The 72,089-nt window shown below is 37.4% G+C and overlaps 3 protein-coding genes across 3 annotated transcripts in view; 2 read left to right on the forward strand and 1 right to left on the reverse strand.

Annotated features, from left to right (window-relative positions):
• Positions 1-14,170: 14,170 nt before the first annotated feature.
• On the forward strand, positions 14,171-47,041 carry htra1b (HtrA serine peptidase 1b). The gene is made up of 9 exons (XM_079594462.1): positions 14,171-14,769; positions 23,484-23,586; positions 24,800-25,004; positions 41,442-41,636; positions 43,261-43,293; positions 43,638-43,752; positions 43,864-43,921; positions 44,118-44,213; positions 45,750-47,041. Exons 1-9 carry the CDS (start codon positions 14,310-14,312, stop codon positions 45,916-45,918), a joined length of 1,434 nt encoding a protein of 477 aa, XP_079450588.1. The 5' UTR covers positions 14,171-14,309; the 3' UTR covers positions 45,919-47,041.
• A 3,875-nt stretch (positions 47,042-50,916) lies between these two features.
• cUnh10orf88 (chromosome Un C10orf88 homolog) lies at positions 50,917-63,472 on the reverse strand. The gene is made up of 6 exons (XM_079594981.1): positions 62,433-63,472; positions 60,993-61,190; positions 56,106-56,178; positions 55,819-56,019; positions 54,200-54,507; positions 50,917-52,054 (listed from the first exon to the last, which is right to left on the reverse strand). Exons 1-6 carry the CDS (start codon positions 62,576-62,578, stop codon positions 51,880-51,882), a joined length of 1,101 nt encoding a protein of 366 aa, XP_079451107.1. The 5' UTR covers positions 62,579-63,472; the 3' UTR covers positions 50,917-51,879.
• A 313-nt stretch (positions 63,473-63,785) lies between these two features.
• Positions 63,786-72,089, forward strand: part of adam9b (ADAM metallopeptidase domain 9b) — a 19,928-nt gene continuing 11,624 nt past the window's right edge. The window contains exons 1-10 of the mRNA XM_079594980.1: positions 63,786-63,924; positions 64,991-65,088; positions 65,173-65,249; positions 65,329-65,389; positions 65,605-65,681; positions 67,643-67,826; positions 67,914-67,976; positions 68,070-68,141; positions 68,293-68,462; positions 71,650-71,740. Of these exons, the coding sequence (XP_079451106.1) occupies positions 63,870-63,924; positions 64,991-65,088; positions 65,173-65,249; positions 65,329-65,389; positions 65,605-65,681; positions 67,643-67,826; positions 67,914-67,976; positions 68,070-68,141; positions 68,293-68,462; positions 71,650-71,740 (948 nt within the window). The 5' untranslated portion in view covers positions 63,786-63,869. The remainder of the gene's footprint in view (positions 63,925-64,990; positions 65,089-65,172; positions 65,250-65,328; positions 65,390-65,604; positions 65,682-67,642; positions 67,827-67,913; positions 67,977-68,069; positions 68,142-68,292; positions 68,463-71,649; positions 71,741-72,089) is intronic.

Consider the following 72,089-nt stretch of genomic DNA (forward strand, 5'->3'; position numbering starts at 1 on the left):
GGCACACTCATATTTAATATATTTTAAATCAGTAACATAATCTGAGGTGAACTGTCACATGAATGTTTACTTTGACACTCAAAATAAATTGCGTTAAAAAGCATATTTTAGGTTGATCCATCCAGCGCGCATTTGCAGTCAAGCGCGTGTCATGTTTCTATGGCAACCAGTTACCAGAGGCAGAGCTTCAGTGAGGGACAGCCAAACCGCGCTTTAGATTTTACAATGTCAATTAATCGTTTTGTTCAATCTTAAAGTTTTAGTGGTCAGATTCGGACTCGATGATGCAGAGCAGAGAGCACGGAGATGATAAATAACGTCAGCGCAGCGGCCATGGCACTGAACGAGCAATCGTTATTATAGTTCAAAAAGGCAAACAGCCAAAAGTTATTGTGCGAGTTAGCAGCTAACTCGTTTAATTTGTCATCCGTCACTGTGAGTCCGTGACATCATGTGGACTTTTGAAGCTGAAATAACAAGGATTAAGCTTGGACTTGGTGGAATAACGAGAGGAATAACATGGATAACTTTCTTGTCGGAGCCGAAGGATTGTAATGCATCACAGCCAGTCAGGTAACGTAACGTTACAAGGAAAGGATGGAGAGACTACTACGCTGCTACGGCTCCTTAAATTAGGTAAGACAAAAAGTTGTAATTTTTCGCAACAGGTTTATTTGTAATAGCAGTTTAAGGTGGAAAATGTGACAATCGGGTCCAGTCGGGTCTGTGTCTTCCCGGCTGTTTCGGGTCCAGCTTACAAAAATAATCGACGGGTCCAGGTAGGGTCTTGTTAGGCATTTATCGGGTCTGCACGGGTCCGGGTCCAGCTTTTGAAATAATAGTCGGGTCCGGGTCGGTTCGGTGTAGCAAATTACGGGTCCCTTCCGGTTCGGGTAAGAATTTTTGGACCCGTGAAGACCTCTAATTCGAACACATCTCTGAGCTGCTGAATTAAATAATTATAGGAGGCTCTAAAATTCAAGTCAGTATCCCACACTGCTGAAGCCCACTCAATAGCTTTCCCAGAGAGTAGTGTCATCAGAAAAGCAGATTTTTTCCCATCAGTGAACTTGTCTTTCTGGTTATCAAAAAGTATCTCCACCTGGCGAATAAATCCTTTGCAATGGTTAGCTGAACCGTCAAATTTATCAGGCATAGCAAAGCTTACTGTTTGCGGCGCAGGTGGAGGGAGTGATCGAAGATAGTGGGTCAGATATTCATTGGTGGACTGGAGTTTTCCAAGCTGTTCCCGATATTCCCTCAGCATTTCACTTTGATAAGCAACCGCTGTTTGAAGCTCTGAAACTTCTGCTGGATTCAGAGGAGGTGAAGTATTCTGTAAGGAGGAGCCAGAGGCAGTATTAGAATCCATGTGCTGAAGTTTATTAAGTGTAGGCAGCAGACTGAGTGGAAATAAGCAATGTGCAAAAACACAGGTAAAGGTCCAAGGGCAACAGAACCAAGGGGAATCCAAAGGCAGAAGATGAGAAGGCAGGCGAGAGGGTCAAACTCCAGAAACAATCCAACAGGCAGTCAACAATCCAAAGGGGTAATCCTAGAGACAGATATCAGTGAAGGCAGGCAAAGGTCATACACAAAGTAATCAGACAATGAATAGAGAATGCTTGGTAAGGCAGTAGGACTGGCAATACTTCGCAAGGCTTGTTTGGTCATGCCATGCTTTAATGGCCGCCAAACAGGAAGTAACCATAGAGTGAGAACAGGGAGTTGCACCCAGTCAGAATTCAGGAGAGGGCTCCCTCTGTTTGCGTGGCGTTACACATATTCAGTGTCTCCAATGATATATACTGTATGTTGTTTGAGTGTGGATCCATATGCTGCACCCGGTTTTTTCTGTATGTATTTGGCTGGAAAAAATTATTAACTTTTTTAAACGAGTCTAAAGAATGTCTTTGCTTATCCTTTAAGGTTAGGGTTTGAGTCATGGTTAGTCTATAATAATTAGAATCAGCTTTAAACAAAAGTATTGAGGGGTGTGTGTGTGTGTGTGTCTGTCTGTCTGTCTGTCTGTCTATCTGTGTGGTCCAAGAATAGCCTTATGAGGACAAAATATCCCCACAAAGATATCCAAAATCCTTGTCCGTGTGTGGAAATGTTTTGGTCCCCATAAGGAAAACAGCTTATAAATCACACTAAGTAATGTTTTTTGAAAATGCAGAATGTTTTCTGTGATGGTAGGGTTATGGTTACGGGTTATCATATACAGTTTGTACAGTATAAAAATCATGTCTATGGAAAGTCCCATAAAATATGACAACACAACGTGTGTGTACAGGTTTGGCTATGCTTGTTAGGGCCAAATGTCCTCACTTTATAGTGAAATATGATGACAGACTAGTGAGGACATTTTACTGGTCCTCACTAGTTAAAAATGGCATATAAATCGGCCAAAACAACTTTTTTTATTTAAATAGTGTTTTGCACATGTGTCTGTGATGGGTAGGTTTAAGGGTTTTGTTAGGCCATAGAACATATCACATTAACCTGATGTAAAATCAATGTTAAATAATATAAATGTTTTTTGAGCACCAAATTGGCATATTAGAATGATTTCTGAAGGTTCACGTGACACTGAAGACTGAAGAATTGGCTGTTGATAAATAACAGAAATCGATCACATTTGAAAATATATTAACTTTTAAGATTTAATATTTTTTGTTAATTATTACAGTATTTTTTAAATGTATAAGGAAATCATACAGAAAATATTAAAGATGACAATATACATTATGGCATTATTAGCATTATTTATTTGAATACAAGGCTACGCTACAACAAATTCTATAATGTGAGCCTCATGAATCTATTCTGATCGAACACTTTGACATTTGCAAGGTGTCTAGTCCAGCAGTTGTTTACTACTGTAGTTACCTTTTCAATCAGGTACAATTCAAAATATATATAATTAAAGCTGCAAGCAGCGATTGTGGGCCCAAGCCGGTGGCACCGCCACCCTGGTGCCTTTAGTTGCACTAAAGGCACCGGGTGGCGGTGCTACCGGCTTGGGCCCTCCATCGCTGCTTGCAGCTTTAATTATATATATATATATATATATATATATATATATATATATATATATATATATATATATATATATATATATATATATATATGCTTGGAAACATCACAGTGGAGCGGTGCTTACTGTGAACGGTACGAACTGTACAACTGACTATTTAAACAGAGCAGTGTAATTTCTTTATGTTAGGTTGACTATTTTATTATTAAATTGTATTAAGGCTATAATGAACATGCTGCGATGTCAAGATTGGAATGCTGTGTGTGTGTGTGTGTGTGTCTGTGTGTGGTGTGTGTGTGTGTGTGTGGCTCGATCGAATGGAGACATAAAAACATACTCCGTCATTTTGTTCACACAGGACATCATTCAAAGTGTTTCTCTATATTTGTGTACACTCGCAATAAAGCACAACATTGTGCTTTTGTTAAACTATAAACTCTTGTCAAACTGTAACCTACAACTGTCACCCAACCAAAATATCACACACACACACACACACACACACACACACACACAGAATGGCAGAGAGACAGAGAGAGACACAATCCACATTCAAACCACAATATCTGACTTTCTGTTGGTCGGAGCTAATGACTGTAAATTAGAAAGTTGTTCAGCTTGATAAGATCAATATACACGCTGAGTTTTGTAACTGTAGGTAAAACTATAACTAAGTTATAACACACTTTATGCATCCTTTTTTAATCATAAATTTGTTTCCTCGCCACGGCCAAACCGTTCGAGATATCAAAAATCCCCTGGCAATTTATCATCCTCCATGTCTTGGCTTCATGCTGACCGAGTTTCGTGGTCATCGGATGAATTCTCTAGGAGAAGCGTTTCAAATGCGAGAGCAAGCGTTCTCCAATCAACCCGTAATAGCCGACTTCCTGTTGGGCTGGCGTAAAACTTGACCCAGGGAAAGTTGTTCGGCCCGATTAAATCTATATGTGTACCGAGTTTCATATTAATTCATGCAAGCGTGTTTGATATACGGACAAGTGTTCGAATCCCATTCCAGGGGGCGCTGTCGAGCCCCCCTGCCACGCCCAGGTACCAGCTTCAGCCTGGCCCTGATGGCCGCGGGTTCTGACCTGTGTGCAAAATTTCAAGAGTTTTCGAGCACGTTAAGGCCCTCAAAAGTGCCAGAGATTTTGCACACAGCAGAGAAAGGGTTAAACTAAACTAGCCCCCCTCCTCACACACACTCGCACACACAGGGGCAGAGGGAAAATGCTCCAAAAAGTACACATTCAAACCAAAATATCTGACTTCCTGTTGGTCGGAGCTAATGACTGTAAATTAGAAAGTTGTCCGGATTGAAGAGAAAAATATACGTACAGAGTTTGGTTACTGTATGTAAAACTAATACCCCATTTTTGACTAAAGGTGGCGCTACTGAGCCCCTTACCATGCCCGTTTCTGAAACTTCGCACAAGTGTACTAGGCAATAAATGTGATATGCATGTTGAGTTTCATGCAATTTGAAGCATGTTAAGAGCCTCAAATGCATCCAAAAAGAATATAAAAGTTTAAAGCGTTGCCATGGCGACAGTATTAAAGATATCAATAATCCTTTCACAGGTCTACATCTGTCGTGTGTTTACATTATACAGATGAAGTTTGAAGCAAATCGGGTAAAAATAAGAGGGTGAATTCAAAGCATTTTGAAAGTGACACACTTCCTGCTGCCAGTTGGTGGCGCTATAACTTTGACTCACAATAGTCACATGTGATCGGCCTCTTACAGCGAACACACTGCTGAAGTTTCATCAAGATCAATTAATGTATGAGGATGTTATAACACACTTCCTGTTTCCAATATTCACCATAAATTCGTTTCCTCGCCACGGCCAAACCGTTCGAGATATCAAAAATCCCCTGGCAATTTTTCATCCTCAATGTCTTGAGTTCATGCACACCGAGTTTCGTGGCGATTGGTTGAATCGTCTAGGAGTATTTTAAATTCCATTGAATGCGTTTTTCTAACTACCCCAAATAGCCGACTTCCTGTTGGGCTGGGGTAAAAAGTCAGAGCACGAAGGATATATGAACCGATGAGATCTATAAGTGTACCGAGTTTCATATTATTTCATGCAAGCGTGTTTGATTTATGGACCAAGTTTTCGGACCCCGTTCCAGGGGGCGCTGTCGAGCCCCCCTGCCACGCCCGGGTCCCAGCTTCAGTCCGGCTCTAATGGCCGCGGGTTCTGACATTTGTGCAAAGTTTCAAGAGTTTTTGAGCACGTTAAGGCCCCCAAAAGTGGCAAAAACCTTGAAAAAATGTATTATAAAGAAGAATAACAAAAAATCCTTAGAATAACAATAGGGCTCTGCGCCCTTTCAGGGCTTGGGCCCTAAATATTCAAGTAGGCCTGTGTTGGAAGTTTGTGTTATACAGTTGTATAGGAAGACTTCCGCCATAAAACTGATTAGCTAATATTTCCAATATGGCTGCACGCTGACTCAAATGTTAAGATATCATCAGCAATCCAGTGCTCTGTTGTAGATCAGTGCTTGAGCCCAGGCTATGTAGTATCCTACCTCAGAATCATATCCTAACCATATTTCACTCTTGTTTACTGTAGAATGGATGTACTAGTTCCAGACTGTTCATTAAAGTAGAGCTTTGTGAAGCCTGATTTTTGACAAGGTCATTACTAAAAACTCAATCCAGTGTTGTAGTTGAGATCAGCTCATTCGGATTCAAGTCCAGGCTGAGAAGATTTAATAATTTAGACTGCCTTTACATTACATGGTTCAAGTGACCCAATTCCATTTTTTTTGTCTCCCATGTGGCACAGAAAGGATATGACCCACGAACGTGTAAGCAAGAAAAACCACCAATGTTTTACCTGACCTTTAGAGATGGTGGAGAAAGCAAAAGCTTGTACAGTATCATCATTTCGTCTGTGTCCATTGCAAACCAAGCCATTTTTACTTCCTTTTCCGCCTAAACTTTTTTAGGTCAGTACGTCTACCTTGGGTTGTTTCGCTAAGTGTGTGCTTATGGTGTAGACCTAAATGCAGATATCAGAAATAAGTCACTTTTAAAAGATGTAAGCTGGTCGTCAAAAAAAATCGGATATAGTTGGAATTGGACATCAAGACCTGCAGTTTAAATGTGGTCTTAGATCAGAGCATCTACAAAACAGCAAGTATTGTGGGGTGTTCCATGTATGCAGCGATTATACAAAACTTCCCTTTACCCTGGGAAAAGATGGGAGCAGGATACACCATGGGAAGGTCGGTGCCGGTGGAGGCAGTGATATGCTCAGGACAATGTTCTGTTGGGAAACCTTGGGTCCCGGCATTCATCTGGATGTCATTTTGACAGTACCACCTACCTAATAACTTGCAAAGCACGTAGCCTACACCCTTCAATGATGTTCCCTGGTGGCAGTCTTTCAGCAGGATAATGCATCCTGCCACACTGCGGAAAAAAAAAATGTTCTGGAATGGTTTGAGGAGCATGACAAAGAGTTAAATGCGTTGCCTTGGTCTACCAATTCCCCATATCTCAATCCCATTGAGAATCTATGGGATGTGCTGGGCCAACAAATCCGATCCATTGAGGCCCCACCTCGCAATTTGCACGTCTTTGTGATGGATACCACAGGACATGTTCAGAGGTCTTGTGGAGTCCATGACAAAGTGTGTGTGTGTGTGTGTGTGTGTGTGTGTGTGTGTGTGTGTGTGTGTGTGTGTGTGTGTGTGTGTGAGAGAGAGAGAGAGAGAGAGAGAGAGAGTGTGTGTGTTTCATGAGTCCTCATAATTCAGCTTAAAAAACATAAAAAACAATGTTTTATTAAAAATGTTAAAATGCAGAATGTTTTCTGTGATGGGTAGGTTTAGGGATATGGGGCAGTGTAGGGGATAGAATATACAGTTTGTACAGTAGTAGGCTATAAAAACCATTACGCCTATGGAATGTACTCACACTGCACAAATAGCCTATAGCAAAACAAGCGTGTGTGCGCGTGTGTGCGTGTGTGTGTGTAATTTGTAAAATGTAATTTGTCATTAAATATCCGAAAAGCATAGTAAATAGTAAAAGTTAGTTCAGACATATCCACATGCCCAGATACATTTTAGCCCCACTGTAGCCTACTGTCGTACCATTTTCATGTAGAAAAACACTCAAGTCAATATAGTAAAATCTTTCTCTATCGATGGACATCTGAACTCAAAATCTCAACATCCAGAAAATGAATGTTCCTTTTGCATAGCGGTTGAAGATTGACGCTTCAGTTCTTCAGGGCTGTTCAGCCTTCTTATGATGTTCATATAGTGCCCTCTGCTGGTTTTCTCCTGTTACTGTACAGTTCTTTGTTCACAACAGCAAATGTTTTTCGTCACTTAAAAAGAGAAAACTACATCTGATAACAACGGTAAATTTTAGGAGCTGTCTTATTTAGATTTATCTGTTTATTTGTCATCTTTCAGCGTGCACTCTCAGGAAAAAAAGTAGCCTACCTTTAGGGCATAATAGCTTGGTGCAGTTTTATGGGGAACAAAATAATATTTTGAAGAATGTTGGTAACCAGTTTTCTACTCTAGTACCCTAGAGAAACCCCTAAGGTATTTAATTTTAGGGGTAAATAAGGTACACATATGTCCCTTTAAAGGTACAGCCCTAAAGGCTCTACTTTTGCACACACAAAAAAAATCTGAAAGTGCAGCTTGCATTTTTATGGTAAGCTAAGTGACACAGTTCCTGCTGCAGTTGATGGCGCTATGAATTTGACTCACAATAGTCACATCTATGTGATCAGCCTCATACAACAAACAGACAGCTGAGGTTTTAATCAGTCAATGTATGCATATAACACACTTCCTGTATCCCTTCTTTTGTCATTAACGTATTGCCTCGCCGCGGTCAAACCATTAGAGATATCAAAAATCTGCATCCTCAATGTCACTCCAGCGGCTCTCGTAACGTTAATACATCTTTAATACATTATCTGTCATCCATGAATATGATTTCTGCCTGAGTCCCGTCGTATTCTCCACCAACTGTAGAGGTGAAGACAACAACTCCCATGATTCTACGAAATCAAGGCTTCATCAAGCTATGCCTTTGTTTTGAATAAACGACCTCTAGTGGCGAAAAAATTACATAGTGTGCCTTTAAGGAAAATAATAGGGCCTTCGATCGCCCTTTCATTTCAATTACGACTTTTTATCTCATAATTTGGACTCTTTTTTTCTCACAATTGTGAGTTTAAATCTTACAATTCGGACTTTCATACACAATTGCGAGTTTTAAACTCAGAGTCGTGAGATAAACTTGCAATTCAGAGAAATAAGTCACAATTGTGATTTTATATCCCGTAATTCTGACTTTCCCCACCCCCCTCCAAATTGTTAGGTTTAAGTCCAATTCTGAGAGAGAAAAAAGACAGCTCACAATTCTGAAATTTTCTCTTAATTGCGAGTTTAAATATCACAATTTTGATTTTGATTGCGAGTTATAAAGTCAAAATTGTGAGATATATACTTGCAATGCGAGATAAAACTCACAGTCACTTTTATTCAGTGGCTTCAAAAAGCTTTCATACTGTTTGACTTTGGAAATTGATTCATTATAGCTTTAAAACATGGCTAAAGCAAATGATGTGCCATAATTGAAAGTTGCTTGAGTAAAATATGCTGTGAAAGAGTGACTCACTTGTCCTGGGGATTGTTTCAGGAAACTCTGGGAGGAGGTAGGCCACTTTTCCCGGAATGCTGCTCTATCTGACATGAGCCCAGCTTGATACTCTCACATTATAAAGTGGGACGTGAACAGCCTGATGAATGGATGCAGGGAATATGTGTTTAGTTCCAGAACTGAAACACGCAATGCAGAACAGCACGTCAGACAAATCTATCTATCTTATCGCTCATGCGTGTGTGAGTCCACATCTGTCCAGATGTGTGAGTCATTCTGTTTACAGTATGTGTGCAAAATTGCCAACTTTTTACACAGCTCTTTATGATGAAAAGTGTTACAGAACTACTGCTCTGGAATGGATCAACACAATATGCAGCTGTGATACGTCTTGGAGAGATTATTGTTTAAAAAGAAACAAATGAAGATTGTGACACCTTCCTGTAGAAGGAAGTAGCTCGCCATTTATAAAGCAGCCTATTATTTTTAAAGTTTAATCTGCACCTGATTTTCTCTACTTGCTTAGTTTAGGCTACGTTTACACGACAACAATATGCATAAACCGGAGAAGATTTTCCTTTGAGTTTTCCGCATACATATGACACCATCCCCATTTACAGGGATCCGCGAAAAAGACTAAAAACGCTGTATTCTGCTGCCAGGCCGATGGCGATGAAACATATACAAGTATACGACGTTGTTGTGTAAATGAACGGCCAAAACGCATAAAAAGTTGTACGTTTTTAGTTGAAAACGGTGTAGTGTAAAGCGTTTTGGTTGCCTGAAAACGTAGACTTTCTAAGGCTATGTTTACACGGAAACGATCTGAAGAGAAAACGCAAAAGTGGCGTTGCGTTATCACTTTTTATTCTGCGTTTAGACGAGCGTTATGGGGGGGAAATCTGCGTTATGGTGACGCAAAAGTGTGTGAAATTCGATGTAGTGCACTCCAGGCGGCTAGGTGGCAATGTGAAGCACTGAAAGTGAAAGAGACGCTGACACAGTGTTTCATGTTTAATACGGTAAAGCTGCTGCTTTAACCCTTGGTGCTCTTTGCGTGTGTCGCTCAAAAATGACAGATTAATTTTTTTTGTCAATGAAATTAATGCTATATTTTAGTTTGATAATGTTTTGTTATTTTCCTGTACTGGCGCATACCTGTGACGTAAACGCGTACTCGACGCCTTCACTGTCTAGCAGACTTTTGCGTTTTTACCGTTTTTACCCTTTAGACGGGAACGCGATGGTGGAGCGTTTTTAAGATTTCCACTCTGGAGGGTGGTTTCACTTTTTTTTTTTTAAAAGCCTCAAAAACGCCGTCGCCATGTAAACGAAAGGCACATCCGATAAAATATTTTTACGTTTTCACCGTGAGCTTTCTCGTGTAAACAGGGCCCAATTGCACGTTTCTGAAAACGGTCTCCGTGTAAACGACAAAAACGCGAATCTCTGTAGACGATGATGTCATGCACATGCGTATTATGTGTTCAGTCTATAGTGTTTCATCGCCATCTAAAGGCCTGGCAGCAGAATACAGTGCTTTTAGTCATTTTTGCGGATCCGTGTGAATGGGGATCGTTTTGACAACGGTGTCGTCCGTACGCGGAAAACTCAGGAAAAACTTCTCAGTTTTAAGCATATCGTTGTCGTGTAAACGTACCCATGTCAATGTCTTTTTTAGTGATTAAACAATTCAAATTTTTGGGTTCAGTAAGATTTTTTTTATTTGAAAGAAGAAAAAAATAATAATACTTTTATTCAGCATTCAAGGACACATAATAAATGCAGCTTTGATAAGCATGAGAGATAATGCATCTAACCCTAAGCTCAGCATGTAACTCATCTAGCAACCATTTACTTACAGACATTAAGGATACTTCATGTGTTTTTCATTTCCTCAATGGTCTGCCGACACTTTTCGCCTGCAGCTGAACAATCCCAAGAAACTACAGTGAAGGACCTCAGCCATGTAAGACACTGATACACTGAGCACTAAATATTACTGACTTTATAACTTTTTTCATAACGTCACCATTATTATATACATTGCAGACTAGTGAACTACATACATATGTTGTTTTTAAAATGTAATGACATTCCTGTAAAGCATTATTGCTGATTTGAACTAGTCCTTAGTAGATGTAGCTGTGCTGTAATGTTCGGTGAAAAGCATGTTTCTGGAATCAATACAATCTGATGATATCATCATATCATTCCCACCCTTGATCTCCCTTTAAAATACACCCTTAGTGAGGTGACGCTGGTAACAGTAACTTCAACAAACACAGGCTTTCACAGGAAAGATGCCACCGAGGAGAATAATGGCCAAGAAAGATCATTCATGTAAAGAGCCAAGATGTTTTTGCGAGTGGATTGTCTTGTATTACACTTCAGTATTAAAACTGCTGGGTTTCAAACCGAACGATCCACCTTATTTTTCAATGTGGAAGTAAAATATTTCCTGTGAATGTGCAAGACTTTCGATGCATTAGCTGCTTTAGGGAAATAACGAGAAGAATAACAAAGCACAGTAAATAGTCGAATGTGACAAACCACCGTGTGCCTATGATTGCAATAGTAAATCAAAAAATATGACAACAAATATCAGTTTGCAACATCGAGCAACATAGTTGTTTTGTACAGCTATAATAACTGGAAGTGTCTGACATTGCATACCCTTACGTTAAAGTGGATATTTTGGCATTAGCATTTAGTTTGTGAAGAAAATGTGAGTGCTGCTTGTCCATGTAATCTCGCCACCACAATTCTAGAATGTTGTGGGTAGTTATCCAGCAGTGTAAAAAAAATCCACCAAAATATAAAAAACATGCACCCAAAATTCAAGATTTGGGGGCCAATAATGCCCCTGCGAGTTTATATTTATAACATAGTTATATCATCAAATTTTCCCCAAATATCAGCACAATTCCAAATGTGATATTGATTGTATACAACAGTTCAGAGAAGTTAATATTATGTGACTTACATTCTAGAAACAATAATTGCCAATATTATTTTTGCTCTGTTTTGCACATCAGAAAAATTGCAAGTCTCTGAACAACACACAGGGGTGTTTTGTTGAATAAATTAATCCGAGTTGTTGAACGAATAGGTTGAGTGAATAATTCAATGACCCATTCACAAAGACAGCCATTTGCTTCATTACTGAATGAATCAGCTGTTTTGAATGAATCAGTTGAAAGAATGATTCAATGACTCAATCATTAAGACAGTGACTGGAAACTAACTACTGGTGGTTTTAGTTTCAGGTTTAAAATTATCGTTTAATTGTTTCTATCATTTAATATTCCTATATTAAAAATAACCCGCAGAGTTCTCTCAAAAACATGTAACAAAAAAAACACTCTACACTCTGCCGTAGTGAAATAAGTGCAGGAAGAAGACATTTCTTCCTCATTCTTTTAGACACATAATTACAAATTGAGTTGATCTTGATCAAGAAAGTTACAGAGCTCGGTTCTATAATACAAAACTACAAATCACTAGGTATTAGCATAATAGCCATAGCAAATTCCTCTAATCAGACACATTTTATTTCTAATCATTTCGTATTTTGGCTCCATGAGGAAGTCATGGCTTCAAATTCCAGAATATTGAGGCACAAATATTACATGTTGCCTAGGATGAGTAAGCAAAGCATATGAAGAATATCCACTCCCATAATGCTGGAGCAACTCCCTCCCACCATGGGAGGACAGCTTGGACCTGCAACTCTGTGACAAACACATCTAAAAATCAAGGGCGTAGGATTGGTCTCAGCTGTGGTGGTGGGGACATCCCACCCCCACACCACCCCCTCGGTTTTTCAGCCAATCAAATGATGGGTTTTTCCTGGCTTAAAACTAGACGGAGGTGGTAAAATCCTGATCATGTCTTTTAATAATAAGATAATTTAATTTGTATTTTTCGTAGACCATCAAATAGCCTACTGTTTCCCACAGTATTCTTGTACTGTATTCTTGTAATATGGTAAAATATCATGAAGTATACTGATTTAAAAATAAAATTTATTTAAAATAAAAGTTCTTTTGGCAAAATTACATGTCCTTAATAGCCTAAACAGAGGCTTTACTCCCTTCAAACTTAAATTGTCAATGTTTCATTACATCACTGTTGGAAAACACTATAGCTATATAGTGAAGCCTATATAAAGCCTATATTTGTTTACCTATATAAAGAGCATTTCCCCTAATTTTATTAAATGTATGCTCCATCTTTCATTTCAAACTCTTAAATTTGATTAAATCAGAATAATAAGACACTAGGCTGTTACCAATCAAATTAAATAATTTACATTGAAAAATTACACCTGTATTAAATGCCCTGATATGTTTTCCTTGACTGGTTTTCCCTGAAGATAATTACGTTGTTGAAAACGAAAGTAAAGAGTGACACTTGTTCATTGCGTTATAAAACTCAAGGGATTCCAAGCCGTTTTAATCAGGAGGACTCAAAAATCATGATCTGTATGAAGGCAGCAATTTATTTGCAATGATAAAGACACGTACTGTGCAAGAAAAATATGTTAATAATGTTATATTATGTTAACCATTCTTCCCTATTATTAACAAATATGAGATGGGAGAACAATTTTGATTGATATTTGTCTTCACTAGCAAAACCTTTGCATTGCCTCGAGAAACTTTGCTTGCACTCAAAATCTATTTCAACATTTTAAAGGAACCTGGTGTTTTTATTTACTCTTTTATTAACAGTATATTTACTGTTAAATATAATTGGCCTATCCGAAGACTATTTTGGCCTATAGCCTATTTCTACAATAGCCTATTATTTACTAATAGGCTAATGAAATACAATGTAATTTGCAAATATAAACATACACACGTTCCTCGTATTCTATATAACGTTTTACTAAATATAGACACTCTAACTGAAAAATGTCAACCCTCCAGCTTCAGAATATAGATTTTGGGTGGGTTTTATTCTTCTTCTTCTTGGTTAAATTAAAGGAATTAGTTCACTTCAAAATGAAAATTCTGTCATCATTTACTCACCCTCAAGTTGTTTTAATCCTGTAGCCTATGCATTTCTTTCTTCTGCTGAACACAAAAGAAGATGTTTTGAAGAATGTCTTTAACCAAACAGTTGAAGTACATCAATTGTTTGGTTACCGACATTCTTCAATATACTGTATCTTCCATTGTGTTCAGCAGAAGAAAGAAATGCATACAGGTTTGAAACAACTTGAGGGTGAGTAAATGATGACATAATTTTCATTTTGAAGTGAACTATTCCTTTAAGTTTCTTTGACATTATATGGGACTGCGTATCTCTCACCATGTGCATGGGATTTGTTGCCACAATATTTAGACACATGCTTGAGGCGTGGCCTCTTTGTTTACCATTGCAGATCGTCCCACCCACATCGTTGACGTCATACACACCCAACCAATCGTCGTTGCTGTTTATACTCCTCAAGCTTTATAAAGTCTCTCATTTAAGCGCAAGATAACGGGCATTCGACAGCACAACAAACTCTGTCAAATTTACGAGCATCATATTTTTATTCGTCCTGTGACGTATTCCATAACTTAGTCACTTGAAGAAATTTGACTTAGCCTAATTAACATTAAAATGCATCTGTGGGCTCTATGCGTATCTGTTATTCTGGTGCCGTTGCTGTGCGATGCGCGTATCTCTAAACGTTATGTGATCGGCTGTCCGGAGCGCTGCGATAAGAGTCTGTGTCCGCCCATACCGGCCGACTGTCTGGCCGGAGACATCCTGGACCAGTGCGACTGCTGCCCAGTGTGCGCGGCCGGCGAGGATGAGCCCTGCGGCGGGACAGGGAAACTGGGTGACCCGGAGTGTGGAGAGGGTTTGGAGTGCGCTGTGTCCGATGGGGTCGGAACAACGACCACCGTGAGGAGGAGAGGGAAGACCGGCGTGTGCGTGTGTAAGAGCCCTGATCCCGTATGCGGGAGTGATGGGGTGTCCTACAGGAACATCTGCGAACTCAAGACAGTCAGTAACCGGGCGCAGAAACTCCAGCAGCCGCCCACCATCTTCATCCAGAGAGGAACCTGCGGGAAAGGTAAGACTGGTGTTCAAAACGTATGCCTACCTACAGTAGATGGAGTTTTAGGAGTCTCAAATTGGAGAGAGTTTTGACAGCATTTCCATTCTAGTGAGCTGCCTATACCTAAACAACATTTTTTAGTGTTATTGTGTGAAAACATAGTGAGCTAAGCTTCCTATTGTGAGTTAGCTATGTATGTGTATAACATTTGCATTGGTTTAATTCAGGGATTTAGTCTGCAGAAAATTCAAAGCTATATGATAGTGCACCCAATGCTAATTTTTTCTATGTCATAATCATTTAACAAACAAGTATTCATTACTCCAATGAGCTCATTCTTTCTGCATTAAATTGTTACATTGTTTAAATTAATACATTTTTCGCTAACTGTGATTTTGTATGTACATTTCTGAAATATAATTTAACCTACCTCTGATAACAGATCACTCTAAATTGTAATGTGCCATACAAATAAATGTGAATTGAATTGAATGAATTGTAAAAACACAAGAGCATTTCAGACAGAATATTAAATTCAATCCATTCCATAAAGTCTAAGAAAAGTGCCTGACGTGCCCTAATGCTTATATCTCATTATCCTTACATACCCTCTCTTATAAAATGCTAATATTTTAATAATGTGACTTGTTGACATTTCGTCTACTAAATAATTAGAAAATAATTTGTTGAACTTTATTTTCCCCTAATGAAAAAAATAAATAAAGTGCTGGCAGATTGTCAGAATCTGGTATTGCGTGATTTAAACTGGCTCCTTCTCAAGACGGTAAACACAGAAGCTTATTAGATCTCGCCATTTCGTTAGAAGCCCCATTACCCGGGATTTATTCTTGGCACTGGAAACATACTGGAATAGAGTGCAAAAACACATCCGCATAGCAGATAACCACACAAGGGAGAGTTCTGGACCCTTCCCTGCAAGAGGAGTCAGTCGTAGTTCATCCAGATTCTCCTGGAATTGCAGGAGGACAAGTCAATTCATAAAGTTTCAGAACAGACAGTGTGGTCTCCATAAATCCAGTGTTTCAAAGGGATCTGGCCCATCATAACTCCACCAAACATTTCCCCCAAATTGTTATCCACAAAGCATAAATGCAATCAAAGCACATTTCTAAAGCCTTACAGCGTTAATAAACAGTCAAAAGGAATTCAGTAACAGTATGCTACCATCTAAGACCATTTTGATGAGTTTCTAAGGATGCCTACACAGTACAGAAAGCTCTGATGGATAAGATCCGGTGAGAGTTTTAGTTAGCTTGAAATCAAGCAAAAAAATGGAAAATGTTATTTCTGACAGCATAGGCTTTGTAATGGATCTGCAATGTACTAAACTTGTTTTGTTCTTCTGAACACACTGAACAAGCCTCTTCCAATGTGATTACTTAGGTGTTACCAGACCTTTTCGGACATAACGATTTCCAAATTAAGCCTGGCGCAGTCTGTACAAATCCTACGTCTTCCCTTTGGCTCTTTAAGTTATCACCTCACCTTTGTTCCGGTCGCCGTTTGACAGGCCAAAAATAGCATTATACGTCAAGAGTGTTTGTGCACCCGAGTTCTGCTCAACAGTTCATCTATAGATCTACAGCCAAAACTCTGTTTCTACTCAGTCAAAGCTATTACAGCAGGACATCTCCCATTACATGATGTAATCTACATCTGGAGTTCTTGAGGATGGACATTATCTAAGAAACCTATTCTCTGAGGATCCAGATCTAGGTCACATTTTACAGTCTTTGAGCTGTTTTTCCACATTTTCAGAAGACGTGAATTTACGGGCTTATGCCTTCAGTGCTGAGTTGTTATTAGTTACATGTAATCTGGATTACGCAATCAGATTCCAAATATTACTTGTAGTTAGATTATGTTTTATGATACTCATAATCAGACTACAGATACGTTTAAATTGATTACAATGTTATTATCACAATTGCACAATGGCATTATTCATAATTCATCTAAAAAAGGCTACTGCTTATATACCCGCTGCACTTCCGGTTTGTATTTCCACAGCATGATGGTATCTTACAGATTTATGAATGAATTTCTCGTTTTAAAATCTTCCCGGTCGACTTACATTTGTTATGACATCCGCTTCAAAAATGACAATGCTCATGATAGCTTTTGTTAACTCTACAATAAGTAAATCCACCAGCTTAATACTCTTTGACAGCAATGCCAAAGAAATATACAGAGCTACAGCAAAAAAGGAAGTTATCCTGCGATATTAAAACGTGACGATATTTTTCATCAGGGTGAAAAGCTGTCTCGAGATATCAGCATGACGAAGTTGAGTATTATAACGCTTATAAAATCTGACACGCTTTGTTTCGTTGCGAAGTGTTGCACTGTTTTCATTTACATACGTGGAGCACGTCTCAGCAGCTTGGTTAACAAACGTTCATTTGGGAACACAACGTGCATAATTTCATAACGTCCAGATTTGTAACGTAAATAATTTATAAACCTACACCAAAACACAGGAGAATACATCAATATGTTTCTAAATATGTGAAGTGATGTTCATCGCAATTTCAAAATTAAACCCTCACTCTGAATTTGTGTTTTAATATCCACATGTTCTTGTTCAAGAAATTACAGTGGCCTTGGCATTGAAAATAAATGTTTGAATCCCCCGCCCCATGCATTACATTCCTCATATTTCATCTAAAGCTCTTCACTGATACTATTGTGCACTATGGTTGAAAAGTACACTAACTTTTTTTGGATAAGGATAACATGGAAGGAACAATAAAATATATACACAAAGGGCATTTGAAAAGTAGCCTGATAAATCAATGGCATGGTAAAAATCTTTATATAACAACAACTTATATAACCAACTTCTGGCACATAAAAGTGCCCATAGATGAAGAAACACCCTTAAATGATGTCAACGCTCCTGTGATGAGAGGACCAGGGGTCTTGCCCAAACACTTACATTGTTGTACGCCCAAATGATCCATGAAGGACATATGTGTGATATCATGTTTTTGAAATTCCCAGAACTGAAAAAAAAATAGTGCATTTGGCTTTAATTGCTGACAGACATCACATTTTGATGGTTCATTTAATGAGCAAGAGGATCAACGGTGTGGATTTTCACTGAATGCATGGAGTTTTTACTGCAAATAGAGTGTCTGTCTCAAACATAAGCTGAAGTAGAAGTAAGGGTGTTATGCTGCATGAAGCCAACACACACTCTCTTTGGTTTTGCCCCAAGTGCTGAGTTTGCACCAGAGGAGGAAATGCATTCCACAAGCCAATCTCAGATGGTGGCATGCAGAGTATATAACGGCAAGGAAAACCGTATGCCTACTGTGCAGTTCTGGGATCAGGCAAAATACCACTGATGTGGAAAAGATATGCTTTAGGAATGATGTACCCTCTGGGATCATTTAACCAAGACTTTGAACTTATGGTTGCCAGAAATTACTTGATTTATAAATATGATTTTAATCACTTTACAGTAAATGTAATACTTCTAAGTCTAAGACAAGCTAAGTCAGGCATATTACCTATTACTATTGCTCATGTTTATGGTTAGTGATCTTAAAAATAAGTAAGTTTTAAACTCATCCCACATGTCTATCATACAGACATTAATGATATCTCAAACCACTTATTAGAGAGAGGTGTGCCTTTCTAACAGATTGGATGGTTTTAGCATAGTGGATGATAAAAGTGGTGAAAAAATATGCATAGACGTACACTATTGCAAAACATTCCTATTTTCAAGAATACACGTAGGCTATACATTTGCTTCTAAGCACTAAAATAACTTATAGTTGCTGAGCTGCAATTTGAAGCAGTCTTATCTAGAGACAAACCTCATTCTATACATGGCTGAGAGATCAAAAAGTAACATGGTCTCTATGTCCCCACTTTAAAAAAAATGTGTTACATTTTTGCTTTTTGGCAAGTGCCTCTTACCATTCATCATGTTCTTCTTGGCCTCATAGCGTTGATAACGTCACTCACTCTGTATTTTGAAGTGACGAGCGAGTGAGTTCAATTTTACTTATCACTTTCTATAATTTACAGATTTCAATTTTATTCTACTACATTATTAGTGGTTAAATTTTTGTATATATGAGATAAAAGAAAAATTATTTAAAGTGTTGATTTTGGGCTCCTAGCTCGTCCTGGGGTGCGTTTCCCGAAAGCATCGTTAGCCAACTATGGTTGCAAGTTCCGTCGTTATCAGCATAGTTTGTCATAGTTATCAGCAACGATTTGGTGTTTCCCGAAACCATCGTTCCAACGAACGTTCGCAAACAGCATCGCAAACTTGTGTGGTTGGAACGACAGCTCTCGAGCTGTAATCTAGTTTAGCCTACATGAGATATAGACTGAATAAATCCTTATCTTTAGCAAAATAAGCAAGCTGACATTCAGTACAACCCGTGTTATAATACATACAAATGTAATTTACATCTTTTAGTTTGTCAAGAGATTTAAAGCACCGTTTTTGAAGACTGCACATGTGCGAACGTGCTCAACTATGTAAGAACGAGCCAAATATTGAGTCTGGTAATAAAGCAAAATAACTGAGAAAAATTAGAAATGATCTTCAGATGCCATGTCTGTAACTTATATGACAAAATCTAGCGTTAATTCGATCTCAAACAGATTAATTAAAATAATTTATTAGTCCACCACGTGCGAGATGTCATAAACCAACGTGGTTGAACGATACTTTGCGACATACGGTTTCGGGAAACAGTCGTGACGAGCAAGTTGATTTCTCCTTATACTGTCTATGGATTTCTCCAACGATGCATCGTACTATGGTAGTTAAGCAGTGAGCTATATAGTTGTACGGGAAACGCACCCCTGGTTGGCCCATTTGCATGGCATCCACTGCACCAAACATAACCTGGAAGCTTCAAGAAATATTTCACTTATAATCATCATCTTTAACATTGTGCTCTTGAAAGATGAAAAAAACATGTGGCTGGACACATGCTACTGTTGGTAAGGAATCATCTCTCTGTTTAAGCCAATCGGATGCGATCTACTAATAGCACACAAACGACATTACATCACAACTGTCTCTAAGTCTATGTGCAATCCTTTATAGCTGGCACAGGCAGCGATGATGACACAATTGAGTTTACATGAGGCTATAATGACATCTGTTTGTTTGCATAGTGCATCTATGACAGTTTCCCCATGAAAAGAACTGGCCCAAAATTACCTGAGATTTCTGAATTCTAATTTTCCACAGGATTTATAGCCTGCTAGCTGTAATCCGAAACATGTTCAAACTTAGTAGTCTGGTGGCCATCAAAGATCTATGATTCTAGATCTTTGTTTCACAACAAAATAACACAGGATACATTTGTGAGGGGCTTTATGTCATATCAGCACAATATAAACTGTCTGTACTGAAGAAAAACGAATTGGTGTAGAATTTCACACCAAGAACGATAACTGTAAATATAACTTGTGGTAGATTTTTCCCTAAACCTAACTACGTCCTAGTGAATGATGTAAAGTTAACATTTGAAACCTCCTCAGCCATCAGAGATAAATACCTCCTGATCTCCCAATGAGATTTGTCCTTGAGGAAAACTTCTCATTTTGCATAAGAAGGCATATTTTCCGGACACAGAGCCGCTGAATTTCTGAAATGGAAATGACTGTGGGGATGTGTGAAGAGACTCCTCTCTCAGTACACTATTGATTTAGTTGAAAACATCTATACATCTGTGCTTATAGATTTTCATATCATTTCAAAATGACACATACTTTTCCATACAATGGCACATAGATTTAGTGTGAAGAAACAGTATCTGTTGCATAAAGAGTTAAATACTACCGAAAAGAAAAATAAGAAAAATAAACCATATTATAAAAACACAGATTAGATATCAATTTATTTATAACTAATAATTTTTTAATTAATTTTAACTAATGTGACTTTTAATGTGACATTTAAAGTTAATATATTTTAAATGTACTAAATTGCAATTTCATAATTTCAAGTAATTATTAGTATATTTAAAAACATGACAGTTTTCAATAGAAATAAAATGTAAGTACCGTATATTTAAGTTGACCATACATGTTTGTCAGTACATTCTACTAACCATATTTTTTAAAGACAAAATAGAGGTAATTATGAAATCAAATAAACAATTCTTACTTAGTCTGGCAAAAAAAAATAATATTATATTTGAATCTGTAATTGCAATTACAACTAACTGTAAATAACATGCAATTAAGTTTCCAAAAACATTCAGTTCACATTAAGTATATATACATATTTTTTTAGTAACTCTTTTTTAAAAGTATGCTTAAGTATTTTTTTTTTTTTTTTTTTTTTACAAGGAAAGACATCACATAACAACATAAAATACATAACAATAATAGGCTACAGTGAACATAAACAGCATCACAAGGCAAATTGTTTTCACATTCTAAGATACAATTGTTTTACTCAACCAGGTGCTCAATAGGTTTTTAGGAACAGAGCGAATTACGAATCTGTGAAATTAGTTAAAAAGAGTTTAAACTCATAATGCCTAACCATCGGAGGGCTTTTTATGAAATATTACAAAAGCTGCGACATTTTCTTTTCAGTTTGTTAAAGTATCACGTGCAAAGAGCAGATGTCATGTGGCCATTTCCTGACCTTTCCCAGTGTCCCTGAAGCATATAGAATCATTATTTGTACTTTTCACATAAAACATGACTCGTATGTGGGTTGCATAAATGTGTTACATTTTATGCCAGCTATGATATAACAAATGAAATATTCTCTCGCTTTAAACATGTTAACCCCTTTACAGATGTGGAGCCATATTATGAAGGAGGAAAAACAATTCCATTATCAAGATTCCAGAGGCATGATGGGATGTGCTGGAGGGAATGGCAATCAGTTATATAAGCCAACAATTTTTTTTTTTAGCAGCGTGTTTCTACAACAGTAAAATATAATTCCTATTTACAACCAATTTTCAATAGGGTTTTCTCAGAGGTTGCCAAGTGTCATTAAGAAAAGACATGATCTAGCATCTGATATAATTTCTAATAGCAAACAAGACAGCAGATGTATGATAGTTAATTCCACACTAATGTTGTAGGCGGTGTTTGGTTTGGCAAGCGTGCAATGTCGTTTTACCCATCTGTGTTGCATTATAGTTTTACTTTCTTTTATAACTCAAATAGTCAACCATCTCCCAGAAGAAAAAAAAAGGTCATAAACATTTTGGTGTTTTGGGTCAAGGAGCTATTTATCACCGGGGATTTCAAACAGTGGATAGAGCTGTACACAGACCCTCAGGGAAGAAACCAATAGCACGCTACCTAACATGGGCAAGGGGGCAGTGCAGATGTGCGTGCCTGCAGATGTTGTGAAAGGAGGGTTATACAAGGTAAACGATAGTGTTACATGTGCAAAGTTATAAAAGGGTTTGACTCAGACTCAAGTTTTATAAGCACTTTCTAACTTCCTGTGAATTTAAGGATGCATCATTGCCCAGACAAGTTGACCTCTGTTTCCCATAAAATCACAATCATCTTATTCATTTGGCTTTTTTATAAGCAGTATTAGGTCTGCTGGTGTTTTATGGAATAATTCTAGTTGAAAAGCTCTCTCCTGTTTCTGTTTGAGAAATTATGGCATTCTGTCTGTGGTCAAATATTGGTGTATAATGACACTAAAAGTGACTGTTGTCTCCTGCAAGACATTCATGCATAGCTGTGCTAGTTTCATGTTTTTCGCAGCTCACTAATCTCTCTTTCCTCTTATATAATGAAATCATTTCAATTCAAATCAATATTTCGCTTTATTTCATTATTTTGTAAGTACTACGGTAAAACATATCCCGTTACATTTAAGGTGAAAAGTTGCCAGAAATGCACTGTAAAAATACTGTGATGGTGTTTCTGGTATGATGGGATGCCTGTATGTTTTACATGTTTTTATAACTGTATATTTCATTAAGTGAAACATGTTAAAATGCCTATCTACTTGAATTACTAAAATTAACTTTTTACCGTTCTATGTCGCTCTGAAACGAAAAGTAAAAAGTAAAAATAAAATACTTTTATTTTGGTATCACTATTGTCACTATAAGTCCAGGCCTATTCATTTCCAATGAATTTCCATTAATTTCATTTCAATTTGATATACCAAATTTTGACATTTTAATCAACAGTTAATTTTTTGTTAACCTTATACCATATGTCTTGTTGTATCGCAATAATATTGTATCGTGAGTTCAGTATCCTGATATGTATCGAATCGTGACATGAGGGAATCGTTACACCCCTACAAATTGGCCTAAAAAAGGTTGTGCCTTTGGTAGACTGATATTATAGCTCTACAGTGCCGTCCTTGAGAGACTGGTGGTGCAACTAGTGCGACCGCACTGGGCCCCACGCTTAAAGATGCGGTGAGCGGACAGAGGGGGACCCAATACCCCCTACAGTCCCTGGAACGCAATGGCAATTGGAACGATGGGAGACCTGCTTCCCCTAACTCACACTGGGCCCAGGGACGGCCATTGAGCTCCATGCACTGAGGACCTTGGTGTACAACTTCCTGACACCACTGGCGCAATCCATAATAAAGTCCTGGAATAAATAATGATTAGAATTAGAACTATCTTCGATTCTGTTTCAAAATAATTGGGTTGAATTTAAGACAGTCTATTTGCTGTACCATATAATCTAACTCTTTTTTGCCATGTGTTCTCCAGGCCAAGATGACAATCCAGATAGTCTCCGGCACAAATATAACTTCATCGCTGATGTGGTGGAGAAGATCGCTCCAGCTGTGGTTCACATTGAGCTGTTCCGCAAGTATGTATCTTGAATCGCACACTCCATCAATCAATGATCTCATGTCTCCAAGAAGACATCTTTATCAGGACTATTTTTGGGTGTGTTCACACTTGTAGTTCCATTCTCTTGGTCTTTTTGGTCCAGACCGAAAAATAAAATGATACATTTAATCTTGGTTCGCTTAGCGTTCACACTGTCATTTTTAACACTGAACCTAAAGATACAAAACAAACAAACAAAACGACTTTTATTACGGATATTTTGTGACAGAACATATTGAACATCCAACACAATGCTGTGTGCTGGGCTAAATGCGCTCGTTGTATGTCCGCATATGATGTGTGTTTTTTTACCAGCTGAGAACTCAACAAAGACATTCTAAAAATGTGTAAAACAGTAACAGGAAAACCTCCATTGCACTCAAAGTTCTGCTGCAAGGAGACAGTATTTCCAACGCCGGTACTGAACTGTAATGGGCAACGTAGCTCTTATGTCAAGAAAAAAACAGGCATCTTATAATTTTTAGGATCGCATCTTGTGACATCACGTCCTGTTTGTGGATCTTATTAACCTTTCTCTGCCTTAATGAGTCAACACTGGGGAAAAAATAGATCCCTCTTTATTTGCGTCTTTTTATAGCTCTATCATCAATATCAGATGACTTCTTCCAAGTGTGATTCAATCCATATTGGTCCCGAAACAACATTCTTATCAACCAGTTATTTCTCTCTTATTTTCGGAGTTGACCTAAGATTGATTGACAAGAATTCTGTTCCAGGAATATGTTACTCATGGCTAAATAATGTTTTGTGAGTTGAAATGTTAAGCCCTTCGTAAAATGTTTTTATGGCATGTCCCACAAAGTTTTAGACTCAATATACAGAATAACATTGTTCTATATTATTCTATATCTTATTGTAATAAGTATCTGATTAGATTTTTTCCCCACTTCATTGTAGACAATAATAGATTGGATCTCTCTCTTAAACATCATGATATCTTCATCATTGCATAAGACTCAGTTTGTGGAATGTAGAATACACCGATTCAATTTTAGGCTGTTGAAATCGTGCAGTGCGGTGAAAAATCTGGAGAACAGCCATTTTGTTTTCCACAAATCATTTGTCAGAGGAAGTTCTTCCTTGCCCTCAAGTCTAGCTGGAAAATATAGTTCAATCAAGATGTTGAGTGACAATCATTCTCCAATCATCATATCAATAATCTTATTTAGAATGGTGTTCTCCAAGCGGGAAGTGGCGGTGGCCAGCGGCTCTGGTTTCATGGTGTCTGAAGATGGTCTGATCGTAACCAATGCTCATGTGGTAGCCAACAAACATCGGGTGAAGGTCGAGCTAAAGACTGGTGCCACCTATGATGCCAAAATCAAAGACGTGGATGAGAAAGCAGACATCGCCCTCATCCAGATAGACGTTCCAGTGAGTACCTGTCCATACCTGCTCATATAGTATGTCACACTCAGGACTTTTGGATACCACATAAAGACTGTTTATGTTCCATCAATCTGGAACATCAATCTGTTCCAAAAGCTAGTCAGCTGCCTATTAGGTAGGATTTTAAGGCATTGATATCTTCCTGTGCTAAGGAGGATCCTTAACGCAAGATACCTTTTTTGCTTAAATTCGAGGGCATTATTAGATAGAGAATCCAACTCCTTAATGGATGGTAAAAAGATGGTGCATGATGAAAGAAAAATGTCACATTAAAAATGTCAATTTAAATTAATTCAATAACGAAAATATAGCTTAAAACAGTTCAATATATTACAAACAATTGACAGTTTTCCCAATATGTGTGTGTTCTATAATCTTAAAGAGTGTCACATAATTAGCTTAGCAACAAGCTAAAGCCAAACTCTGTTGAAATCAATTGCTAATCAGCCATGCGCTTTGTGTAAGAAGACTATTGGTGCTTTCAAGTCCTCCTGGGAAGTTCATATTTACAAGTTTGGAAGTCATAATTAAGATGTGTGTTCAATTTACTTTGGTTTGAAAAAGATGACGATGTACCTTTTCAAAAACTTTTTTTTTTAACTCTACTTTTACTAAATTATGGGTGGAATCTTATGTTTTAGATTAATTCGTTGCCTATATTATATCGTAGTTGTGCAAAACTACCGTATTTTGTACATGCGACTTTACTAGTTTTATTGTAAATGAAAAAAAAAACATTTATATCAACAAATTTACCATCAATATAGATGCTGAATCTTTTGCGTTCACCATATTTTCGTACTGACGTGCTCCGAACTCGGAAACTCTGGGCTTAAAGAAAGTTCAGAAATTCCCACTTGTAATTACTACAACTAGTGTTGACATATATGTGTGTTCAACTCATAAATATAAACTTTCCAACATGACTTGACCACACCATATTTGTGTGACATGTAGAGCACTCCAGATCAGTTACTTATGAGGTTCCATTTCAGGTAGAATGCTAATTCAAGAGACTACTTTTGGATCGGTGCCTTAGTTATTTGCTTTCGAGATATGGATAACATGCTTAGTCTTGTTTAATTAGCATCTGAGATTGTTTCCATGATTTCTTCAGAAATGAATTCTTGCCTGACCCCAGAGGCTCCCCCAACATCAGTGTTATCTCATGCCATTTTTTGCCCAGAATAAGTATAGAAGTGGGCAGAAATATGCTTTTCTTGGTTCAGAGAATAATGACCCTGTCTTAAAGGAAGGCACTTCTGTATCAGGAAGAGACACAGATCCAGATAAGCTGTGTTGAATTGCTCCACTTAACAAGCCTGGCTCCACACCCAGGCAAGGTCAGGAAACACATGAAGAGACCATTTTGACTTACAGTAATTGCAACCGAGACACAAGGATTTGATTAGAGATTGATATAACATTAAATGGGTGGGGGGTTGACATATTAAAGTGAAAAAATGTGGATTTTGCACATTTGTCATCAAAAGATAATATGTTAAAATGTTACTAAAAGTTGTATAAGTAGACGCCAAAATAAGCCACATAAAGATGTTTACATATAATCAGTTGTTTTAGATTATAATATCTTAAAATGCATTTTATGGTTTATATCCCTTCAAAAATATAGTGCATTAAAGCATAAACACCAATTTTGTGTTGTAATGCATTATACTACAGTATACTAGATATAAACGTGAATAGGTAAGTATGATAACATAAGATAAATGTGTTGGAAATTTTTTATAAAAAAATATGACTTTTTTTACAGTTTATTTTACATCTCTTCAGATAATAGTGTTGTGGTAAAGAAAAAGGTTATGTAGTTACAATTCAGATTTAACGTAAAATATACCAAGGGCTGCAACACATTGAAAATGCCTAGGCAACAGTGACCCAGAAAGCTTATGACCGCAAGTGACACTTGACTTTCTTAACAATATGAGTGGTGATTCTGTTTGATATGGTTTGGTAACATTTACTGGCTGTTGTGCTGGCCGACAGCAGTGCCACGTCTCTATAATTCCTTCCCGGACTCTCATGCTTAACTCCCCCTTCCTCTCTGGCTCAGGTTCTGCTTAGTCACTGCCGTACTGTGAATAATTTATATTGGGTAACTGTCTCTTATTCTTTTCAGCTTGAGTTTCATGCCAGACTTTGGTCGATTGGTTCATGTCTCTGTCGCTATTGAGAATTCCATATCCGAATTTCTCTTCATATTTAAAATGATTTGACAGAACAGACATGAAAAACATTCAAGCTGTTTTTAAATATGCTGCAGGGTTGTTACGGTGACCACCTTGTTAGTCTGGTTATTTTTGGACGGAAGTCATTTCCAAACTCATTACAGATTATTTGCGATGTCAAGAGGCTCTCAATGGATCCCTTCTCTGGAAAACCAAATCATGGCCTAGTTTCTGCACTTGCACCTTTCTTAGGGTTTCATTCTGTTTGTCCATCTAATCTGGTTCTTTTTTTTTATTCCCACCAAATTATTCCCACCCAACTAATGTGCTCATTTCTATGCGTTAATATTAACGTGACAGTATTCATTCAGTATAAGTATAGCAGCATCAAAGAAGCAGCATTATAGGGTTAAATTAGTTGAAATCAGTAGAAAATAAAGAATCTTAGCACAAAATAAATTTTGAAGTATGTTTTTATGAAGCCACAAAAAAATGATGTAGGGAGTTACTCATCTTTTGTTTGAAAAAATCCTTCTGTTGAGCTCAATGCAAGTTTCACCTGCAGTGATGGGCATGCAAAGCACATTCTATTTAACAAATCTGACTGAATCCACATGATTTTAGCAGTTTATAGCTTCAACTTGAAGTTTGGGTTCATTTTGATGTAAATGTGATCCCACTTGATACCAAGTTTTATAAATGGCCCACACTTGATAGACATTTCATCTTTATAAATCACAAAAATATCTGGTAACCGAAAAATACCGACCAGAATCTATACTGTCCATCGTGTCTTCTGCTAAGAGATGCACAGTATCGGTATTCTTATTGGTATCAGCATTTTTTATCTGTCAGTATTAGTATGAGAAGGTCAGTAATGCACGTAGATATAAGTCACAGTTGTGGTAAGCACGCACAAAGAAGAAGATTATAGTCAACAGTCTTTATTATGACCCTTACAAAAATAAAGTTTATTCAAGTGCGCTATAATACTTCTTTTAAAATAAGAAAGAATACTTTCAGTCTACCACGAATGCCGTGCTAAGTGAGCTGGTAGATAGGTTCAAGTCACAGTTCAGCTCACGTAGCACGGCGTTCGTGGCTCGACTGGTCGAGACTGTTTCCCAAAGATGGCTCCTGCCTGTATACGTGACGTGTACTCTCTTTATAAAGTATCTTCTTATTAGACTGTCTGTACATTTACAAAGTTCTCAATGCTTCGGTTTGCATGTAGGGACCCTCATTATGCTACCGTGTTAGTGTGAGGCTATTTTGAGCCTTGTTAGTGGCATTAACTAGTGATTTCTTTGTACTTATTCTATGCCCCATATACTAGCGTTATAAGCTAATCAGTTTTTAGAGATAAAACTGGGTACATTCGATTATCATGAAAACACATCCCAGAGAACGGTCGACTCGGTACCCATGTGTAACCCCTAGGTTTATTTTGCGCCAGAATTGTCCTTTAAGCTTATATGCAGAGGACAAAATCCAGCGAGAACTGGAAAGTTGCGCGCAGTCGTACGTCACCGGACTAATTTGCCTAATCTTCATGGTACTTTAGACCACAATGAAAAGGCAGAAAGCAACAGGTCTGGGGAAAAAAGTTCCTGCGACAAATTGTTCCGTATAATTTCTGTGGAAATACGGCTTAAGTATACATGACTTGAAGTTGTGTTTACTCTTTTGATTGAGTATACTTTTTTCACATAGTTTTACATACTGTCTAGTGTCTAATAAACTTACATTGTTTGAAAATATACAGATCAACCCACAGATATATTCCTAATTATATGTATTATATGACAACAAAATGAAACAAGGTTTTTGAACCTGGCTTTATCCAATGGTCAGATTTCATAATGGAAATTAGTGCATATTTAATTAGATAATACCTCATTTGCATATTTAAAAATAAGATTTCAGAAAACTTTAATACAAAACAGTTATCTTAATGTACTGTGATTAATCTGGGGACAGTGTGATGGTATCCATTACCGGTAGTAAATTTTTTTACCTTTTATCATGTAGTGTCTTGCCTTAAATACTGAAAATAAACTATTATGCCATAAGTACTAAGTATAGTGTACGTTGGTTATCAGCCATAGCATGAAAGTAATTATCGAATAAGCCACACATATAACATGCGCATCCCTAGTTATGCTGTGGCACAGGAAAACCGGAGGTTCTGTGATGAAGGTTTTTTACCCGGCCCCAGAATTTCTAGTATGTTTCCGTATGTTTGAAACAGGTCAAACCTTCGATGAGAAAAGCATACCCTGCAGAAATGCAGAGGAAAACAGATGCCAGTGGAGCATGTTAGAGCATGTTACTCTTTGAGTTCCAGTTTGTATCACATAAAAACAGGTCTCGACAGGCCACATCAGGGTGAGAGGGGTGAAGAGAAATAACTGGTAAAGATGACTAATACTGGATCGTCTTCATTTAGATCTGGGTCACGGTACTTCTAAAAGATCAGTGTATGTCTGAATGTTGAATGGGCCACAACTCAAATATTGGGAGGATGGTCGGTGTGTCTGTACTGTATGTATTTCCACTCTAGGACTGAGTACACACGTCTGTCTTTATTACACAGCTGCTCTTTTGTCTGCCAAACCCGTTGATCGAAGATGAAATAGACAGATCTGCAAGATGGTTGTTAGTGAAGTCATGCACATTCAGGAAGTTCTGGTTTATAGATTTCTATAATATCAGAGGTGCACAAGAATCACGACTATGTGCAAAAAAGGATACATTCTCATCCCATTTAACTATTTGTGCTGAGGACATGAATGATACTTCATATCGGCATATGAAGTACAGCATATCTAGACGAGAATATACTGACTTGTATCAGTATATAACCACCCAGTTCAACCTATAGTAGCAAACTCTCAGAACACCTTGGAAACCACTTAGCAACTCCAAGTAAACCACCAATACCTTAGTATTGTCATTTTCTGCAAGGTCAAATACCACTTGCAGTTTTTTTCAGTAGAGTCAGAGATTGGTAAAAAGCCCACAATGTTTGTAAGCCTAATATGGTGGGTCTGGTAAAATAAGTTTCACCTTCCAAATAAATGAGCTAATCAACAAAGAGAGTGAACTGACTTGTCTGGAAATGGACTTTGGTTGAGTGTAATTGTGATTCAAGGATGGATTATGGACAAAGCCAAAGAGGCCAATGCCACACATTCTCTGACTGCCAGGGAAACAGTATATGGGAATGTAAAATCTAGTTTGAAAAATTATTCAATAACAAATTTTTGTATACATGTTAGAGTAAAACCCTGAGCTACAAGTCATTCAATTCTTTGTACTATGTGTTGGTGACCACAGCAGAAGGCTATGTTCAATCTTGTCTCATCTGGGACCTTTGTTCTTTCCGATTTTTGAGTTTGCGGGATATGTTCATTGATGTGGGATATGTTCACTATTAGTAGTTTCATGTTATTAGAAGACTATAAACAGAAAAACAAGCCTGACAGTACTCTGTGCTTTGTAATTTACTACTGTCTCAGGAAAGCCCCTGTCATTAAGGAGTCCCAAAACGGCAGCTGAGATGTACAGCCTTCTGCAGTTGTGCTTAACGTGTGACCCGGTGGGAGTGAGGTTTTGTTGGGTGACTGTAATGAAGGCAAGCTAGTAAGCTGTGCATGCAAACATCACACCCTTTTCTTCAAGAGGCTCGCTAGTGACTGTGGTCTTTAGCGTCCTTGCTAGCGTGCCCGCCTTCCATGCTGGAGACACCAGTTCCAAGTAGGACCGGTTACATTTGGTGCCGTGACCCAGGTTTAGGGTGGTGAATGTAACGGAGCTAGTAAGAGCTGTGTGAGTAAACCTCACTCCACTCTCCTCAAGAGGCGTGCGATACGCCGGTTTGAAACCCTCTTAGAGCGGGTCGAGTAGGACTGGTTACATTTGAGTTTGATGGGATTCTAATCATAATAGCATACCTGCAGTGACAAGTAAATATCTGAATAGCATTGCTATATATTTTTTTTGTACATTTTAAACAAACATAACATAAGCTAATTTTTCAAGCAAAATATTTCATAAAAAGTAGGTTGAAGAACTGACTTCATATATACAATAAAATTGTTATTATATTTAAAGTATTAATATACAGTAAATTGCTAAAATTATGCAGAACACGGAAATTAATTCTGAAGTTATAGCATTTGGTTTGCAGACATCAGTCACTTGATATATTAGACAATGAAATGTGAGAATTGAATGTGTGGTACAAGTGTCCAAATACTTTTTTGAGGCCACTGCACATTTATATGCACAGACTAAAAAATGAGTCTGAGTTAGTTGGCTGGATCCAACTTCATTTGGGACCGATTGTTCTGTATGTCTGGAATTCCCCTTAAAGGTAATCTGGGAAGCCCTGTTGGCAGAATTCCTGTCTGATTAACAAGGAATTCATGTCAATGCACTGAAACGATAATTTGAAGATGATCTTTGCTCAGTTGCAACGCCAACTTGCTATCCTGGCACTGTTGTGACTTGCCTTATGTTCTTCACAGTTTGCTCTAAACAGACACCATTAGTGGAAATCTGACTTTGAGGTCACGTTTTCTAAAATCTGGGTCAGTTGTTAAGGTTGGTGTTGGTTAAGGCACATGTAATACAGAGGTCTTGCTCAGACACATCTTCCTGACTCATCAGAGCAAAGAAAGAGAGCCCTTCAATGTCTCACTGCTGGCATTCAATTGCTCATACAAATGAGGGTAAACATTTCATGGGTAAACAGCAGCTGGATTTGTCATTGAATTCTTTTTATTTAGTATTTTTCCAGTGGTTAATGCATATACCACAAAACTTGTCCGCAAACATTCACATTAGCAGTTTTGTACTCAAAGCTGATCGATGCCAGTTCAAAGACATACAAGGAGTCTTGGCATCCCTCAGGGTATTAAGAGATGTCTGGCAGTCATGCAGTCGTCATTCATCCTGGGTTATTTCAGCGCATATTTGAAAGGGTTTGGTCTTGTCTTCCAAGAAAACAGTCTTGCTGCCTTTTTCCATGATGGGGCAAGACACCAAAATTGGGTCAGACTCCTTGTTGCAAAGACAAATATGTTTGTCATTCAAAAATTTTGATAAATGGATGATTTAGAGCAATGTTTTTGAAATGTCACAGTGAATTTATGTTTAAAATATATGGCAATATATTTTATTTGGAATCTTCAGGGAATTATGTTCTGGCATTTACATCTACTGTATCAGAGTGATGGGAGCTTCCTCCCTTGCGATTTAAGTTGTGAAAGTGATGCTAAAATCTAAGACTTGGCATAAACAGTCCCTGTCTGTCAATATACAGGTAAACGTCTACTGTCAGTTTGACCTATGGCAGGGTGACTGTGATTTTGGAAACACCAGCTCAATGGAATCTGATTTACGGTTGCTGCGGAACAGGAAGAACCAGTCAAAGATTCCTGCTCTTTCTGGCAGAATACAGGAGTTTAAGAGATGATGTTTGGGGCTCAGCTGGGATTGATTTGCTGTAGATGGAGGTTTTGCGCACAATAAATATGAATTCATATTAATATGAATACATATAAATATGTGTTTCTTTTGACTCAACAGCCGTTTCAATATAATTGAATTATTTACAGAAGAGCTTTCTCATCCAATATGTTTATGGATGAAGTTTGGATTATCCATTGGTGTTTAGTTTTTTTGCCATTTTAACCAATTGACAATTGACGTGCTAAAATCTAAAATGCTAAAATCTCATTAAGATGCTCATATCACGCTAAAATAGGGAGAATGCCATTAGAATGTGAATGCTTTTCTCATCATCTTTATGGGTGGGCTGAACTTCTTTAGCATTAAAAACAATTCCTGTAGTTTTACATGTTTTCAAATTTGTTGGCTATACATAACATCCCCAGGATATTTCCAGACAGCATACACTGAAAGTTTAAGGTGAATAACTTTAAGGACCACATGAAATCTAAAGTGTTGTGGCATTTAGTCTGTTAGTGTAACCAGGATTTGAACCGACGTAGAATGCATTTGCTGCTACTAAGGGGTTTGGTTAAGGTTAATCTTTTGAGTTTCACGGAACGATGGTTAATAGCCATGACAGGTTTTGATGAGCTGTGAATTTACTTGTATCTGATGTTCAAAGTTTGTTCAGGTATATTCAATATCTTTGACCCGCAACACATTTTCGAGTTGTCGGAAATACAGGTTAAGCTAGGATGATTTTCTTGAAATTGTGTGCATGCCTGCAAATTTAACAGATAAATTGCATGGATAAAGTTAAGTGCACAGACCCAAAAGTAAAATATATTTAAATATAATGTTATGTGAGTTTCTCAACTGCCCTCTGAAGGTATTTTACATTTATGCATTTTGCATATATTTTAATTAGAAGAAATGTACACTACGTTGAAGGTGTACATTTTTATCAGTTCATGCATGGTGAATTTTGCTGGAATTCGAACCCATGATCTTGCCGTTGTCAGCACCATGCTCCACTGTTTGAGCTTCAGGAAATCGAAATGCAAATCAAATCAAAATGTCAATATAAAATAATACTGTTAATGATTAAAGTGTTTTCAACCCAAGCCGTCAAACTGATGTCATCAGAAAAGGAACGCCATTCCAGACCGGAAGTAACTTTTCCGATTTTTTATTAAAGATTACCACGGCAAACAATTTTTTCTGTGTATTAACTTGCACAGATTAATTGTTCACCACAAGACTAGTAATATGCGCTATCAAAGTAAATAGGGTCAATTTTGATTTCATGTCGACTTTAAAGTTAAAGGTATACAGATTTTTTGTGAATTGTATTTTTTCCAAATATATGGTCCAGTTGACCCATAACATAATGACCGTACACAGAATTTTAATACACGAGTTCAAAGAAAACAGTCTTGGATTTAGCAATTCCCAGTAACACCTTTCTTGAAAGATGGAACATCTTGAGGCTGTTGAACACACTCAGTCATAGGCTAAAATTTCAGCTACTCAAGAGACAAACAGAGTCAAAACACCAGTTCAGGTTGGATCGAGTTTAAGCTGTCTGAAATCGGGCCAGTCGTTTTGCCCTGTGGAAGTAAAATCTGACTCATCACCAGTTGGGATAATTCATCTCTGTGGGTCTGGCAGTGGTAGTTTTCTCTTCTCAGAGAGCTTTCTAAATTCACATCAATGATCCACTTGTAAAGAGATTAGAGGGATTTAATGAAATAGTCGTCAAATCCGCTTCCACTCTAACAGACGACACAAGCTGATTAAATCGTCCTGTAGAACGATCAATGAATATTATGTTGTGTTAGCTGATTGATGGAAAATGAAACTTAAAGAACAGAGGAGACATCAAGATTATGTGGAAGCATGAGACAACCGTACATACTTGCCATACTTTGCCAAGCTGCTCAAATCTGTTGATTCCAAAACATGCCCTGTTTATTTGTGTTCCCTTTGAGCTTCATCTAAAAGATAAAGATTAGATAAACTATGGTTGTGTTTGGAATGAAAAGCTATGGTACAGTAGTACTGCTTATTGCACACTGCACAGTAAAAACTGCACAGTCACATTGCTACTATCTTGACATAAAATTTTGTATTTGCATTTATAATATTTATAAATGCAATGTGCTATCCCCATTGCAGTATTGCTCGCAGCATGCTTTTTTAAATAAAAAAATTAATACGGTACAATAAATTAATGAATAAATAGATAATAACAATAAACAACACTCCAAATCTTAGAATTTCACAAGGAGCCCTTGCTCATAATTTACTGTAACTTATCCGCTCATGTTTGTACATAACCACCTGATCACCTTTCACCAGTTTGCACAGTTAAGCACTTCAGTTAGTACAATCAGCACTAAATGTCATTTCTTATGGTTTTTGTGTAATAGTCAGCAAGGGCAAAGTATCCGATTTCAGGCAGATGCAGAAATTCAACATCTCTGTTTAGTCTGACTAAGAGCAAAGAGAAGAAAAATCCTCCTCATTAGAGAATAGGGATGCCCCCGATCAAGTTTTTTTGTACCCCTGACCCGAGTCACTGTCCGAGTCATTGAATATTGAGTATCTGCTGTCCCAATACCAGGGGGCATCTATCATTAGAGCAATTCCAATATAACAATTACTACAGAAATTATTTATAGGCCTATATTGGACAGTGTGATCACGATTATGAAAGCATTAATCTTGTGATGTCAAAACATAGATTATACACAGTATGCTAAACAAGGAAGTTTGAATGTGTGTGCGTGACGCGCTAGAACGTGTCTCTGCTGCGTCCCAATTCAGAGGCTGCATCCTTCGAAGGGCGCATTCAAGGCCGATCACGTCACCACTGCACGACGAAAGCTGTCCCCATTCAAAGGCTCCTATAAATGCGGCCTCTAAATGCAGCCTTTGTTTTCTGTGAAATTAAGGATACAACAGATGGATTCTTCATGGCTTTGCCTACCCCAGAATTCATTGCGCATCAGTGACGACAGGATTTTGAGAGAATTTTCCGAATTACACTTTTAAACGCAAGTATTGGGTTTCAACTTACTCACTTATCTAATATAAAAATTACAAATAAAAACTTTAAAGCAGTTCAAATGTTGACTTATATCTTACTAAGATGCGATTAGATATAGTTTATACTTTTTATCATATACAGAAATGGACCATGGTGAACATATTTAGACAGTTTGTGAACCCTGTATTGTTTTCAGACAGTCCAATATAGTCTAGTACAAACGTTACTGTCACTCATCAACAGCAGGCGACAAGAACAGTCTTCCATAGACTCGTCCATACCATTTAATAACGCTCAGTCTGACCTTCGTGGTCTTCAAAGGCGTGGCCATCTGAGTCCTTCGAAGGGTGCAGTCTTTGAATTGGAACACAGCCTACATTCACAAACGCACATTTGAACTTCTTCTTTTCCTTTTAATTGTGGTTGACACACCCAGGTGAATTGAAGGTGCATACTGCCACCTACTGTACGACACCTGCGTGGCAGCTAAGGTCTAATAAAGGATTGTGCGTAAAGTTAAAAATACCCCGATACCCATCCTTGAGATCGGATTGGAACATCCCTATTAAAGACCCATCAAATTATTTAAATAATTTCTTTTTCTCCTGCATTGACTTATTTCATCTTAAAAAATTAAGGAGGTATCAGAAGTATGAGCATTGTTACAAGACTATTGCCGGTCGGTGGGAAGTTTTATTTCAAATTTAGAAGAAGGGGACAATTCCACTAATAGGCCTACGTCTTTCTGTCTCTTGTGTTTAGCACTGGTGTCGGTACATATAACGCATATTGTTTTAGCACAAAAGCACATATAATTTGAAGACTAAATTTAGCAAAGCTAGATTGGTGCAGGACGCAGCCTGCTGGCTTTAAGAGCATGATTGTAGGTTGTCAGATGCAGTCAGAGGTTGTGGGAGTGAGTGAAGGAGTAGAACAGTAGCATGTTATCTTTAGCATTGATTGTGCATCTGCAAACATGACCGCCTGGAATGCTCAGCAGGCATTCTCCCATACTCCCTCCACTTCCAAACATATGGGCTTGTTTGTTGTCCTCTTGTACCCTCTGTTAGAGTTTCAGTTAACCCTTTAGACCTTATTTGTGAATGGTGAATGTATCCTTCCAGAGCTCCTTTGTGGGATTCGAGATTGGTCGGCCCTATGTCACACGTGTGTCTCTCATTAGCTTTCGTTCCACCGGCCTCACTCCGCACCCACGGCTGTCGGCCCCGTCCTGCTCCACCCCACCGTGAATTATAATTGGTCCGCACTTTCAGTTAGTTACCCGAACACTTCATTGGGGGTCGTTTTTACACAAATTCAAGTCCAAGAAGTATTTTGGCTGCTACATGATACAACCATTTATGTTCTTTTTGTTAGGTGTTCGTGGACTTTAATTTCTTTATTTGAATAAGAATAAGTTAGTCATATTGTGGATGAGTGTATAACACAATCTATGAGACGGGTATACTTTTAACCAATCTTGACAAAAAAATAACAACATTATTTCGATAGATTTTACATGTTGTTACATGAATGAAAAGACGTTTTGGGGGCTTATAGCCCCTTATCCACAGTGACGTATCTGATCAAACTTATATCATGTCAATCTATTTAATTTATTTATTTTAATTTTACATTCAATTGAATTGCTTATTAGTTTTTCATTGATTTACGAGCCCCCGTTTGGGAAACCCTGCCAGGCCAAAGTCATAGATTAGACTTAGAAAGTACCTAGCACCTCATTTCTAAATAAGCCACGTGGTTTGTACTGTCATTCATGTCTGAAGCATGGTGTGGGATGAGTTACATAAAGAGTTTTAGTACTTAAGGTTAGGGCTTTGTTACAGTTTTTTCCAATTGCTAACACACAATTTTGCAAACTAGGCTGGTTTTATCAAAATACTTAACACAATTCACAAAACCACACACCCAAATTGCAAAATACCTCATATATCCTGCAAAATGAAGCACTGCAACCAATATAGCATTATCAAAATCAAACTTTTTGCAGGAAATGGCACACACTTTGTTCATATTACCAGATTTTTGTCTAACCAACTACACACTGTAGGGCATTATAAAAAGTAATCTCATGTTTAGTAAGCTTTGCCATAATACTCAAATAGTTCAAATTATAGAAAATTCTTCAGATTGTTCACATGCTCAGAAATATTTGCAGATACACACACATGCTGTTGAAACATTTATTTATTTATTTATTTTCCCACCAAACAAGTCAGTGCAACATATGCACAGCAGTTACATTGGACTGAACAAAAGACTGAAGAAAATTGCAGAAAAAATATATTACTGTAAAAAAAAGAGGCAAGAAAAATAATAAAGTGTTTTTTTTTCATAGTGCTTACATCTTGATTGAAATGTTAACAATTAACCATTGAAGTGTTTGGCCAGGTGGCACATGTATTGGCCAATTAGCTCATGTAGTGTCATTTTGAATAACAGTGTTTGAAATGGCAAACATGACTTTACGTCAGATTGTTGTGTGTTATGCAGAAAACCGTGTTCAGTGCATTTAAAAAATGCCATTTTGAATGGCAAAATGTGTGTAAAGCAGAAAATGTGTTTAGACATTTGGAGACTTCAGAAGAGGTTTTGCTCTCTGTGTGTCAGTTTAAATAATTGTGCTGTGCATGTCATTTTAGTATGTTAGCAATGGGAAAAAACTGTAAAAACACTAAGCCTAAGTATAAGCAACAGTAACAGTGATGCTTGACTTAGCATACAGATAACATGTTTGCCACATGTCATTCCAGCTTTTCTGAAATTCTCCCCTTAATGAGGATACCATAATTTATATTCCAGCATCTGGAAATATCCTTAGGCTACAAGCTGACAGCTGTACATACCAAAACACATAAGTGCACACACAGACTCAGATATGGACATCCTGAAAAAAACAACAATCACATTTTATTTTAAATACAGGCAATCAATTGTATTCTTCTTCTTTTTCAGATTGCACAAAAACATGAGTTTGTAGTCGATTCTTTCAGCAGATATGTTTACATCCAGGCACAGCTTGATGATATGAGCAGCCTTTTCTCTTTCTCACCAAACTTTTATCTTCAATTCCTCCCTCTCTTCCTGTTACCAGAAGGGGAATGGTGTTGAAATCTCAAGAGAGAAAAGGGAGGCTCTAATCTGACCCAGAATGGTTTCAACCACACAGCTGTGGCCACCGCAGGAACTGATTGAACTTTCATTTATTTTTGTATTTATTTCTGACAAACAAAGGTCTGCTGCATATACATCATATACATTAAGTCCATTAAACTAATAAGCCATTGTTCAGTTATTTGCTTATTTCTAATAAAAAAACAGACAGAACCAAGGGATAAGTTTTTGTCTGGTTTGTTTCAGCAGTAGTCATGTATTATAATATTGCAGCTGTTATAATATAACAACACAACAGCTGAATGAAGAGAGCTATAAAACTTTAAGGCTGCGTCAAACCTAAAAATACTGACAGTAGAAAGGCATCAATGCATCTGAATGAAATGTTTGTGTGTGTGTGTCACTTTCTGAGACCCCTTTAAAGGCCTGTTTGAGGGTCAAGACTTGGTTTTAGGGATAAGGTTATAATTAGGTTAATGGTAGGTTTAGGGTAAGGGTTCGGGTTAGGCACTTAGTTGTGATGGGTAGGGTTAAGGTAAACTACCAGAGATTGCATTGTGCCAATGAATGTCCTCATAAAGATAGATGTACGTGTGTGTGTGTGTGTGTGTGTGTGTGTGTGTGTGTGTGTGTGTGTGTGTGTGTGTGTGTGTGTGTGTGTGTGTGTGTGTGTGTGTGTGTGTGTGTGTGTGTGTGTGTGTGTGTGTGTGTGTGTGTGTGTGTGTGTGTGTGTGATATATTTGGCTGTATACTCCAAAAAATGCTATGTTGTTTCAACCCAAACTTGGATCAAATTTGGGTTGAATTTATTAATTACATTTTTAACCCAATGGTTGGGTTTGTCCATATTTGACCCCAATTTGGGTTGAAACAACCCAAAGACATGCAAATACTGAGTACCGGCAGTGGCTTAGTGGTTCATGTAGGTTGTCTATAAACCGGAAGGTTGGTGGTTCTATCCCTGGTTCCACCTGACTAAGTGTCGAGGTTTTCCATGAGCAAGACACCTAACCCCAGCTGCTCCCGACAAGCTGGATGGTGCCTTGAATAGCTGACACCGCTGTCGGTGTGGGAATGAATGGGTGATTGTGGGGCAATATGTAAAGTGCTATGGTGGCCATGGGTCTGTTAAAGTGCTATATAAATGCAGTCCATTTACTCATGTGGCTCTTTGAGGCCTTTCATTATCTGCAAGATCATCAGAACATTTCAAAGCACCACAGGGCAAGACATCCCATCAAATTCAGCACATAGAGATGAAGGAAGAGCTGTTTAGCCACAATGTCAAGCTTCATGTTTGGTGTAAAACAACCACTGACCAGAAGAACCCCATACCAGCTGTGTATGGTGATGAAAGCATTATGGCTGTGTTTTACTGCCTTGCAGCTCAGCTGGCCATATCAGAGCACTTGAGGAAAATGTAAGAGCATTCATCCACAAGTTGAACCATACAAAGAATGTGTTAACTCAAAACACACAGGCAATAAGTAGGTATAACAAGAAGCAATGAAGAATCAAAGAAAATCCTATATATTAAAGTGCCCCTATTATGCTATTTTAAAGGTTCCTAATTTTGTTTTGGAGGTCTTGAGGTCATTCAAGGTAAAAAAAAAATACTTACATTTTCTCATAACATACATTGCAGCATCCGTCTCATCATTTCTCAGTGTCTGAAATGGTTTGATAAAGGATTCAGGCGCTCTAAACCCCTCCTTTCGAGAGCCTTCTCTGCTCTGATTGGTCAGATGGCCCAGCTGTGATTGGTCTACCACTTATAGTGTGGGTCGGAAACGAAACGGCCATTACCATATCAGAATTTCAGAGAATTTCGGAGTCTTCCTCAGCACTTTGGAATTATTGATGCCTTGTTTCAGGCAATTCAGAATTGGTTCTTTCTTTTGGGAGACAATAACTATGTAATAGTTTACAATAAATTTGCAGACATTTTATATTCACAATCAGCTATATTACGCACTACATGAAAGGTGCTATCCATACAAGTATTATAGGGACACTTTAACCTAACAGAAATGGTGGCACTTGAAGTGGTACATTTCAGAAAGCCCCTTAATATCACACATTTGTTGGAAGAATGGACTGAAACATTTGCATGATGATGCCGGAGAGTTACAAAATACAAATGTTCCTCCCAAAGGGAAACCACATTTAAATCTCCTTAATGTCTAGGTTTCTCCTTCGCAGCAATGACATTAAATGGAGTATATTCCTAAGGTCTGCTGAGAACTCAATTAAGTCTCCTGAGCTGAGAGCAAACTATCAGCAATAACATTTGCTTTTGGGGAGGAGGAAAGCTTGAAGATTTAGGCCTACTTCATTTATGTAAATTAATGATTGCTAAAATATTTAATGATTATTTGATTTTTAATAATTGTATTTATTTGAGTTAATATAATTACCTTAATTATATATTGAATAACTTATTTTAAAGGAGCATACTTGCAATTTCAGAAAATGTATAGGCCTTATCATAATTCTGTCTTTAAATTATAACTTGAATTCAATGATTGATTATGGCCCAGGACAATAGTGTCAAAGCCTCATGCTGTATTTTATTTATTATTGCAGATGAAAGTCCCAGTGCTGTTGTTGGGCAGATCAGCTGACCTGAGACCAGGCGAGTTTGTGGTCGCTATCGGCAGTCCGTTCTCCCTTCAGAACACAGTGACCACAGGCATAGTCAGCACCACCCAGAGAGGCGGCAAAGAGCTGGGTCTGCGTAACTCTGACATGGACTACATTCAGACTGATGCCATCATCAATGTGAGCTCAAACACTACATTTGATCATATATTACATAAACAGTCTTTGTTTGCTAAGTGGATCAATGACATGATGCTTAGTTTTGTCTGTATCTGTTAATAAGAAAAATATTTTTGAATTAGACAATGACTTGAGTACTACTGCATGCTGACAGCAGTGTGTCTGTGTATCTATTGGCAGTAGCAAGTCTGTACTTGCTCTACAGCATGTGTAGCATGATCTAGTAGATCTAGTCCGCCAAAATCAAATACATTACCATTGCCATAATCATTAGCATGCCAAAACTACTTTGAGAGTTGTTATGATTGAAATATCTAGTTTAGCCATGTAACTAGAGGGCGCAGATAAGTCCTTTAAGTTAAATATGCAAGCAATCACTCCATTGAGACATGGCACAATATGATTGGCCTCTGCTTATTCTGCAGTCAATGAGATCGCTTGCTCAACATTTAAATAGTCTGGTTCAATGTACACAGTAGGCTAGTCCTGTAGAGGGCTATTAGAGTTCCTCTGAAACCCTCCACCTCCCCAGCTCCACCTGTCTAGATCTGCTATGTGATTTAGTATGTTGTGATGGAATGGCTGCCTCCCCCTTACTATCAGCGCCACCCCATCCGCGTTCAAGACAGGAGTGGGTGTGAAAGAGAGGAGGGGCGCGGATACAACCTGTTGGTGGCTGTTAAATGCAGAGTGCGTCTCTTCCCCCGTGCAATGCACACTGGTGTCCTAATGGGTCCAAAAGGGGAGCATGGAGGGTTTCCCGCACCGCCATATGGACTGAGTCACCGGACCCATTAGTCTCACATAGCCAGACCTTCAGACTGACGGCAGAAGGTCTGGACTCCATAGCAGCGTTCATTGGCCAAGGACCTCCCAGAGGCTGTCTGACTGACATGTAAAGCAACCAATCACAGTTTGTTTTGTTCCGTGTCATGTTTAGGGGCGTGAAAATGTGAAGTCGATGTCCCTAAAATAACAGACTGGACACATTTGAGTCTATGCCACAAACTTTACATACTTCACATACTTTTGAAAATCCAGCATTTAGTTGTTCCTGATAAGCGCTAATTTTTACAGTTCTGAATACAACGGCGTTCTTCTTCATTGAGGGGGTTTGGCGCCACGGAATCTTTGTTTTCAGGTGTATACCGTTAAAGAAAGCGACACACACATCTCCCAGAAATCCTGTAAAATTCAACCAATCAGATGATGACTTTGAAAATCCTGAAGTGTTTCCAGTTAAGTGTGCCATATGCATCAGACCCAACGGTCTATAGGCGCGACTTTTGAGGCTGAGACTACCGGACTCGTGGTCCATATGGAAAACACTTGTTTGCGCCGACAGGTTAGGATGTCGGTCCGCCATTCTCTCCATGTGCTGTGGCCTCAGGGAAGATGAGCTGCAGACACACCGGACCCTTACCTGAATCCATCCTGACTGAACACTGCCTCTCCTTCATGATTCCCCGGCATGACAAAGACACCAGATCCTCTGTTTATTTGGACACTTTCCTCTTTTGAACACTTTATTCCCTTTTTAGGCATTTTTTAATCTCTTCACTATACAGAGAGAGAGAAAAGAATCACACACATTTCATAAACCCAAACTCTTTCTGTGTTTCAGTATGGCAATTCAGGAGGGCCCCTGGTGAACCTGGTAAGATTTTTACTTTGTTATTATGTCCTCCCCATATGCAAATAATTAAACCAGCTTGAGTCTTACGTGATAGCGAATTAACAGGAGTGACAGAATCCAGCCAGGACCAAGTTTACACAGTCGATAATGTTTATGGCAAGTCTTTATGAGCCTGGAAACATATGTTGTTTGCAGAAAGACTGTGTTGAGTCAGCCGTGAACATAAACACATGCGTGCATTCATAATGATCAATGTCGGAGGCATCACATTGTGACAGGAAGACATCTGTGCATGCAGATGTGCGGCGTGTTTGTGTGAGTTCACATTTACATGTGTGTCTTCACTCTTGTGTCTGTTGCTGTAGGACGGTGAAGTGATAGGAATCAACACGCTGAAGGTGACAGCAGGAATATCCTTCGCCATTCCTTCTGACAAGATCCGGCAGTTCCTGGCTGAGTCTCATGACAGACAGGCTAAAGGTCAGGAGCAAAATAATGGACTAACATGTGCTAAATCTAACATCTATTAAACACACTAAAATATGATTGAGATTTATAGTATCAATCAATAAATATCTCTTTATTTTTCAGGAAAAACGGCCACAAAAAAGAAGTATATTGGTGTGAGAATGATGACATTAACCCCAACGTGAGTCACAAATGCAGTGCATGCTTTCTGAATACTGTTGTGTGTTTGTGATTCTAGAGGAACATTTAAATCAAATGAATCAGCCATCTAAAATTAATCATTTTAAATTGTATAATCCAATACATATATAGCAAAAGCTGGATACCAGCAAACATGACATGTATATCTGTACTAACTATAAATCTGTCACTCTTAGACTTGCTAAGGAGCTAAAGGAGAGACAGAATGATTTCCCAGATGTCACCTCTGGAGCATACGTCATTGAAGTTATCCCGAAAACACCAGCTGAAGTGTAAGTCCATCGCACCACATGAAAGAATGTAAAAGTTAATGTGCACATTCAAACCTGAAAGCTTATTTGAATAAAAAAGGTAATTGATACATTTTATCTCACAATTAAGACTTTTTTTGTTTATAAAGTTTATATCTCAATTCTGAGGGAGAAAAAAAGTTGTGATATATAAACTCGGAATTGCTAGAAAAAGTCAGATATAGCTTTAATTCGCAATTCAGACTTTTTTCCTCAGAATGTGTTTGTATCCCGCAATTCAGACTTTTATCTTGGAACTGTGAGTTTATATTCCGCAATTTTTAATTCCGTGGAGGAAACAAGGAACCATACTAACCAGATCACAATAAGAAGGTCAATGATTTTAGCCATTGTTTCATATTTAATGCGGTCTTTACCATAGGGATGTTCTATTTAAATGCATATTTTACTGATTTAAATGAACAGTTTTGGGCTTTCTAAAACGTGTGCATAATGTGTACCCAATATCATAATCGTGCTGAGGCAGCAGTTTTTTTTTCTTCCTTAGGCAAAGTTTTTGTAACTAAAATGAACTTTTGGGATTTCATTGTGTGTGGGTGAACATTCACTCATATGATTCCACTCAATTTGAGCATAAACGAGATGATGTGAACAGTATAAGTGGCCACTTCCTGTCATTGTGGGTGGCCCGTTTAGAGCTAAGTGAGTTGAATGCTGCAATATTGGGGATTTTTCCATAAATGCATGTTACAATTTGTGGCTAGAGAATTACTGAGAATTAGAGCATGATCAGTTACATGTAACAGTATATCAAATTCGACAAGAGCCATTTCAAACAGTGTGTAAATGGCCCATTCTCAGAAAATGGTGCATTTGGGGATAAAAAAGGACTAAAATTAAAAAAAAAACATACAACTAAATTTGAGGTTGCTGCAGAACTTTCAAGAAATCATATTTTCACAACGAGTACCAGGACGATAACCACCACAGACATTTGCATACCCTCCAAAATTCATATTAATACTTAATGTGCGTATAATACTGTAGATACAGTTGTTGAGTAAATCCAGAGTCATTGGTAATTAAATGAATTTACAACTCATGTCATTTTCTCCTTCAAACATGTTACGTCAAACCTGTTAACTTTAAAACATTTCAGTGTTGGATGTTACATGAATATAAATGTGAACATAATGAAATGCTGACATGATAAACTAATATATTTCCATTAAATATGATGTCAGAAAGATCTAACAATCCATTTTTAGATTAGAAATGTCAAAACAGAAAATGTGGGGATGAAAGATTTTGAAAGCATGACGTATAAAAAAAAATCTACACAGTGAAAGCATGAGTGAGTGAGCCAAATATATTCTGAAACAGAGAAAAAAAAAGTTTCTCACTAAACAATCAAGCGAGTTAATGACATCACCTCCTTTAAGTAAAAATCAAAAAACCTAATACTTTTTGGTAATGGTAATCCAATAATGTGAAGCCAATGAAAGCACAGTTAGAACAATTAATATAGTTTCAACTGCTTCCTGTTTTGTTTTCCAGTGGCGGTCTGAAGGAGAGTGATGTCATAATCAGCATTAACGGGCAGAGGATCACGTCAGCCAGTGACGTCAGCACATCCATCAAGAGAGACGAGAGTCTGAGAGCGGTGGTACGACGCGGCAATGAAGACGTCATCCTCACAATCATTCCAGAGGAGATTGACCCTTGACCTCCCTCATGCTCGCCCATGAGCTGGTTCTCAGACTTTTACTGAGTGTGTGTCCGGAGCCACACTCTTGCTAGAAATCTTAGTGAACACTTTCAAACCCAACCAATCATCCAATCTGAATATTGCTCTCAGTAATCAGGAAATATCCTTTCTCACCTTTTTCCCATATATCATTCTTCCCAAAGTCATTTTCTGTTTGTTCATCGATATACCATGATAGAATGAGCCTTTTGTAAATAGAGAATTTAGCGCTGGGTAGTTCACTGACAATCCGAAATGTATATAATTTCTCTGTTCCAAAACCTAGTAAGCGGCCAGATCTCATGAGCAGAATGATTCCATTCAAGTAAATGTCGATTATAAATAATCTGGTTTTATTCATTACTGAAAAGTATATACTGAAATAATTCAGTGTAATTCAAAAGAACTGTTTTACCCAATATTTGCATGTGGAATGTATTCTTATGCTTACCCTGCATGCCACACATATATTGTGGAGATGTGTTTTTTGATGTGCGCATTTTCATCTGGTTTAATCTGCAATACGTCGCTTCCTGTCAGATGTTAAAGGGATAGATCCTCCAAAAATTACAATTCTGTCATCATTTACTCACCCTCTAGTTGTTCCAAACCTGTATGAATTTATTTCTTCTGCTGAACAAAAAAGAAGATATTTTGAAGAATATGGGTAACCTGGAGATGTGTGTGTGCTATCTGGGTAGAGTATTATGCTGTTAGCAATGACAGCTAACTACTGAAATCGGTTGTGTCTCCCATGAGGGCACACTTATTTGTATCGATTGCAGTATACAGCTGCCTATGTGTGTTCCAAACCGGTCACATATTATATGGCAGTACCGCCTTAGTAAGCAGCTGCCTATAGTAAGTAATGCCTTTATAGAAGAGGCAGCTTATAGGTTTTGGAACAGACTGTGTATTTCGTACTTATGTATACATCAGCAAGGCATCATGAAATGTTGTTCTCTGTAATCAGCTTTCTTCATTTTTTATATCTCAGACTTGACAATATTTGAAAAAGAATTGTGGGCATACCTTCTCTTCTTTAAATGTTTGTGTGTCTGCAATTTCAGAAACAAAATTAAAGAAGGTTAACGTTTTTAAATCGTTTTAGCCTCGCAGTGTTTCACTTCATCAACAACTGGTGTATTTTTAAGGTTGATGTGGACAGATGCAATACTAGATTGAACTGGCAAGAAATAACCTAGCAGTGAATATGGAGGCGGTGAGTGCACAGATTCGCTCTATTAAACATTCTCGATAGTTTAATAGAGATTTTAATAGAGGTCCTGCTGTGTGGATCTGGTTCTCTTGAGGTCCTTTCCATTCTTTACCAATTTGTCATTCCTGTACCAAAATAAATTTCAGTACATATTATATTCTGTCATGATTGGACGTCATGCTTGATTACATATTAAGATAACGTCTTTCCTTCAAAGCTAATGTTTCATAAATAAATTGCCCATTCTTCATAGTCGGCCTCTCCTGAAAAAGTGTGGGCAGTGAGGGACTCATAAAACTCTGTGAATTTGATTATTATTGCCCTTTAATAAATTTTACTCAAAATCACGCCAAATCGCTGAGCTCATCACGTACATGGGTCCCATCTATCACAAATAACATCAGAACTCACCTAACATGATTTTGCCCAGCAAGTCATCTTCCCGAATCAATCAATCAATCAATCAATCAATCCATCAATCAGTCAATCAATCAATAAATCAACCAACCAATCAACCAATCAATCAATCAACCAACCAACCAATCAATCAATCAGTCAATCAGTCAATCAATCAATCAATCAATCAATCAACCAACCAATCAACCAATCAATCAACCAATCAATCAATCAGGTTTTGTGTTTATGGTTAGGTTTAAGGCTGGAAATAGGAGCTTATTCAACATATACAGTATATTTACTGTCATTTTCTTTTGATTTTTGGGGTTACGGTATTGGGTTTGGCGCTATAAACTTCAGAGGGAGCTGAGCAAGTCTTTGGAATATAAATAAATAAAAATGTCATGATAAATTTCTGGAATTTGTATTACCAAACCGAAAAACTACAGTAGTAACTTATTTGGCCTATGATGCTTTGATTCATAAAAAATTATAATAATAAAAAATATTTACAGATATATATTCATTTATTCTAAAATGTCAGAAAAAAATATTTAAACAGTATATTTTTTTATTTTAGCCTTTTTTTTTTTAGCCTTATTTTATTTATGTGCCTCAATCCTGCATTTATTTGATCAAAAATACAGAAAAAAAAAGTAATATTATGAAACATTATAACAATGTAAAATTATGGTTTTATTTTACTATATTTTAAAATATAATTTATTTCTGTGACGCAAAGCTGCATTTTCATCAGCCATTACTCCAGTCTTAAGTGTCACATGATCCTTCAGAAATCATTCTAAAATGCTGATTTATTAAAATTCTTTCTTTTTTTGAAAGGAAATTATATTTTTATTCAGCAAGGATGTGTTAAATTGATTTAAAAAAAAGTTTTAGTAAAGATTTACATTGTTAGAAAATATTTCTATTTTGAATAAATGCTGTATTCTTTCTAACTTTTTGTTCATCAATTAATCCTGAAAAAAATACCACAGGTTTCAAATAATAATAATAATAAGCAGCAAAACTGTTTCCAACATTGATAATACTAAGTATCAAATCAGCATATTAGAATGATTTCTGAAGGATCATGTGACACTGAAGACCGTAATAGCTGATGAAAATTCAGTTTGCATCACATACATTTTTTTATTAATAGCTATATTGTGTGTGTGTTTTTATTGTTGTAGATTGTTGTTTATTAATATGCTACATGGGATCAGTTGTGATATGCTGCCCTCATTTGTTGATTTACTGCAGGCACAATGTGATCTGTCCAGATACCGGAATACTATTCCATTCTAGGCATTTTGTAAAATGTACAAAAGTCTTACTCAATGTAATATCAGCAAATTATAACATTGTACTCAATTTGTCATTTGGCACACAAGTTACAGTGTCTAATTTACAGCATGGTTTTTCCTTTGCACTTTGTAGGATGACTTCAGGCTCTGGACTCGAGTAACAAGGCGGGTTTGCATTCATTTCCTCTTTATCATAGCTTTAGTTGATCTTGGTAGGACACCGACTGCTGGGGTCGATCTCAGGGCAGAGATGAAATAAAATGTCCAATATGAGATGCAGACAGAATTAGGTCATTTATTCAAAACTCCAAGTCATATTTTACTGGCATTCTGAAATGCCATTTCACTGTTAAAAAATTATGAAAATATATATTACATCAAACATCCTCAAAAAAAGCCATTACAATCAGTTGGGCTTCTCTATGAAGATTCTCTATGAGGATTTACAATCCTCTCTATGAAGACGGCCCTTGATCTCACCTCTGTCAAGAGGGTGGGGGACCTACAAGCCTTCTCTGTTAGTGCCTGGAATTCGGGCTGTCAAACTCTCACGTGGTCCTGAGACCCCAACCTAGATATGTGTCCAAAGTTCCCACTACTACCTCTAGGGACCAAGTGATGAACTTGCAAGTGATCCCTCCTGACGAGGGAGACCCAGCCCTTTCTCTGTTGTGTCCAGTGTGCTTTGCGCATATACCTGGACCGCACTCAGAGCTTCAAATGATCTGAGCAGCTCTTCACCTGCTTTAGAGGTCAGCAGAAGGGTCTCTAAAAAGAGATTGGCCCACTGGATTGTGGATGGCATTCTCCAGGTTTATGAGTCGTGCCCACTGGAAGTGAGAGCTCACTCCACCAGGGGTATTACTGGTTTCAACAGTGTCTACATTTCCTCCATCAGGGAACTTTAGGTTATACTAGTAACCGAGACAATTTTTACTTCTGCTTCAAACTTCATAAAAGTTTTAATTTGTGACTTTTAACTTTTGTTGGTCAGAGCTTTTTTTTTGTTGCAATAATCCAAAAGCCAATGGAAATATCCAATTGGGTTTTTATCAACTTCAGGGTTGGCCTACACAAATCTCATGGCTGCAGCAATTCTATTTGATTGGAGAGAATAACCAATCCACCCTCCTTTTGTTCTTTACTCCTTAAGATGTGTATGGTAAGGCTTAGATAGGTGTATATAGATGTAGATTTTTGACATGCATTTAGAAACTAGATCGGGTGAATTTTCATGTCATGCCAGCTTTAAAGCTGTTCACTCGATTTCAGTCCATGAGCGCTTGCATGGAGTGTGGCAGCAACACGACTTTGTTGATTCAGTTGGGCCGGTTTAACTCTGGTCCATGGGGATACTGGCGTGGGTGTTTGGACAAAAACAGCCGCTGTTCATCAGCGGTACCACCTCCACAGCTGACCCATTTCTCTGTGGTTACAAAACCCCTTCTGAAGTGGATGTCTCCCTCGATCATAAGAAAACAACAGCTCACTGTTAGAACAATTCTGCCCATTGAACATCACTGTGGTTTAGAGGAGACACCCATGTCAATCTGGATAGTCCCACATGACAAGGCAAGGACCAACATGGTCACAGTGGAAAGTTACTCCAAGAGGTCAAAACTAATTTGGAGTTCTTTTGGTTCATTTTCATTTCATGTAGCGTTTCCTTTAGTGTGGCGTTTCCTTTAGTTTGTTCGTTCAGCTGTGTTTTCTTTGCTGTTCACAAGCACCATAAATCTCCTTCATGGTAGATGGGTGACTGCCAAGAATAGCACAAGTTCATGTTCATAGGATGCATGAGAGGGTTGTGGAGAAGGTAGACGTGGTTGTCCGCAATGCAGGATATGAGACAACTGAAAGTTCATGTACTTCTCAGAAAAGACTAGGTGAATGAGAAATGCAAGAAGAACTTGAATAGGAGTTTTTGGGATTATAGGATTTTCCATTCAAGGAAAGCTCTGGGTTCAAAAGTTTGTTTGACTTGGTCCCAATTACAAGGGCTTTGTCTTATTCAGTTTTATATTATGTTACCTTTTACACTTTTGCAAAGAGTATGTAAACATGTGCAAAGTAGCCAGTAAGTGCAAAGAGTTTTGGTGTGTGTGTGTCTGAATAAGAAATGAATACATGTCATTTGAAAGATGCAGTCAGTCATTCAATAAAAATTGTGTGTTTGGCATTTTGTGCCAAAGCAATGATAAATACTCCATAGTTTAGCCCAGACTGTTTTGAAAAGAAAGAAGAAAAAAAACACACACACTAAAAAATAGGTCCTAGTTATTGTAATAAAAAAAATACAGAATGTTATTTTAAGCATTGCCATTAATATGGCATGAACGTGTTATTTGATAAGATAAGTTCATCAGATATATAACAGTGCAACATTATTATTTAGTATAAACAATATTTTAATGTTGTTCTTTTTTGTCCTTAGTTCTCTAGTATGAACATATCAACATAATTTACACAAAGGCAATTTACAGTGAAAAATACTCTATACTTGACACTGTCAGTGCAACCATTGTTTGTAAATAAACTGTTTGTTAACATTTGTCCCAAATGAAAATATGCAGCTCATGGTGTAATAGTCAGAATATCAGAAAAAAGTTATTGTAGCAGCATGAGTATAGTATATTTTGGATAAAATAATTTATACATAGTATCAACAGTGTTAAGAACAGTTCCTCAAGTATTTGTGATTGGTGAAAATCACCTGATACTGTTTGTGGACTCAAGTTAGTGAACCGACTCGACAAGTTGTTAATTACTGCACAAACCAATCAGTACTGTCTCTCCCGAGGGACTCTTGAAGACCAGCGGTTGCTGTTTAAACTGTAAAACATTTCCATGCAAAGCAGTAGAGACTGCTGGCAAAAGAAAAACATTAAACCATTTTTGTTATAAAGGGATAGTTGACATGAAATCTACTTTAATATCCCTTTATAGAATATTATGGGTGTCATTGAAGCAAAAGCTCAGGAAGATCTTGCTATAAGTGTTCAGGTTATCGTGTGTTGTTTACTGGTGTTGTTTATGAGAGAGCGCCTGCTGAAGCGTGATCTCCAGTCTCTGCTGAAGAGCGTCTAGACGCAGGTCCAGATGTTCCTTTAATCTTTTCTCCATCTCATCCATTCTCTTCTCTACAACTGTCTCCAGAATCTTCTCAAAGCCCCCACAGCACATATGACCCTCCCTGTAATACAAGGAAAAGATAAATATGGCGAGTGGACAAACTAAAGGAAACATTAAATGCATCAGAATGAAGTGTCCCGATTATGCTTTTTCAGATATTACCTTTCATGTGGTGTGTAATGTAACTGTTTGTGAATGTAAAATGTCTTAAAAGTTTAAAGATCAAAGTGCAAGATAAATAAAGTTATTGTTTCCCAAAAGAAAGAATCGATTCTGAACTGCCAAAACGAGTCGGCAGTAATTCCAGTCTTACTTCTTTTGAACACCAGGTTACATTTTTTTGTAATCTTGCTGATTTGCAAAGTAAGCATGTCAAATTCCTCAGAGATTTTATCCATATTGATATGACAGCATCATATAGTTGTTGCAGATTTGTTGGCATCCATGAAGCAAATCTCCCATTGCACCAGATTCCAAAGGTTCTCTAGTAGATTGAGATCAGGGGACTCATTTATAGCCGTTGCGTACGCACAAAATAGGCCCTGAAAGAGGCGTACACCACGTCCGGCGCATACGTTGTGATTTAAAAAAACAAACTTGACGGGAAAATGTCAAGTTTAACTTGAACATACGAATGTTTTGGAGACGGAGCAGTTTGGAATAATAAATCAATTAAAAATACTATTTGGTGAGTGGAAAAGATAGAGAAAAACTTTCTCTGAAATGTATTTTACACTATTTTATTTATTTATTCAAAAACAAGGCAAGGATAGGCTACTAACTGATTTGTATTTAATGTAATGTGGCGGCACATCCGTATTTCATATTTTCCTAATGTCTTGTACCGTTAAACATGTTATCACGTGGATAAATAATCATATGTAAATGATATGCAGATGAGGATATGCATAGTAAAACTAGGCGCTGTAAGCTCCGTATATGGTTATTTCGGGGAGGAGACGCATGTGCGCACAATCTTCCGCTGACTGGGATTTATAAAGTGAATAAATGTGAAAGTGAAAACTGATTTTTTTTTTTGTACGCCATTTTTGGCTTTCGGGCACACGTACACTTGTAGTAAGGATCCTACGCACCGTTTTATAAATGAGACCCCTGGTGACTGTAGACAGGTAGGTATTTGAGTAGTGAACTCATTGTGTTCAAGAAACCAGTTTGAGATGATTTGCGGATTATCCTACATCAAGAATGTTAGGTCTGGCATCTCACCATTGGCAGGGCTCAATCCGAGGGGCGGGATAAACGATTGTCTTTCAAAATCCCTCTGCACACAATAGGATAGCGCTACAACCAACAAGAGCAACGAAGAAGGTGACAAAGTCAGAGCGGCAAAGATCCGGTCCGGCAAAACTCCGAACACTTCTTTTTTTATGAATGGCTTAAATTCTTTGCTCTTTTCTCAAAGAAAAACTTAACTCCAAGTCCTCCAGTGTCGCGGCCAAAGCCGATTCAAAAGACAGTTGTTCGCCAGCAGCATCAGGCATTCTTTGTTTTCAAGTGGCAGGGAACCGTCGCAACTCTGTCGTCATTATGTTAAGCCCGCCTCACCCTACCATCTGAATATCAAAAATCGAGACTCATCAGACCAGGAAACGTTTTTCCAATCTTCTGTTGTCCAATTTTGGTGAGCCTGTGTGAATTGTAGCCTCAGTTTCCTGTTCTTATCTGACAGGAGTGGCACCGGTGGGGTCTTCTTCTGGTCCTTTGTAGTCCATCTGTGTCAAGGTTCAGCATGTTGTGTGTTCAGAGATGCAGAGTTCTTCTGCATACCTTGGTTGTAACACCTTTCCATCAGCTCAAACCAGTCTACTATGACCTCTAGCATCAAAAAGGCATTTTCACCCACAGAACTGCCTATAGGCATTTTCACCCACAGTAAATATATATATATATATACATACATGTATATACATATACATACATATATATACTTCCTTTGTGTTAGAAATAAACTTATAGTTTCAAAAAGTATTGAGGGACATATTAAATGTTGGGGTCAACTACTGCTTCATCCTAGTAATAAAATTAATACAAACCTCATACGTTTATCCGTGCTATTATTCATATTAGTACTCACACTGTTATCACGATGAGCTGGTTACCACAACCAAACATTTGAGTCAGTGGCTTCAAAAACTGTGGTAGTTGAAGCTCTGTTTATTGAAAACCACACATGACTCACACTTACCGTTCTCCATTCTTCTTCCTCTCGGGAGATGTGGCTTCCTCCAGACGGAGCTGCGTGACCTGACCGCATACGCTCTGCAGCATTGGAAGCAGGTCTGGGTTTATCGTGCCGGTTTCAGAGCTCAGCAGGGCAGACATGGCACCGGGCATCTGGTTGCTGGTAGACAGAAGCTGCTCGAGGGCAGACGGTGGATTTGGGCTTGACTCCGCCCCTGTGGCATCAGAAGCCCCACCTCCTCTTGACAAACAGCCCAAAGCTCCACCTCCCATGAGCAGAGGAATGAAACCATTCAGCATGTCTGACTTATTCTGGACACACACAAAGAGTGATTGTTCAGTTGTGATGAAGCTGTGTACTGGCTAGTTTTTTTTTTCTTCTTTTTTTTCTCCAAAAAACTCATTTTGAGAATTAACATGTTTAAAAAAAGGGAGGTGACAAAATATGCATTATGCTGATAAAATACCAAAAATAAAAATACCAAATATACAGAAGAGTATACGACTCTGTATTATTTTTAAAAATAATAAAAAACAATACTTGCTTTACTATTCCCTTATGCTCCCCAAGGCTGCATTTATTTGATGAAAATACAGATATACAAAATATAAATAACAGTAATATTGTGAAATATTACAATTTAAAATAAATATTTTCTATTTTAATAGGTTTTTAAATGTTTGTGGAAACTGATACACTAGGTATCAGTAAGTAAGATCAAAAATAGAAATTAATACTTTTATTCAGGACACATTAAATTGATCAAAAGTGACACTAAAGACATTTATAATTTTACTAAAGATTTCTATCTCGAATACATAGTTATTTATCAACGAATCCTGAATAAAATTGTATCACGGTTTCCACAAAAATATTAAGCAGCAAAGACTATTGAGCACCAAATCAGCATATTAGAATAATTTCTCAAGGATCATGTGACACTGAATAGTAATGATACTGAAAATGCAGCCTTGCATCACAGAAATAAATGACATTTTACAATATATTTAAATAGAAAACAGTTATTTTAAATTATAATATTTCACAGGAATATAGAAGGTAAACAAAATAAAGCCCCATACAAGACAGCCCTCTAAACACCAAATAGCTGAAGCTTTTTCCATGAGAAGAAGTGGGCAAGAAATGTCGATTTAATGATGTCAGACACTGACAGACTGTTACAAGAAACGCCTACAAGAAATGACTTTTGCCAAAGGGGCAAAATTCACTGAACAGCAGAATATACTGTACAAAAATGGGAGTGGGAACGGGAACCCAATGCTTGGGTGCTGCTGATATGGTTTGCCAAGTTATTATGGGTGATTTTTAGTGCATTTCTATGAGGTTTCTAAGTGCTAGGACTGGCTGCTTACAGACACAAGATGTCTTATGCAAACCACAATGTTTTATACAACCCATATAAAAACACTAACCATTGTAATCTATTAACTCATTTAACAGGTGGGATAGGCTTGGTCCAGCTATCTTTATTATCGATCTATAATATATTTTTAATTAAAAGAAGTAAGATTCATTCCACAATGGATGTGTGCATAGTATGTGATATATCAACCATGTTAAAGGTGTGGTGAATATGCTGTAATAAGAGGCTGGATCCAGACCTTTTGCTGGCACTGCACCAGCTCCATGAGGTTCTGTGCTCCTGGTGAAAGGGTGGTGCCCATCTCCTCCATCATAGTCTGCACACGCTGAAGGTCGATGCCTGGGTCTACACTCGGGCCACCTAGCCTGTCCACGAGCGTCTCCAGTCCCACACCCACATGGGTGATAGCCACAGAAGAGCGGCCACCAAGAGAGAGCAGCTGTACGGAGACACCACACATGATGCTGAGACAACAGACATCAGTTTGTGTGTTTGTGATGAGATGTTATTTCCAGCTTTCCTTACCTTCACCTCACAGCATGCAGCAGGGCTTTCCAGCACCAGATGATTCCTATAGAAATGCCTCTCATCTTCAGAACTGACAGAGAACAGAACAATCAGCAAGTCTTTTAAAATATTCTGGAACACTTTAGGTATAACATGGTATTCTATTCATAAGGTATAAGTATAAAATATGTATAAGATAAGTATTATAATGTATTATAACTGTGGTTACAATGATTCATGAGACCATAAAATGCATTATAAGGTAAATAATACTTTTATAATGCATTATACATAAAGTGTACCAAATATGCTATAATAAATATGACTACTTCACTAATTCCATAATATACTGAGCTGAATCTGTAAAGTTCAAAATCTGTATTTATTCCAAATATTGTTCATTTTAAATTATTATTAATAATACAAATAATAGTATTGACATTGGTATATTGCCTTTCCAACACCAATTAATTCACAAACTAATTAAATACGCATAATATATAAAAAGCAATATAGATCTCATCAAATATCAAAATGTTATTTTTTTTGTTTGATTGGCATCAGAAAGCACTTATTTTATTTCGAATAAGATTGAAAACATTTGTTTTTGTTTGAATATGATCTACAACTCAGTTATGTCATTTGTTATACGTTATATTTGTTATGTCATTCAAGTTTGTCAAAAGGTCATTCAACAATCTTTAATAATACATTTTATGCTTATAACTGTCCAAAAATATCCATGAAAGACAAAGGCGAAATAAAGTTGGTTACGCTTTATTTTAAGGTGACGTTGTTACAATGTAATTACACAAACAAGTAATGAGTCATTAATTAACTACATGCACGATAGGGTTAGAGTTAGGCTCCAAGTAGCTCTTAAAAACTCTAAGTTGGATGCTTGTAATTATATATAACTTACTATTATTACTATGGTAAGTAACTTTAAACTATGTCACCATAAAATAAAGTGATACCGGGACTTTCAAAACCCTTGTTACAATTACAGTGCTATGCATACGTTTAGACACCCATGCCAAAGTTGCCTAAAAAGAGGAATAAAAAAAAATCATATTTTGGAAAATGATCTTAATGCCTTAAAGGGCACCTATTATGGAATTTTGAAATGTACCTTTCATGTAGTGTGTAACATAGATCTAAGTGAACAAAAACATCCTGCAAAGTTTGAAATATGAAAGTGCACCGTATATAAAGTTATTGTCTTTCAAAAGTGAGAGTCGACTCTGAGTCATTTTTATGAATCGTTAGAAGACCGAAGCTTTTTCTCTGACTAGATGACGTCAACTTGTCAAGTTATTTGAATACGATACGCCCACTTATTGCGCTCCAAGGCCAGGGAAAATATCATGGCGACGAGACGCTGTGTTCTGAAGTGCGGCTCAAAAGCAAACTTTTTTCATCTGCCCAAGGAGGAGCATTTGAAGACTAAGTGGCTACAATTCACTATACCACAGAAGTATAGTCCGAGCCTTGTGCTTTGTTCGCGTCATTTTGAAGACGATTGCTTTTTAAATGCAATCAAACTTGGATTCGCGAGCCGCTGATATTGAAGGAAGTAGGGATGGCCCGATACAGATACCAGTATCGGGTATCGGCCCGATACTGAGCTCATGTACTCGTACTCGTACTCGTAAAAACGCCCCGATACCAACAACCGATACCAGGCAGCGTGTGTACAGTGTTTGTGTCCAGACAAAGAAGCACTGACAACAGAAAGTATAATGGGGATAAAAAAGAAGGCTGTCTATGAAGTAAATGTATCATATTAGTGAAATATTAAACAAAATATAGTAACGCCTATATAGCTGTGGTGCGCGAGCTGATAAGAGAAAAATGCGCAAGTGGATTAAGCGCGCCGCGGCACCGAAGCGCGAGCTGGTCGAGCGCATCAGACGTCAGTGGAAAGTTTGTAGTTCAGTCGGATATCAATGGCAAACAAAGTAAAACGAGGCATGTAGCTTATTATTAACATTAACTGACCAGAGAGAGAGAGAGAGAGAGAGAGAGAGAGAGAGAGAGAGAGAGAGAGAGAGAGAGAGAGAGAGAGAGCGCGCACTTCTGTTGAATGCTCTGGATTGCTGATCGTTCACTCGGCACGTATATTTGGATTAAAACTAAATCGTATATGTAAGTAAAACATGAACTGTTACCTTATTTATGTTTAACGACATTATTACAGGACATTTGCAGGTCAAGAAGTTACATGAACTTCAAACATCCAAAGCGCGCGTCCCGAAAACCATCGCCTCAGACAGCGCGCGAACACTGAGTGGAATTATTTCACTATTGCGCTTGTACGGATGAATTCACACAAAACTATGTAAAAACGCCCGTCTTGGCGAGTATCCTAGTAAACAAAGTATATTATATGTCAAGTGAACGTAGACGGTATAATTCAAATGGGTTTCAAGTGCGTTCGGTCTTAAAGGGGCAGCAGTTGAATTAATCTGCTGCTGTGTTTTAATGTTAACCAGACAAAGGATTAACTCTTGACTAAATAGGCTACCTTTTTTTGTAACTTCACAAAAAGATCCATCTATATTTAATTTATACAGTAATGAATATGCAGTGCATTAAATATATTTGATGAACAAATTAAGTTTACATTTAATAAACAAATATGATTTGACATTCTTTTGGTTTCTCTACCAATACATTTAAAAATGACAAATGCATGAATTAAATTGAAAATAAAAATACAGGTATCGGCTACGGTATCGGTATCGGCGAGTACCAAAAATGAAAGTATCGGTATCGGACTCGGCCTGGAAAAAGTGGTATCGGGCCATCCCTAGAAGGAAGGTTCAGTTCCAAGTGTATTTGCATCAGCTTCCTCCTCCGTATCACAACCTGTAAGTGTTATTAATAATTGTTGCTTTTATATTTTATGTAGCATGCTTAATAATTATTTTGTTTGTTGTGTAAGCACCGTTTAGCTTCTAGGTCTTCAATGGCAATTGTATTGAGATATGTGAAGTGTTTGTCGTTGTTTTCGGAGTTGTCTAAAGAATAGAATAATACCTCGTAGTAACATAACTGCATTTTTTTTTTTGTAAAAACGTTATGTTTATGCATCGGGCTAATGCAAACAAAGACTGATTGTGCTTTTACAATAAGAACTCTGGGCTATGCTCGCTAACATAACATTAAATTCTTTATCTTATTTTTCGTTTTTTACTACAAACTATAAAGCAGTGGACTATAATCATTATTATAATACAATTTAATTGATAAAAGCATCATTGCACTCCGTGTTAAAAATAAGTATTATCTCTGTAAACACTGCTGGGTCATCTGACCAATCAACGCAGATTAGCGTCGCGCAAAGGAGGGGTTTGAAAAACGAGTCGTTGAACGAATCATTTGGGAGTCGGTGAGCAAATCAGGTAAAAATAAATGCATATTATACGAAAACAAAAGTGTTTTTTGTCATTGCATGCATGTAAAACTGTTGTTGGGGACTCCCACAACAACATTAGGAACATTTTAAATGTCATAATAGGTGCCCTTTAATTAAAAAAAAGAGGAAAAATCCAACCTTTAAGGACACCAATTTTCTTTGTGAATGAATAATGTATCGTAAATAATAAATGTTCTTCCTTAAAATACAGGGTGCATAAGTCAGGACACCCCTATGTTAAATTCCAATAGAGGCGGGCAGATTTTTATTTTAAAAAGCCAGTTATTTCATGGATCCAGGATACTATGCATCCCGATAAAGTTCCCTTAGCCTTTGGAATTAAAATAGCCCCACATCACCACACACCCTTCACTATACCTAGAGATTGGCATGGGGTACTTTCCATAAGATCATCTCTCAATGCAAATCAAACCAGCTATTAGGCGAACTGAAATAAAACCATGCCAATCTCTAGGTATGGTGAAGGGTATGTGATGATGTTGGGGCTATTTTAATTCCAAACACCAAGGGATTTTTCCTCATTTTTTTTTAATTAAGGCATTAAGATCAATTTCCAAAAGATGATTTTTTATTCCTATTTTTTGGCAACTTTAGCATGGGTGTCTAAACTTATGCATAGCACTGTATCAACAATATCATATTGTCAGCAAATTGTTAATGAAATTAGGGATCTGTATATTATGACATATTATATTTATTACTATATACATTTAGTATATTAGCAAAAGGTCACAAAAACAGCATCTGAGAGACGTTAAACTGTGCCAATGTACAGGTAAAGATGAAATACAATTACAAAAAAAAAATATTTAATTTATTAAATGTTATTTTTGTTTTTCTTTTAAAAGGTTAAAGTACTGTAAAGTAAAGCATTGTAGAATTGAAAATTGTTAAATGCAGACTATGTAACTTTATTTTGTTAAAAATGTAATTGTGTTTTGTTCTTGTACCCTGATTCACTAAGCCTACTAATACATGTTTAAGTGTTTATATTTATATTTTAGACCTAATGGGATGGTTTTTGTGGGAAATTGTGTACATGCTGCGTCGCTAGCCTGTGACCGTCTCGTCATATCCATAAATAAAGGAAAGTTGCTCTGGCTACTTTGATGCGTGTATGGTGTTAGTGGCATAGGTTAGTTGTCACAATGAGCGATAAAGGTTGACATGGAGCAGCTACATCTCAGATCTCAGGGAAAACACCCGATAAAAAAAAAAAAAAAAGGCGAACAGTGGAGAGTTTGCAGCCAAAAAGAGAACGCGACAGATCTCGTGATAAAACGAGAATCAACATTGGCTTGGCTTTTCAGAGATGGCGAGGACCGAGGATGCAATAATAGAAAGCGACACAGAGATGGGTTTAAATATGCCACCTTTTTAATCCAACCAAGATATGTTTTCGCCTGTAGTACCTCTCTTAAAACGAGTATAATTAAAAAAGTAAAATAATAATAAACAAATACCCATCATTGTGTGATCTTTGAACTTCCTCTCCACGGCAGGTGCCACAGTATTCTCCAGACAGTGAGTACACTTCAATAGTGCGGGCTTCACTGACAAGCTGAAGACTGCTGATCACAGTTGAAGAGCTGTGTGAACACAGAAGTGTGACGACACATGGCGAGTCCTCCTCAGCTCTCTCCAGACAGACAGCTTTACACCTGGGGAAAATGCATGTGCAAATATATAAATAGCAAGTCACCTGATACTTTATAATCAGATTTTTTTTAGCTTAAGATGACAAGACAATGCATTTATAAAAATAAATAAAGATTATTTTATTGTGAATGAAATCAATATCTTATTAATATTAAGTATTATTAATATTTAAGCTAATGTCTTGTGGGATTTGAAAGTACAACCATTGTCTGTCATGACAACTCAATGTTTAGCATGGATATGACAATGTTGATATGTTTGGTCTTTGCAGAATAGATCTGCTACACTGCTGCCGCTGCCTTTTATTGCTGCTGCTGCAGAGCAAGTACAGGACTTCCTACTGCCAATACACAACACGCTGCTGTGAAGAAGTAAGAGATTCTGCTGCTGTACAATACAGCGTACATGATTTACCCGTAGCAGATCTATACAGGTGGAGCTGGGGAAGGAGGAGGGTTTCTGAAAACACGCTGCACATGCTACAGTAAATGCTGACCAAGTATTTTAAGTTTGAGCAGCGAGATCATTGGCTACTGAATGATACAGCAGTGCCATCTAGAGTTTCATGACAGAACTTTCTATTTCTAGTAGGACCCTATGAAATCCATTGTATTTTTTTTCCAAATTGAATTGTATCTTTTAATTTTTTTGGATTCCATTTTTCTTTTCCTTTTTCCGGACCTCGGTTTAATAGTTAAATTAAATGTTAGCAATAAAAAATCATATATAATTAATTGAAAATACAATAAAATAAATAAATAACAATAAAAGTTTAACAACAACAACAACAAAACAATGTTTAGGGCCCTACGATTTGGACTTTTTCATTCTCCACTCCAAATTTTCCATTTGATGTTTTCTGAATTCCATTTCAATGGTTTAATAGTTTTTAATAAGCAAAATATGTTAACGTTACATGAAATCCGTTTGATTTGTAAAACTTTTTATTACTTTTTACAATAATAGGGCCATTTAAAAAATATATATATATGTTTGTTTTAATTTTTTTGATTTAACACAAATTTATTATCAAAAACTGTGGTAATCAAATGAAGGCGATACAACATGAACAATGTATTAAATATTTTAATCACATGAAAATTAAACCATTTATATGTTTGGCAAAAAAAAAAAAAAATGCTGCACAACAGAGGTTTAACGTTACTGTTAAGATTAATCAAGAAAATTGTATTATTTTAGAGGTACATTCTATAAGCCACCAGCAGCCAATGAAACGAACTCACCTGTCATGGTCAAACGGAAACGTGCAGTCATCAATGGGTCTGTTCTCATGTGTTATGGTGAGAATATCCGACAGCTGGATCTGTGATGATGAGCACAGCCATGAGCTGCGTGCAGAGATCAGTACTCGATCTGTACTCGAGGTCATCCTGATAAAAGAGCTTTATTTCCAGCTAAAACGCATCCATACACTACCCACAATGTGTGCTGGATTAAACCGCTTGTTCCCACGCAGACAAGATCACTGCCATTAACTTATAACTGTACGCTAAAATCAGCATGTTTCAGTTATGTCGCTCCAAAAAGGTGTGTGAGGGGTTAAAATACATATTTTCTAGTCAAGTTCAAAACAAAAAAAAAACACCCCATTCTCGCACTACTTGTACTGTTATCCGTTTAATAAAATCAATAAAACAGTATATAGACAAACAACGTTGTCCATTCACATCAACAAATTCACATGCTCAACAAACAGCGACGGCTGCTGCTCCAGGACCCACAGAGACACCCATTCATACGCCTGAGTAAAATTCTGTCGCTCGTCTCATTTTACACTTTTAGAGAGAGAAAAAACGTAGTCTTCTAGTAACAATTAAATGCTACGATCATGGGACACGTCTTATCGCCTCTGAAGCTCTCACATAAATAGAATAAGTAGACCAACAGTTAAAATTACCATTATCTGAGCAGGCGACTACTAAATTAGTATAAAAGTGTACACATACATATTTACGTTTTTTTTTGTCCAGACCACCGTAAAGGTGATACGACATTTCTTGCCAAAAAAGATAATTGACGAACAGATTTTTGTTAGCATGTGAAGTTCTTATAATCTGTGGATGTGGATATGTTTTGGTTTTACCCTGTTGAAAATTCAACAATAAAGATAGGAAAGGTGGATTGCGATTTTACATTAGTACAGATTACAGAACATTAAACACTAAATTATTTTTGTATGCAGTTCTAAGAAAGTTTTGGCTTTATTAACCTCATAGCGCCCCCTAGAGGAATGAACAGTTGAGAGATTATTAGACGCAACATTAAAAAACAATAGCATTCTTACTATTAAATTAGATCAAGGCCGTTTTAATTAATTTGGTGTAAGTCTCGGTATAGCTAAGCTAGGCCTTGATAATAGTTTTCAATCCTCTGATTAAACGCTTTTTGAGTAGGCTATATATAGCTGCTTAACACCATATTTAATATTTATTTATTTATTTACTAACTTAGGCATGCTACTTAATGAATTACATGCTATGAAATAAATCAGCCAACAGGTTTATCTACATCCCCATCTTTATATAAAATCAATAAATAGCTGATACGGCCTGAATTCGAGGTAACTTAGACTAATAAGAGAATGTCGCTCCACCTGTCTGACTGCTCGCACGCCCTCGTTCGCGCTCACCTGAGACCAAACGTCAGTCCAGAGAAACATCATGACGCGGCATATTTACTTCATTCTCATAATCACAAACTTCGCGATTTTCCCAGGTAAGACAAATCCGATCATTTAGACTACTTGTTGTTTTCATACTGTTTTGACTAACACACACAATGGAGTAAAAAACTAAACAATCGTCGTGTTTCTCCGACAAACTACAACACTACAAAAGTCTGTATTGGAATATTAATAGGGAAAATAACATATTGATTGATAGTTTTATACTAATATATAACTAGGTTAAATTACTTTAGTTGTGTTTTGGTCTTGTTTAAAAATAGCTAGTAGCTAATATATGGCGAACACAATGTAGCATATCACTAAAACTGATACTGACTGCCTAGATATGGCGATGAGTTTGTAATATTTTTTTTATGTTTTGAAAGAAGTATCTTATGCTCATAAAGGCTGCATTTAGCCAAAATAAATAGAATTCTAGTAAAGTAGAATTTAAACATTCCTATTTGAACTTAGTTTTAAATGTATTCCTGTGAAGCAAAGCTGATTTTTCATCTTAGTTACTCCAGTCTTCAGTGTCACATGATCCTTCAGAAATAATTCTATTATGCTGATTTGGTGTTGAAAGTTATTATTATGAATGTAGAACACATTTGTGCTGCTTAATATTTTTTATGGTAACCATGCATAATAAACTACCATTTATAATTTTGGGGCAAGTATGATCTTTAATAAAAAAACAAATAAATAAACACTTAAGATTGATAACAATAAGAACCATTATTAATAATTGAGCACCAATAATAATTGAGCATTATTTCGGAAAGATCATGTGACACTGAAAATTGAGGTAATGGCTGGAGAAAATTCAGCTTTGCCATTACAGGAATACATAACATTTTAACATTTATTAAAATAGAAAATGCTTATTTTAAAATGTTATAATATTTCACAATAGTACTGTTTTTACTGTATTTTTCATCAAACAAATTCAGCCTTGGTAAGTAGATTAGACTTTTTCCAATAGACAATAGGCTTAAGTTGAAGAACTCACAAAACCCATTTCTGCAAATGATCAAACTTTTTCCATATTTAGTTAGTTATTAAGATATTCTTACTGTTGTGTTTATCTGCTTCTTTTATCATATACCTTCATAGTTCACACCACCTATGTGAAGAATTCTGATGTGGTCAAACCTCAGCTGGTTCATGAGCGCTGGAGGAGAAATGCAGACCCCTCACACACACCTGCACAGGTATAAAGCACTATTGTCACATTGTCTGGAAGTAAGTTATGATGTTGTTCTCTACCTATTTTAAAATGATGTGTCTGATTTCAGGATAGACATGCTGATAGCATCACATACTCAGTCAGGATTGATGGCAGTGAACGTTTACTGCATCTGACAAAGAACACGTATGAACTTCGGAAGTAGTTTGGCTGAAATGTCTTTATTTAATGATGAAAATTGTAATTTGATCTCTTATTTCCACAGAGAATTTTTATCGAAGAACTTTGTCGTGTTTTCTCATGACGCACAGGAGAAAGGGAAAGTTGTGAGAATTGTTTTTCTGTTTTATTACCACCTACTTTAAATATACGTTAGCTTGGTTCAGAATGAGGAAATGTGAAATACTTTGTCAATAGGCATTGGTCATCTGACCTTGTAATCATTTAGTCATGGTCTTTTTATGGTGACCATTAACCAAAATATTAACTTTGACAAATTATTTGAAAACAAGCTGTACTAATACTGGTGGTTTTGTTCTAGGAGCATTGTCACTATCAAGGGTATGTGGAGGGATATGAAGACTCTCTCGTAGCTCTCAGCAACTGTGAAGGTCTCAGGTATGTATGCTACTTACTGTACACTTTCACTTCATAAAAAGCAGTCATACCAGTTTTTTGGGTGCCACATTTTTCTTTGCAAGGCAGCTCTGTATTAAAACTCTTCCTCTTCATATGCGTAATTTGCGGGAGAGACAGGTGGGACATGTTCCCAACACTTTTTGACACTTTTTGAGTGCTCGTTGCCGCTGTAATGATCAGTGGCGGAAGGCAACAGTGTTTTCTTGGCGCTCATGCACACTGCGCAGTCTTCACACAGATGCGCTCTTCAATCTATCGCTCGAGGCTGTTGCAGAGAATCTCCATTCATTCGGGTGAAATCACAAAATCTAAATGCACACAAACGTGTCCCTGCTCTTGATATACAATCACTGATCTTGGTTTAAATGAGAGAAAAAAATAAGAAACTTAACAAGGGTGGATTAGGATGAAACTATCACATTAAACATAAGTTCTATGTCAATACATAAAACTCGGTGTACTAATGAAATTGATTTCTGGACACCATAATGGTATATTTTTTTTTGTGCATTTATTATTGTACATTTATACACACACACTCCTGACCAACCCACTTTTTAAAACGGTTACACCAGCACTCTTCTTGTTTTTCTTCTACAAAATCTTCACAAAATAACTAAAAATGGCAAAAACATGAATTATTTTCAAACAGGTTTCCTGATCACAGGCTAAAAGTCCCTCCTCAAACTCACACGATTGGTTAAGCCAGAAATTAACACGTTGGTCATTTAAACATTCAAATTAATGTTATGAAAAGCAAATACTACATTTTAGAAAGTATTTTTTAACATCCAAAAAATAATTCAGCTTTAACCTACAGGCTCCATTCAGGTTTGTCTTCTTTATTTTATTTATTTGCATACTTGAATGGTGATTGGTCTGTTTTTTCTTATATACATCTAACAATCTAGCTTTCTTTAAAATGCAAAAATCATTTCATTTTGTGTTGATTCTTGAATCTAAAATATAAACTTAAACATTGACACTAGTCAGTGCTATTTATTTCTAGAAGTTAGAAATATGAAAGGTGTTTCATATCTACAGTAGTTAAGCTAAGCTAGTGGCAGATACTATTTGAACCTCAGTGTATGTAGTACATTGTAAAACAGTATGCTATATTAACACCTTATTCAGTGTATATGGTTATGTTTATTAAAATCCTAAATGAATCCTACACTTACCCCCTACCCCTAACCATATTGAACCTGAAGGTTCAGGAAGGGAGCCACGGTTTTGAGCGTGGTAACAATATGAGCTGCACGTGGAGGATGTTGTTCAGATATTACATCTATTTTAAATTATAGGCCGACTAAATATTTCCACTTTTGTGAAGATTTTCTTCTGAGGTGATATGTGATGGGAAAAGAAGTTGAATGAGATCTGAAAAAACTCTGGCCTCTTCAAAAGCTACACATTAGCAAAACTTTCTGCAAGATTTTATGGGCAAAAAAACGTCCATTGTCAATAGCGTAGATATATAAAGCACAACTCCCTCAGAAGTCAGTTCCTAACCAAGCAGCTTTCGGTTGGTGAATGCAGCGAATTTACGTGAAAAATTTTAACACTTAACGAAAAGCTGCATGGGATTAATGCATGTATTAATTTCCACCCTCACACAAACTCCTGATCACACTGATTCCTGTTGAAAATACTGGATTTCGGCCACACAATTTCACAGAGAAATGGTAAATGTGATCGCACCATTATTCTCCACACCAGACTGGTTTCTTTAGTAATTATGTGTGGATCAACCAGCCATTGGTGGTGTAAATAGCATAAATAGCCTTATCAAACAAGATGGGCTATTTGCACAAAAAGACACTCCGTTACATATATAGTCACTTTTAATAAGAGTAAGAAAAGTCATATCAACTTTTTATGTTCAATGTCAGCTGTTACTTGTCAAACATTAGGTTGTAACGTTATACACTGTGTTTCAGGGGGGTCATTCTCATCGGTAATGAAGGCTATGGGCTGGAACCCATCTTGCACTCCAAAGCCAATGAACATCTCCTCTTCATGTTGAAGGACAGTCAGTCAGAGCCATTTGTATGTGGACTGGCCAATGAAATGTCTCCCAGTGAGGACCACTCCCATTACGCTGACATGTCCATGTTTTTACGGGTTCGAAAATATATTGTATTGTCTTAAAAATTTTGATGTTCTACAAACGCAATATTTGGTATTTCAATGAATTTGTTGAATCCACAGAAAAAGCGAAACTTACCTCAGACCAAATACGTGGAGTTGGTATTAGTGGTTGACAACCAAAGGGTGAGTTTTAGCCATTCAAAGTGTTTTTGGAATAGTTTTTTTTCATCATTATATAGTTGGCTGATTCTGAGAGGTGTGTTTATCTGTTCTCAGTATGTCAATAAAAACCGCGACAAAACTGCTGTGCGTGATGAGATGGTCCAGTTGGCTAACTTGCTTGATACGGTGAGAATTATAGCTACGGATAACGTTATTGTTAGGATAAGCCCAACCCTAACCTCATTCAATAATGTGTTAAGACTGTTGTATTGTATTTCCGAGCCTTTCTTGTGATGATGTAATGAAATATTCGTGGCTGTTTCTGTGTGAACCCTAGTACTACAAACAGCTGAATATCCGGATATCATTGATTGGCTTGAAGATCTTTGACAATGAGAACCCCTTCAGTGTGGAAGGCAATGCCGGGGACGTGTTGGGCAGGTTTGTGCAGTGGAGGAAAACAGATCTGTTACCTCAACTCAGGCATGACGTGGGGCAGCTCATTGTGTAAGTACTACTATCACATCTTGTAGCAATAGCTGTTTTTTCGATTCATTTTTTCAATGAAATGTTTGTTCATTCTTGAGCTGCTAGAATGTGGCTTTGGTTGTTTTCTGAAGACTCCCCCATCTAGCATTAGCAACCCAGGCTCATTAGATGTGCCTTTGGCGACATTTGTGCAAAATGATGTTCTGTTGCTTCTTGCATGTTTCGCAACACTTTTAAAGTCAAATGTCCACATTGTCCAGTGAGTCAGCGCCAGCGCAATTGCCAAGAGCAGAGGCTTTCTAGCATTACTACTTTCAGCAAGTTCATTTTAGCTACTTTTTGTTAGATAGATTTAGAATTTTTCCAACAAGTAGCGGTGTAGCGCTACAAAAACGACATTTAATTTAGCAATTTGACAAACTTGCAATGCATTGTAGCAGCGCCGTCGTTTTATTAGATCGTAAACTAAAATTGTGCGTTACCATCATCTATTGCATCTTGCAGATTTAGAGTTTGTCTGATAATTATGTAAAGGACGTACAGGAGTGGGTTGATTTTTCACAAGAATCAACTAGTAAAGGTTATACTTTAGTATATAATTTATGCAAACCAAAGAATAAAACACTGTCTGCGTCGAAGACTTAAAGCATATACAGGTGATTAATAGCTTTTTTTTACATTGATTATCCTGCTTTACTGCACTATTTATCAAGGGCCAGATTTATTAACAGTTTGCACCAGTGCAAACCCTTTTTTGGCATTAAAAAAAGTTACTAAAGAATTTGCGCCATTGCGCTGTGATTTGCACTATTTGGTCAATCGAAGAGAAAACTAAATTGCGATATAGCTTAGTGTGCTTATCACATGGCAAAGGCTGTGACCATAGACTGTATAAAACAATGGACGGATAAGGATAACTGAAAATGGTCAAAGAGGCGGGATTAGCTGAGGTGACGTGACAGCTAACAGACAGCAGACAAACTGGTAGGAGTGACGGCGAGGGCAATCCACCTGTCCCTTAAGTGACCACACCCTTAATTATGCAGAACTTTAAGGATTAATATAATTTAAACTAATGAGTTAGAAAATAATTCACCCCCTTCACAGTTCTTATTAAGGGCAAAATTATATAGACCAAAACCACTTTTTGTACCAGGCTTTAAACATATTGTTTTCCGCTGTAAAATTGGGCATTTTAATATGGGGGGTATATGGGATTGACTCGCTTTTGCAGCCTGTCTCTAGTGGCCAGTCAGTGAATTGCAGTTTAAGTCACTTCCGTGTTGGATTCAAGAGAGGTTGCCACTTGACTGTGACCTTATAAATGGGTTGCTGTGGGTTTCAGAATGAAGCACGCTGTGTTCACGCAAGCAGCTCATGATTCGCGTCTCAGAGCGGCTCCGTTCACATTAAATGCTGCGAGCTCCATCAAGTAGTGTCAATGTCGCTAGCTACTGTTTGATTGTAACTTGTAGTGTAGCTAAGTACTTTTTCAGAAGGGTAGCTTGACTGTGTCTTAACTACATTAACTTATGAGTAGCTTGTAGCTTGTCAAGCTACAATTTCAAAGTAGCTACCCCAACACTGCGAATTTTCTTCTGGATTACATTTATACTACAAACAATCATGCTATATTGAACATACTTTTTTAACAATTACAATGCAAGTATTTATTCAAAAGAAGTGCCTACTCAGAGAGTATACAATTTAGGTGCAGCCAGGGTAAGTGAGGCTGCGTTCCACTCCACTTTTAGATACGCACTCGCAAACTTCCATAAGCACTTCCCCTTGGGGGAATCCCTGCTGCCATTTTGAAGTGCGTTCCACTTCGTGAAGTGGACAAGGGAAGTTTATATGGACACAGACCCTCGTCCCCTAGATTTTGACAGAGGGACCGAGTCCACTCCGATGTACAGTTCAAGCAGCTCTATATCAAATTCAACTCTATATCAAATTCAAATTCTATATCTAATTCAACTTGATTGTGAACTCACAGCAGATCGTGCTTAAAGGGTTAGTTCACCCAAAAATGAAAATAATGTCATTAATGACTCACCCTCATGTCGTTCTAAGCCCGTAAGACCTCCGTTCATCTTCGGAACACAGTTTAAGATATTTTAGATTTAGTCCGAGAGCTTTCTGTCCATCCATTGAAACTGTATATACAGTATACGGTCCATGTCCATAACGGTAATAAAAACTTCATCAAAGTAGTCCATGTGACATCAGTGGGTTAGTTAGAAGTTTTTGAAGCATCGAAAATACTTTTTGGTCCAAAAATAACACAAAATAAGACTTTATTCAGCATTGTATTCTCTCCCGGGTCTGTTGTGAATCTGCGTTCAGGACTCCGCAGTGACGCTGCTGACGTAAGACGCTGATGACGTGTTATCTGGTGCACCCGAGCTTCGTTTACAGTCTGAGGGAGACGCACGCTATATTCAAGCTATTCTACATTGTTTGCGTGGATATCATTTTTTTAATGGTGCGTAAATGTGCATGTAGCGGATGAGACACTTTTACAGCGTGCGTTTCCCTCAGTCTATAAATGAAGCTCGGCGCACCAGATAACACGTCATCAGCGTCTTACGCCATCAGCGTAACTGTGAAGGATTGACAACAGACCCGGGAGAGAATACAATGCTGAATAAAGTCTTATTTTGTGTTATTTTTGGACCAAAAAGTATTTTCGATGCTTCAAAAACTTCTAACTAACCCACTGATGTCACATGGACTACTGTGATGATGTTTTTATTACCGTTATGGACATGGACCGTATACTGTATACAGTTTCAATGGACAGACAGAAAGCTCTCGGACTAAATCTAAAATATCTTAAACTGTGTTCCGAAGATGAACGGAGGTCTTACGGGCTTAGAACGACATGAGAGTGAGTCATTAATGACATTATTTTCATTTTTGGGTGAACTAACCCTTTAACTGAAGTGTATTATATATTAATTATTTTGCGGAATCATTAAAGCCAAAACAGATTACAATTTAATTTAGTGCCTTTATGGTGCAATAAATGTTTTTGTAGATTAATACAAAACTTACTGCAATGTTCAAATTATTTACAGTTTAAGAATGTAGTCTTTACCATTTAATTGAATTTGTCTTGGTTCTCAGAAATGACACCAGATGTCATTGACATTAGACCTGTGTATGTTCTGAGTAACATGATCTGTGTCTCTGTTTATTAAAGAGGCCGTTCAGGAGCGTACCCTGATGGTGTGCTTGGCATGGCCTTCGTGGGGACTGTCTGCTCTGCGAATACCGGCGGAGGAATCAATGTGGTTAGAGCATTTATACTGCATCAGTCATTTTGACTATTATACTGAAACTATTGATTATGTTAGAATGCTCTTAAGTATTTTGAAGCCTTCAGGGGTGATAGTTTTCTGAAAGCAGTAATCTAAAACCTGCATGTTTTATTGATGGAAAGGCCTGCCAGAAGGAAGAGAAGCAATTAACCCTGAAAAGTCTATCACATTTGATAATTTGTACTTTTTATTTATTTTAGCAAGTAAAAGGCATTTTAGTATTATTTCACATCCTCCTTCAGGTCGTGCTACATGGGTTTTTTGCGTTGAAATCTTATGAAGTAAATGTCAGAATAACTTGTATAGTAATATTTCAAGATGA

Source organism: Phoxinus phoxinus (assembly GCF_949152265.1).
Source record: "Phoxinus phoxinus genome assembly, chromosome: 21".
In the NCBI taxonomy this organism is placed as follows: domain Eukaryota; kingdom Metazoa; phylum Chordata; class Actinopteri; order Cypriniformes; family Leuciscidae; genus Phoxinus; species Phoxinus phoxinus.

What these genes read in the sequence shown, in the direction of transcription:
- cUnh10orf88 (XM_079594981.1), bottom strand. Translation starts at nt 62,578, where the DNA reads ATGACCTCGAGTACAGATCGAGTACTGATCTCTGCACGCAGCTCATGG. An exon ending in TTTCCGTTTGACCATGACAG is followed by an intron (nt 61,191 to 62,432) that starts GTGAGTTCGTTT and finishes CATTTTCCCCAG; the next exon opens with GTGTAAAGCTGTCTGTCTGG. An exon ending in TGGTGCAGTGCCAGCAAAAG is followed by an intron (nt 54,508 to 55,818) that starts GTCTGGATCCAG and finishes GTGTGTGTCCAG; the next exon opens with AATAAGTCAGACATGCTGAA.
- htra1b (XM_079594462.1), top strand. Translation starts at nt 14,310, where the DNA reads ATGCATCTGTGGGCTCTATGCGTATCTGTTATTCTGGTGCCGTTGCTG. An exon ending in GAGAGGAACCTGCGGGAAAG is followed by an intron (nt 14,770 to 23,483) that starts GTAAGACTGGTG and finishes TGTGTTCTCCAG; the next exon opens with GCCAAGATGACAATCCAGAT. An exon ending in CCGAAAACACCAGCTGAAGT is followed by an intron (nt 44,214 to 45,749) that starts GTAAGTCCATCG and finishes TTTGTTTTCCAG; the next exon opens with TGGCGGTCTGAAGGAGAGTG.